The 63,593-nt window shown below is 45.0% G+C and overlaps 1 protein-coding gene across 3 annotated transcripts; it reads left to right on the plus strand.

Moving 5' to 3' along the window:
* The first annotated feature begins 23,164 nt into the window (after positions 1 to 23,164).
* Positions 23,165 to 59,644, plus strand: LOC143767603 (uncharacterized). Of its 3 annotated transcripts, XM_077256030.1 has the most exons (8): positions 23,165 to 23,224; positions 33,469 to 33,655; positions 34,931 to 35,073; positions 35,203 to 35,382; positions 35,465 to 35,588; positions 35,672 to 35,772; positions 45,236 to 45,326; positions 57,586 to 59,644. In XM_077256030.1, exons 3-8 carry the CDS (start codon positions 34,996 to 34,998, stop codon positions 58,788 to 58,790), a joined length of 1,779 nt encoding a protein of 592 aa, XP_077112145.1. In that variant the 5' UTR covers positions 23,165 to 23,224; positions 33,469 to 33,655; positions 34,931 to 34,995; the 3' UTR covers positions 58,791 to 59,644. The 3 variants fall into 3 exon arrangements, with proteins under 3 accessions (XP_077112145.1, XP_077112144.1, XP_077112146.1); XM_077256029.1 differs by lacking the exon at positions 23,165 to 23,224 and having other exon boundaries at positions 30,757 to 33,655; XM_077256031.1 differs by lacking the exon at positions 23,165 to 23,224 and having other exon boundaries at positions 30,758 to 33,655; positions 57,589 to 59,644.
* The last annotated feature ends 3,949 nt before the right edge of the window (positions 59,645 to 63,593 follow it).

Raw genomic sequence — 63,593 nt, forward strand, 5'->3', positions numbered from 1 at the left:
TGTACAATTCCCCAATTTGAAGCTGAAATTGTGCCTGAAGGACTAGGCTGCCATTAAGTAGGGCTCTGCCACCACCAGACAATGCCCTATCCTGATTTTGGATCTCTAGGACAGAGATCAAACACCGACTTCTTATGACTGGCAGCTTAAAAACACCAAAGCTCATTGACTTTGATGGAGATGAAGTACTCTGTTGTGAATTCTGCTTTTGGGTTCCCTCCGGTGGTAGTAGGTGGTAATGCAGTGGTCCCTGGGTTGCAGTCCTGGTCAGGTGTGTCTGCTGATTGCAGTTCTGACTGGGGTATTTAGGTGTGCAGGATTCATTAGTCCTTGCCAGTTGTCAATTGTTGTTGGGAGGTGTTGGACCTCTTCCTGGTTCCTCCTGCCTTTCTGCCAAATCAGCAAAGATAAGTGTCTGTTTTTTTTCTGTGGCACACATGCTGTGTGCTTCACAATTCAGTGCTATTCTTTGTGTTTTCTTGTCCAGCTTAGATTGTGTCAGTATTTTCTCAGTCTTGTTGGATTCTCTGGAGTGGCAGATATACATTCCATGTCTCTAGTTAGATTGTGGAACTTTTTGTATTATCTGCTGTGGATATTTTTGGAAGGGTTTTAATACTGACCGCCTAGTAATCTGTCCTATCCTTTCCTATTTAGCTAGAGTGGCCTCTTTTGCTAAATCCTGTTTTCTACCTGCGTGTGTCTATTCTTCTCCTACTCACAGTCATTATTCGTGGGGGGCTGCCTATCCTTTGGGGGTCTGCTCTGAGGCAAGGTAGCATTCCTATTTCCATCTATAGGGGTATTTAGTCCTCCGGCTGTGTCGAGGTGTCTAGGGTTTGTTAGGCACACCCCACGGCTACTTCTAGTTGCGGTGTTAGTTCAGGATTTGCGGTCAGTACAGGTTCCACCGACTCCAGAGAAAGTTTCATGCGGCTCCAAGGTCACCGGATCATAACAGTACAACTGGCCCATAATGAGTTAAATGCATCTCAGAAGAAGGGAAGAAAGGTGTTGAGCCATTTTTATTTCTGCAGTCTGTTTTGTCTTTTCTTCCCTCTTTATCTATGGGTGGCTGAGGAGCCTTGTGCCTGCATGGATGTTCAGGAATTAGCTTTTCGTGTAAACCAGCTTGCTGCTAGGGTACAGGGTATTTCTGATTATATTGTTCAGACTCCTGCTTTAGAGCCGAAGATTCCTACTCCTGATTTGTTTTTTGGTGATAGGTCCAAATTTTGGGGTTTTAAAAACTTTTGTAAACTGTTTTTTGCTCTGAGACCGCGATCCTCCGGTGATTCCATTCAGCAGGTTAAAATTGTCACCTCCCTGCTGCGTGGCGATCCACAGGATTGGGCATTTTCCCAGGAATCTGGGAATCCGGCCTTGCTTAATGTAGATTCCTTTTTTCAGGCTTTAGCATTATTATATGATGAACCGAATTCTGTGGATCAAGCAGAGAAAACCTTGTTGGCTCTGTCTCAGGGTCAAGAGGCGGCAGAATTGTATTGTCAGAAATTTAGAAAATGGTCTGTGTTGACTAAATGGAATGATGATGCTTTGGCGGCAATTTTCAGAAAGGGTCTTTCTGAATCCGTTAAAGATGTTATGGTGGGGTTTACAACGCCTTCCTGTCTGAGTGATTCTATGTCTCTGGCCATTCAGATTGATCGGCGCTTGCGGGAGCGTCAAACTGTGCGCGCTGTGGCGTCGTCCTTAGAGCAAAGTCCTGAGCCAATGCAGTGTGATAGGATTTTGTCTAGAACGGAACAACAAGGATTCAGATGTCAGAATAGGTTGTGTTATTATTGTGGCGACGCTTCTCATGTCATTTCGGTCTGCCCTAAGCGGACAAAAAGGATCGCTAGTTCATTTACTATCAGTACTGTACAACCTAAATTTCTGTTATCGGTGTCCTTGATCTGCTCATTGTCATCATTTTCTGTCATGGCGTTTGTGGATTCAGGCACCGCCTTGAACTTAATGGATTTTGAGTTTGCCAGGCGTTGTGGTTTTCCCTTGCAGCCTTTGCAGAACCCTATTCCTTTAAGGGGGATTGATGCTACACCTTTGGCTAAAAATAAGCCCCAGTTTTGGACACAGGTGACCATGCACATGGCGCCAGCCCATCAGGAAGATTGTCGATTTCTGGTGTTGCATAATTTGCATGATGTTATCGTGCTGGGTTTCCCGTGGTTGCAGGTACATAATCCTGTGTTGGATTGGAAATCTATGTCTGTGACTAGTTGGGGTTGTCAGGGGGTTCATAATGATGTTCCTTTGATGTCAATCTCCTCTTCTTCCTCTTCTGAAATTCCAGAGTTTTTGTCTGATTTTCAGGATGTATTCGATGAGCCCAAGTCCAGTTCCCTTCCACCGCACAGGGACTGTGATTGTGCGATTGACTTGATTCCAGGCAGTAAGTTTCCTAAGGGCCGACTTTTCAACCTGTCTGTGCCTGAACATACCGCCATGCGGAGTTATGTTAAGCAGTCTTTGGAGAAAGGGCATATTCGGCCATCTTCTTCACCATTGGGAGCAGGTTTTTTTTTTGTTGCTAAGAAGGATGGCTCCTTGAGACCTTGTATTGATTATCGCCTCTTGAATAAGATCACGGTCAAGTTTCAATACCCTTTACCTTTGCTTTCCGATTTGTTTTCTAGGATTAAGGGGGCTAGTTGGTTTACGAAGATTGACCTTCGGGGGGGGCATATAATCTTGTTCGTATTAAGCAGGGTGATGAATAGAAAACTGCGTTTAATACGCCTGAAGGCCATTTTGAATACCTTGTGATGCCATTCGGGCTCACTAACGCTCCATCTGTTTTTCAATCCTTCATGCATGATATCTTCCGGACTTATATTGATAAATTCTTGATTGTATATTTGGACGATATTTTGATTTTTTCCGATGATTGGGAGTCTCATGTGGAACAGGTCAGGATGGTATTTCAGATCCTTCGTGACAATGCTTTGTTTGTGAAGGGGTCTAAGTGTCTCTTTGGGGTGCAGAAGGTTTCTTTTTGGGGCTTTATTTTTTCTCCCTCATCTATGGAGATGGATCCGGTTAAGGTTCAGGCCATACATGATTGGATTCAACCCACATCCGTGAAGAGCCTTCAGAAATTTTTGGGTTTTGCAAATTTTTATCGCCGTTTCATTGCTAACTTCTCCAGCGTGGTTAAACCCTTGACTGATTTGACGAAAAAAGGCGCTGATGTGGCGAATTGGTACTCTGCGGCTGTCTCTGCCTTTCAGGAGCTTAAACGCCGATTTACTTCTGCTCCGGTGTTGCGCCAACCAGATGTTTCTCTTCCGTTTCAGGTTGAGATTGATGCTTCTGAGATTGGGGGCAGGGTCCGTTTTGTCTCAGAGGGATTCTGTTGGTTCTTTGATGAAACCGTGTGCCTTCTTCTCCCGCAAGTTTTCGCCTGCTGAACGCAATTATGATGTCGGCAATCGGGAGTTGTTGGCTATGAAGTGGGCGTTTGAGGAGTGGCGACATTGGCTTGAGGGAGCTAAGCACCGTATTGTGGTCGTGAGCGATCATAAGAATTTGATTTACCTCGAGTCTGCCAAACGGCTGAGTCCTAGACAGGCTCGATGGTCCTTGTTTTTTTCCCGTTTTGATTTCGTGGTTTCGTATCTTCCGGGTTCTAAGAATATTTAGGCTGATGCCCTTTCTAGGAGTTTTTTGCCTGATTCTCCTGAGGTCCTTGAACCGGTCGGCATTCTGAAAGAAGGGGTGGTCCTTTCTGCCATTTCCCCTGATTTACGGCGGGTTCTTCAGGAATTTCAGGCTGATAGACCTGACCGCTGTCCTGTGAGGAAATTGTTTGTTCCTGACAGATGGACTAGTAGAGTCATTTCTGAGGTTCACTGTTCTGTGTTGGCTGGTCATCCTGGTATTTTTGGTACCAGAGATTTGGTTGGTAGGTCCTTTTGGTGGCCTTCGTTGTCACGTGATGTGCGTTCTTTTGTGCAGTCCTGTGGGACTTGTGTGCGGGCCAAGCCTTGTTGTTCCCGTGCTAGTGGGTTACTTTTGCCATTGCCTGTCCCTGGGAGGCCCTGGACCCATATTTCTATGGATTTTATTTCTGTCCTTCCGGTTTCCCAGAGGATGTCGGTTATCTGGGTTATTTGTGACCGGTTTTCTAAGATGGTTCATTTGGTGCCTTTGCCTAAATTGCCTTCCTCTTCAGAGTTGGTTCCGTTGTTTTTTCAGCATGTGGTTCGTTTGCATGGTATTCCGGAGAATATTGTGTCCGACAGAGGTTCCCAGTTTGTTTCTAGGTTTTGGCGGGCCTTTTGTGCTAGGCTGGGCATTGATTTGTCTTTTTCTTCTGCATTTCATCCTCAGACAAATGGCCAAACCGAGCGAACTAATCAGACTTTGGAGACTTATTTGAGATGCTTTGTGTCTGCCGATCAGGATGATTGGGTGGCCTTTTTGCCATTAGCCGAGTTTGCCCTTAATAATCGGGCTAGTTCGGCTACTTTGGTTTCTCCTTTTTTTTGTAATTTTGGTTTTGATCCTCATTTTTCTTCTGGGCAGGTTGAGCCTTCTGACTGTCCTGGTGTGGATTCTGTGGTTGACAGGTTGCAGCAGATTTGGGCTCATGTGGTGGACAATTTGGTGTTGTCTCAGGAGGAGGCTCAACGTTTTGCTAACCGTCGTCGGTGTGTTGGTTCCCGGCTTCGGGTTGGGGATTTGGTTTGGTTGTCTTCCCGTCATGTTCCTATGAAGGTCTCTTCCCCTAAGTTTAAGCCTCGGTTTATTGGTCCTTATAGGATTTCTGAGATTATTAATCCGGTGTCTTTTCGATTGGCGCTTCCGGCCTCTTTTGCTATCCATAATGTTTTCCATAGATCTTTATTGCCGAAATATGTGGTGCCCGTTGTTCCCTCTGTTGATCCTCCGGCCCCTGTTTTGGTTGATGGGGAGTTGGAGTATGTGGTTGAGAAGATTTTGGATTCTCGTTTTTCGAGGCGGAGGCTTCAGTACCTTGTCAAATGGAAGGGTTATGGCCAGGAGGATAATTCTTGGGTTTTTGCTTCTGATGTCCATGCTGCTGATTTGGTCCGTGCCTTTCATCTGGCTCGTCCTGATCGGCCTGGGGGTGTTGGTGAGGGTTCGGTGACCCCTCCTCAAGGGGAGGGTACTGTTGTGAATTCTGCTTTTGGGTTCCCTCCGGTGGTAGTAGGTGGTAATGCAGTTGTCCCTGGGTTGCAGTCCTGGTCAGGTGTGTCTGCTGATTGCAGTTCTGACTGGGGTATTTAGGTGTGCAGGATTCATTAGTCCTTGCCAGTTGTCAATTGTTGTTGGGAGGTGTTGGACCTCTTCCTGGTTCCTCCTGCCTTTCTGCCAAATCAGCAAAGATAAGTGTCTGGTTTTTTTTCTGTGGCACACATGCTGTGTGCTTCACAATTCAGTGCTATTATTTGTGTTTTCTTGTCCAGCTTAGATTGTGTCAGTATTTTCTCAGTCTTGTTGGATTCTCTGGAGTGGCAGATATACATTCCATGTCTCTAGTTAGATTGTGGAACTTTTTGTATTATCTGCTGTGGATATTTTTGGAAGGGTTTTAATACTGACCGCCTAGTAATCTGTCCTATTCTTTCCTATTTAGCTAGAGTGGCCTCTTTTGCTAAATTCTGTTTTCTACCTGCATGTGTCTATTCTTCTCCTACTCACAGTCATTATTCGTGGGGGGCTGCCTATCCTTTGGGGGTCTGCTCTGAGGCAAGGTAGCATTCCTATTTCCATCTATAGGAGTATTTAGTCCTCCGGCTGTGTCGAGGTGTCTAGGGTTTGTTAGGCACACCCCACGGCTACTTCTAGTTGCGGTGTTAGTTCAGGATTTGCGGTCAGTACAGGTTCCACCGACTCCAGAGAAAGTTTCATGCGGCTTCAAGGTCACCGGATCATAACAGTACTCTTGCGAAGGGCAGCCTCTCCTACTGGCCCAGGGTTTTGGAGTATAGGCTTCACAGGGCAGAGACCATCAGGATGTTCCTTACAGCCGCAGCGATACCGTATTTCCTTCCCAGGACTAGATTTGGGCTGCGAGTTTGCCAGCCCACTCTTATCAGACCTCTTGGATCTTGCTCAGGTGGTGAGTCAGGTGAGTCTTGGATGATCATGGATGGATGTGACGATTTAGCCACAGGTTTCTCTCGTCTGGTCCATCTCTGGATGCTTGAGTGGGAAGACTTTTCAGGAGACGCGGTACTTGGCTTATCAAAGACCTTACAGAAGGCCACCAGGAAGGCTAGAAGATTTGAGGTGATGGGATCCCCTGCTTCCCAGAGAAGGTTGAGCCACTGCAAAACATCTCCTGTTAGGTAGGTCATTAAGAATCCTACTTTTATCCGATCTGTGATGAAATAGAGATCATGCCATTTGAAATAACGCAAGCACTGCACCGGGAACATACAACACTGCTTTGGATCCCCATCGTAACTTGCCGGATCGGCTGGGACGAGTTAAACTTTAGGAGCATAAGCCTCAAGTCGATTAAATAGCTCATTAGAGACTATGATAGTGGGCAGTGCAGTGAAGGACCGGATTTCAGACTGGGTAAAGAAATTATTCAGTTGCTCATGCTGGCCAGAAAATAGTTCATCTTGCTCTCAGAGCGAAAGAGGACCTCAGCGGGGACCAAGGCCTGAGCAAACTATTACGCTCTCGCCTTGGCTGGGTGGCATGAGCAAGGGATTGTGGCCCCACTGCGCCACAAACCAGATTACCCTGGAGTGGCAAAACTAAGCAGCTACCTTGACGTTTACTGGAGCCTCTGATGGTGAGGTCAGGCTTGTGTGGCAGGTGGCTACCGGGTACCACTCCATGGCGGTGTCTGGCTGTAGCAGCTGATCTCACTGAGAGGCTAGTTACAGTAAGCAAGTGTGGGCAAGTACGGACGGGCACGACTGGAACCCCTGACAGGCAGGCGTGCATGGCTGGTACTCTTGGCTGACAGGTGGGCGTGGCTGGCACTCTTCGCTGACAGGAGGGCACGGCTGAGACACTGGCAGACAGGCAGCATGGCTGAGACACTGGCAGACAGGCGGGAATGGCTGAGACACTGGCAGACAGGCGGGCACGGCTGAGACACTGGCAGACAGGTGGGAATGGCTGAGACACTGGCAGATAGGCAGGCACGGCTGAGACACAGGCAGACAGGTGGGCATGGCTGAGCACTGGCAGACAGGCGGGCATGGCTGAGCACTGGGGACAGGCGGACACGGCTCGGACGGAAGGACAGGAACTGACTCGGTAGGAACAGGAGCTGTTCACACTGGAGGAGAAAGGAACCGCTGGATGCGGAGCAGAGCAGGATCCGCAGGACAAGGTGCAGAGCAGGAACCGCAGGGCACAGTGCCGCCGAGCAGAGCCGCAAAGTGCAGAGCAAAGAATGGAGCAGAGCGGAACCGCAGGTTGTGGAGAAAAAAGCACAGCGGAGCCGCAGGTTGCAAGCAAAGAGCAGAGTGGAGAAGAGCCGCAGGTTGCAGACAAAGAGCAGAGTGGAGCAGAGACGCAGGTTGCGGACAAAGAGTAGGTCCGGGGGGAACTGCAGATATGCGGAACATGTGTAGAACCACAGGAGGAGCAAAGAGCAGAACCACAGCAGGAGGAGCAAAGAGCAGAACCGCAGGAGGCAGACCAAAGAGCAGAAACACAAGAGGCATGGCAAACAGCAGAACCGCAGGAGGCAGAGCAAAGAGCAGAACCGCAGGAGGCGGAGCAAAGAGGAGGAGGGAGTGAACACAAGGAAAGACACAGCAGAATAGGAAAGGCTATAGACAGGGATACAAACGTACACAAGTATAGGACTAGGTTCAGACAGGGTCAAGAATGGGACAATGCACAGAAACAAGGACTCAGACCAGGTTACGAAGGCCCTCTGGGTGGCTGAAACAAGAGACACAGGACACAGGTACAGGCCAGGGTACGAATCCCCTATGGGTGGCTGACACAAGAGAGAAAGCAAGACAGGACCTGGCACCTCAGCAGCAACACTGTCATGATTCCCCAATGGCATGGGAACATCAGAAACACAAAAATAACAGACTAGCTCTCGGGTGATGGAAACTCAAGCTGACCGTGACCTAAATCTACCACACAACTAACAGTAGCCAGGAAGCATTCCTACGGCTGCCTAGATGCCATGCGCCAGCCGGAGAACTAACTACGCCTGGAAGAGGAAGGAACAGACCTGGCTTACCTCTAGAGAAATTCCCCAAAGATGATAGTGGCCCCCACGTATATTAACGGTGAGTTCAGAGGAAAAGACATACACAGTATGAAGGTAGATTTAGCAAAGCGAGGTCCACTTACTAGATAGAGGAAGGATACAAAAGAGGACTTCACGGTCAGCTGAAAAACCCTTTCAAAAAACCCATCCTGAAATTACTTTAAGACTCCTGTGTCAACTCATGACACAGGAGTGGCAATTTCAGTCCACAAGAGCTTCCAGTAACAGGAAAAGACAAAACTGTAAACTGGACAAGAAAAACAAAATAATAAGGACAAGAGTCCACTTAGCTGATCAGCAGACTAGTAGCAGGAACATGCAACTGAAAGACTCAGGTTACAATGATGACCGGCAAGGAAGTGACTGGAGAGCAAGGCTAAATAGGGAACTCCCAAAACTGATGGAAGCAGGTGAGCTGAGGCAGAAAAGCACACAGAAGTCTCCAGTACCACCAGCCACCACCAGGGGAGCCAAAAAGCGGATCACAACAGTACCCCCCCCTTAAGGAGGGGGCACCGAACCCTCACAAGAACCGCCAGGGCGACCTGGATGAGCCCTATGAAAGGCACGAACCAAATCCGAGGCATGAACATCAGAGGCAGCTACCCAAGAATTATCTTCCTGACCATAGCCCTTCCATTTAACCAGGTACTGGAGTCTCCGCCTGGAAATACGGGAGTCCAAGATCTTCTGTATAACGTACTCCAATTCACCCTCAACCAGCACAGGAGCAGGAGGCCCAGCAGAAGGAACCACCGGCACCTCGTATCTCCGCAACAACGACCGATGGAACACATTATGGATAGCGAAAGATGCCGGAAGGTCCAAACGAAAGGAAACAGGGTTAATAATCTCCAAAATCCTATAGGGACCGATGAACCGAGGCTTAAATTTAGGAGAAGAAACCCTCATAGGGACAAAACGGGAAGACAACCACACCAAGTCCCCAACACGAAGGCGAGGACCAACCCGACGCTGGCGGTTAGCAAACCGCTGAGTCCTCTCCTGGGACAAATTCAAATTGTCCACCACTTGTTCCCAAATCCGATACAACCGATCCACCACAGCATCTACTCCAGGACAATCCGAAGACTCCACCTGACCAGAAGAAAAACGGGGATGAAACCCCAAATTGCAAAAGAAGGGGGAAACCAAAGTGGCAGAACTGGCCCGGTTATTAAGAGCAAACTCCGCCAACGGCAAAAAGGCAACCCAATCATCCTGATCCGCAGACACAAAACACCTCAAATACGTCTCCAAAGTTTGATTAGTTCGCTCCGTCTGGCCATTAGTCTGAGGATGGAAGGCAGACGAAAAAGACAAATCAATGCCCAACCTGGCACAGAATGCCCGCCAAAATCTAGAAACGAACTGGGTACCCCTATCAGAAACGATATTTTCAGGAATACCATGCAAGCGAACCACATTTTGAAAAAAACAAAGGAACCAACTCAGACGAGGAAGGCAACTTCGGCAATGGCACCAAATGAACCATCTTAGAAAAACGGTCACACACCACCCAGATAACAGACATCCTCTGAGAGACAGGAAGATCAGAAATAAAGTCCATCGAGATGTGCGTCCAAGGCCTCTTCGGGATAGGCAAGGGCAACAACAACCCGCTAGCCCTAGAACAACAAGGCTTGGCCCGAGCACACACATCACAAGACTGCACAAAAACACGCACATCACGAGACAGAGATGGCCACCAGAAGGATCTAGCCACCAAATCCCTGGTACCAAAAATTCCAGGATGACCAGCCAGCGTAGAAGAATGAACCTCCGAGATGACTCTACTGGTCCAATCATCAGGAACAAACAGTCTACCCGGTGGACAGCGATCAGGTCTATCCGCCTGAAACTCTTGCAAAGCACGTCGCAGATCTGGGGAAATAGCGGATAATATCACCCCATCCTTAAGGATACCTGTAGGTTCCGAATCACCAGGGGAATCAGGCTCAAAACTCCTAGAAAGGGCATCCGCCTTCACATTCTTAGAACCTGGTAGATATGAGACCACAAAATTAAACCGAGAGAAAAACAACGACCAGCGCGCCTGTCTAGGATTCAGGCGCCTGGCAGACTCAAGATAAATCAGATTCTTGTGATCAGTCAAAACCACCACCTGATGTCTAGCACCCTCAAGCCAATGACGCCACTCCTCAAATGCCCACTTCATGGCCAAAAGCTCCCGATTACCGACATCATAATTTCTTTCGGCGGCAGAAAATTTTCGAGAAAAGAACGCACAAGGTCTCATCACTGAGCAATCGGAACTTTTCTGCGACAAAACCGCCCCCGCTCCGATCTCGGAAGCATCGACCTCAACCTGAAAGGGGAGAGAGACATCGGGCTGGCGCAACACAGGGGCAGACGAAAAGCGGCGCTTAAGTTCCCGAAAGGCCTCCACAGCGGCAGAGGACCAATTGGCAACATCAGCACCCTTCTTAGTCAAATCCGTAAGAGGCTTAGCAACACCAGAAAAACCAGTTATAAATCGACGATAAAAATTAGCAAAGCCCAAGAACTTCTGAAGACCTTTTAGAGAAGTAGGCTGCGTCCAGTCACAAATAGCCCGAACCTTGACAGGGTCCATCTCAACAGAAGAAGGGGAAAAAATGTACCCCAAAAAGGAAATCTTTTGAACCCCAAAAACACACTTAGAACCCTTTACACACAGAGAATTCTCCCGCAAGACCTGAAAAACCCTCCTGACCTGCTGAACATGAGACTCCCAGTCCTCAGAAAAAATCAAAATATCGTCCAAATACACAATCATAAATTTATCCAGATATTCACGGAAAATATCATGCATAAAGGACTGAAAAACTGAAGGCGCATTAGAAAGGCCGAAAGGCATTACTAAATACTCAAAGTGGCCCTCAGGCGTATTAAATGCGGTTTTCCACTCATCCCCTTGCTTAATTCGCACCAAATTATACGCCCCACGGAGATCAATCTTGGAGAACCACTTAGCCCCCCTTATGCGAGCAAACAAATCAGTAAGCAGCGGCAACGGATACTGATATTTGACAGTAATTTTATTCAGGAGACGATAATCAATACAAGGCCTCAGCGAGCCATCCTTTTTAGAGACAAAGAAAAACCCAGCTCCTAAAGGTGATGAAGAAGGACGAATATGTCCCTTTTCCAGGGACTCCTTAACATATTCTCGCATGGCAGCATGCTCAGGTACAGATAGGTTAAACAAACGACCCTTTGGAAATTTACTGCCTGGAATCAGATCTATGGCGCAATCACACTCTCTGTGGGGAGGGAGAGAACCAATTTTAGGCTCTTCAAAAATATCCCCAAAATCCGACAAAAATGCAGGAATCTCAGAGGGAATAGATGACGAGATAGGAACCAAAGGTATGTCCCCATGAGCCCCCCCGACATCCCCAGCTTAACACAGACATAGTTTTCCAGTCCAGTACTGGGTTATGAGATTGTAACCATGGTAATCCAAGCACTAAAACATCATGTAAATTATACAACACGAGGAAGCGAATCATCTCCTGATGGTCTGGAGTCATACGCATAGTCACTTGCGTCCAGAACTGTGGTCTATTACAAGCCAGAGGTGTAGAATCAATACCCTTCAGAGGTATAGGAACTTCCAGAGGCTCCAAATCAAACCCACAGCGCCTGGCGAAGGACCAATCCATGAGACTCAGAGCGGCGCCAGAGTCCACATAGGCATCCACGGTAATAACAGATAATGAACAAATCAGAGTTACAGACAGAAGAAATTTAGACTGTAAAGTGCCAATAGAAACAGATTTGTCAACCTTCCTAGTACGTTTAGAGCATGCTGATATAACATGCGCGGAATCACCACAGTAGAAGCACAAGCCATTTTTGCGCCTATAATTCTGCCGCTCGCTTCTTGACAGAATTCTGTCACATTGCATTTTCTCTGGCGTCCCTTCAGAAGATACCGACAAATGGTGCACGGGTTTGCGCTCCCGCAAACGCCGATCAATCTGAATCGCCATTGTCATGGACTCATTCAGACCTGTGGGCGTAGGAAACCCCACCATGACATCCTTAACGGCATCAGAAAGGCCCTCTCTGAAATTTGCCGCCAGGGCACACTCATTCCACTGAGTAAGCACAGACCATTTACGAAATTTTTGGCAGTATATCTCAGCTTCATCTTGCCCTTGAGACAGGGCTATTAAAGCTTTTTCAGCTTGAATCTCCAAATTAGGTTCCTCATACAGCAACCCTAAAGCCAGAAAAAACGCATCCACATTGAGCAACGCAGGATCCCCTGGTGTCAATGAAAATGCCCAATTTTGAGGGTCACCTCACAGTAACGAAATCACAATTTTAACCTGCTGAACAGGATCTCCAGAGGAGTGAGGTCTGAGAGAAAGGAATAATTTACAATTACATTTGAAAATCAGAAATCGAGATCTATCTCCGGAAAATACCTCGGGTGTAGGAATCTTAGGTTCAGAAATAGGAGTACGTATAACATAATCTTGTAAATTCTGAACCTTCGTAGCAAGATTATTTAAACCTGCAGCCAAACTCTGAGGGTCCATCCTTAAACCGGAGAGATCAGAGCCATTCAAGGATTAGAAGGAGAGAAAGGCAAGGCTGTAAATAGAGCAGAAATACAACTGAGCCAACTAAGTAGCAAACATGAGAGGAAAAAAAAATAAAAAAATCTACAGACTTCTTTTACTCTCCTTTCTTCTGCCAATTACTTTAACAGTGGCCGGTCATACTGTCATGATTCCCCAATGGCATGGGAACATCAGAAACACAAAAATAACAGACTAGCTCTCGTGTGATGGAAACTCAAGCTGACCGTGACCTAAATCTACCACACAACTAACAGTAGCCAGGAAGCATTCCTACGGCTGCCTAGATGCCATGCGCCAGCCGGAGAACTAACTACGCCTGGAAGAGGAAGGAACAGACCTGGCTTACCTCTAGAGAAATTCCCCAAAGATGATAGTGGCCCCCACGTATATTAACGGTGAGTTCAGAGGAAAAGACATACACAGTATGAAGGTAGATTTAGCAAAGCGAGGTCCACTTACTAGATAGAGGAAGGATACAAAAGAGGACTTCACGGTCAGCTGAAAAACCCTTTCAAAAAACCCATCCTGAAATTACTTTAAGACTCCTGTGTCAACTCATGACACAGGAGTGGCAATTTCAGTCCACAAGAGCTTCCAGTAACAGGAAAAGACAAAACTGTAAACTGGACAAGAAAAACAAAATAATAAGGACAAGAGTCCACTTAGCTGATCAGCAGACTGGTAGCAGGAACATGCAACTGAAAGACTCAGGTTACAATGATGACCGGCAAGGAAGTGACTGGAGAGCAAGGCTAAATAGGGAACTCCCAAAACTGATGGAAGCAGGTGAGCTGAGGCAGAAAAGCACACAGAAGTCTCCAGTACCACCAGCCACCACCAGGGGAGCCAAAAAGCGGATCACAACACAACACACTAACTGAGGAAGTAAGTTGCTCAGGCCTTCCCCTAGGGGTGGGAATGCCTTAATTACCTGATGCCTCTTGGCAATTGGCATGGGACACCTTACGAAGGTGCACACAGTCTCTATAAGAAACAGGAAGTGCCGGCGACGCCTGCCTATGCACACAGCCGGGAAATATGCAAAGAACAGGCAAGAGACATAAGGTACACACAATGGAGCCAGCAGAAGACAGGACTCACAGCCAGGGCTGGTTTTAGACAAAGTGGGGCCCTAGGCAAAAATTTAAAGTGGGGGCCACAAATGATAACTTTGCATGTGGCCCCCATATTTAGGGGCCTTATATTTGCCAACTGGTCTGCCACTATTAGCTGTATGCAGGGTCACTGCTGGCACTTTGAAAAGCAGCTTTTCTCCATGTTCATATGCAGAATTTTTGCAGCTTTTTCTTCTGCAAATAATAAGTTTACAGCATTTTACAGCACAAGCAAAAACTGAGATTTTCAGAAATCTACTGCACACCCTTTTATTTTCCGTTGACTGAATTTCACAACTGCAGTGTTTTTTAAGTCTGCAGCATGTCACTTCTTTCAGCAATTTTTTTCACCCTTAGAAAGCAATGAAAAAGTTTAAAAAATGCTGCAAATGTTGCAACGTTGTTTTTCTCTGCGTTTTTTGTGAATTAGGCCATGTGTACACGTTGCGGTTTTTGCTGCGAATCCGCAGCGTTTTTGACGCTGCGGATCCGCAGCAGTTTTCCATGCGGTGTACAGTCCCATGTTAACCTATGGAAAACAAAAACCGCTGTGCACATGCTGCGGAAAAAAACGCGTGAAAACGCTGCGATTTATTTTCCGCAGCATGTCAATTCTTTGTGCGGAATCCGCAGCTTTTTGACACCTGCTCCATATTAAAAAAACGCAGGTGTAAAACCGCAGTAGAATCCGCACAAAAACTGCTGTAAAACTGCGATAAATCCGCAGGAAAAACAGTGTTTTTGCCCTGCGGATTTATCAAAATCAGTGCGGAAAAATCCGCAGACCAGTCCGCAGCGTGTGCACATAGCCTAACACTAACTTTATTAAACATGTACTGTAGACAAAATGCATACTGTAAAAAACAAACAGCAAAAGCTCTAAGGGTGTGTGTCCACAATCAGTAAACGCTGCAGGTCGGCTGCTGTGTACTTGTACAGCGTCCAACCCGCAGCGGCCAGATGTTACAGTATAGTGGAGGGGATTTCAAGAAACTCCATCTCTGCTATGCGTGCACTGACACCCGCACCTCACCCGCAGAGACGGACATGGGGCGCGTCTCTCCAGACCCCAGCATGTCAATTTATATGGCATAGACGCGAGTCTCCGCAAGAGAAATCTCACCCCTGCAATGTATAGGATGCAGGGATTCCGCACAGATCAATGAACACACGCGAAATCAACTGTGTTCAAAAGATGACAGCACTTTGGACGCAGCACATGTCCACTGCATCCAAAGGGCTGCCATTTCTGGATCCTCTGCACATACCCTAAAAAATGGGTGTTTTGAAAGCAGTGTTTTTACTGCCAAGAGAGCAGGTTTTGGCTGCAAAAAAAAAAAAAGCACCAAAAACGCTAATTCCTATGCACACCTGTACTATATGTGTATGGCTTACCCTTATTGTTTCACGTGGGAAATCATTTATTTCTATATAATAAATGCCCTGATTCAGCAGACAATATTCCTGTCTTGTGTCATCCAGACAGTAGTGACAGCAGGTCGCCCTGTCAGATTACAAGCAATGATTTAGTGACTGGTCAGAGCCCATGCTGATCCCTGCTGTATGTGACTGTGAAACCTGATCCTACAGCAATCAGCACAGAGCTCCTGGACCACATGAGTAAATCACTGCACTGAGGGGGTCTCAAGGGAGGTTTGGGAGAGGCATTCCAGAACTACGCAATACACAGCACTGCTGTACACCCTCTGGGCACTTCATACAGGGGCTGCAGAGGCAGAGGGCCCCCTTTCTAGGTGGATGCCCCCTTTCTAGGTGGGTGCCCCAGGCGTCTGCCTGGTCTGCCTGTGCCAAACGCCGGCCCTGCTCACAGCATGGCCTGGGATAGTGAGTAACTTGGTGTGTAAGGCAGGTGGGGGATGGGAGGCCATGCAGTGATGCCGTCAGAGTTGTTACAAAAAGTTACAGGAAGCCACATTTTAAACAACTGATTTTTCTCCTCATTAGTTAAATCAAACTTATCAGCAAAACTCTCAAATATCTCTGAATTTCTACACATATGGATTTTGTTATCATATGCATGAATGATTTTGCATAATTTTAAAAATATTTAGATATGAGTCCTCAGTGGTTGATACCTTTTAATGGCTAACTGTAAAGATGGTAACAAATTGTAAGCTTTTGAGACTACGCAGGTCCCTTCTTCAGGCAAAGACTAATGCAAATTCTGAAGAATCTCATACTTATATACAACACAGCACAGAGAGAAAGAAGGCAATAGATAAGACAAGTGACGTGAAGCAGAATTATCATTATGTGAGAGGAACAGACATAGATATTGGAACAGCTCATAGATAAGGAAGTCTTAATGTTTTAGGGTCTGGTTCTATGTTGTGATGACCCCAGAAGGTCTGAAGAGCAAATTCCTTAATTGATGTAAAAAACATAAATCTATGCAAAACATTCATTCCTGCACTGAGTGTGTCAAAGGTACTCATAAGTTTATACTCACAGATTCTTCTGTCTTTCTACTACAAGAAACTACACACCTTCCTGATTCATAACAAGGAAAAGAAACAACACAGATTGCGCCTCAATTCAGAACACTATACAACAGATACAAAACAAAGCCAAAACCTGACAACTTGGACCACCACTCCATTCCAAATACATAAATAGTTCACGGCACTCAAGGTTCCTTGGTGGTGCACAAGTAGGGTATCCAACCCATATATAAACAATAAAGCACTTGGCACTCAGAGACCACTCCATTCCAGACACAAAAGCATCTGTGTCATCAGTCTCTTAGATTATAAACCCAACAATGTGGAGCTGGTTGTGCTTTCTAGGGGACTCTGATTTTGTCCTACTAAGGCCCTAGATAAAACTGAACTCAGCAGTGATATGGAACATTATTTTAGGAGATTGCACCTGAGGGAATATTTTAATGATACAGAAGATTGTGAAAACACTCGGACTGAAGAAAAAGTGATCCTAACAACCAAGAAGAGGTCAGACTGGACACCTCCACCTGGACGCAACCCTCATTTGGATAAATATATAGACTCCTTCAGACATTTGATAAAATCCACCATCATAGATACTAACAGGAGACAAGCATCCAACATCAGTGCCCAGGAGAGAAAGGCCATACAGTCTCTGAAAACCAACAAAGAAATCATCATCAAACCTGCTGACAAGGGAGGTGCAATAGTCATGATGAACACATCAGACTATATGAAAGAAGCAAACAGACAACCTATCGACACACACTACTACAAAAAATTGGAGTTGGATCCTACACAGGACTATTACAAGGAACTAAAGAAGGTGGTATCTTGTCTGCCTGATGAATCCATAAGAGCTGATGACCTGATACCAAAGAGTCCAAGAATAGAGACATTCTACATGCTTCCCAAAATGCTTCCCAAAATCCACAAATCTGGAAATCCAGGGAGGCCAATTATCTCATGTGTGGGCACCCTTACGGAGTAGGTATCTGGATGGGTAGAGGGCATTCTTAAACCCCTGGTAAAGGATACACCCAGCTACATTCAGGACACAACTGACCTATTGAATAAACTAGCAGCAATTGGTTCTCTATCAGAAGGAACTATCCTGGCCACCATGGATGTGGAATGTTTGCACTCCAATATCGCACACCAGGATGGATTAAATGCCTGCAAATTCTTCATGGAAAACACAGGGAATGATGTTGATTCCGTGGTGAAACTCACAAAATTCATCCTCACCCACAATTACTTGGAATTTGACAACAAGATTTATGTACAGGAGACTGGTACAGCTATGGGAAGTAAAATGGCTCCACAGTTTGCAAATCTTTTCATGGCCAAGCTTGAAAGCGAATTTTTGTCATGTCCCAGTCTCAGCTTGTAGTTTCTTTGTTGTAGAATGCTGGGCTCTGGTCATCAGCACGTCTATCTTCAGTACCTCTGGCACTTGTAGTTCTTCTGTTACTGTCAATTCATTTGGCACCTCTTAGTGCTCATTTGTAAGTTCTGTCCGATTCTTGTGACTTGAAGAATCGTAGTGGAATTCCTGAAAACTTACACAACTGAGGTTTAGCGAAGCTATTCTATCTTATCCCGTGTGCAAGTAGAAGGAAATCCACGTAAAATAACACAAAAAATCAGGTATAGCTGGTTCGCTAAAATGTTAAAACTGCTTATTTTGTATATTTATTCAGGATTCTTTACCAGATGTGATACTCTAAAGAAAATGTCATGATATTTCTTATAAAAAATTTAGTGGTTTATTGGATTGTCCACCATAAAGCTTCATTGCAGCAACACATAAAATAGGTGAAATAGTGACACAGAGATTGTCCATTTCTCCATATCAAAGTTTGTTCCCCATCTTTCCGGAGATTCTGAATGGTAAATGGCATCTGTCTCTGTCAAAAGCATGGTAGAATTAATCAAGAAGCACGTGGCTAATTTGCATACCAGCTGTCCATCTGATGTCTGTGTGGAGTGTGTGAAGTGTCCGAAGAGAGCGAAGAGACCCCAAGTGAGAGCCTCACTCTACTGTGAGTCGTGGTTATATATGTCCCATAGAGCACGTGTTCTCTCTATATGGTGTTATCTTTTACTCTGAGCTAAATATACAGAAACAATCCATGTAATGTCAGCAAAAGGCAATGCACTCAGTATAGAATTGAGTCTAATAAATGAATAACCAATAATTGATATTAAACAGCCAGTTTACTGAATCGGCCAACCACCACCCAAATAACAGTTTTCCCACCAGACATGAATGAAATGTATGGGCGATGAGTTCACAGTCTTTGTGGAATTGGCAATGTCAGTTATGACAAAATTTAGCGAGTGTACAAACTTCTCAAGTGGTTCCAAAATCTTTAATATCAATATTCATAGACAGCCACCAAAAAAGCCTAGTAATAGATTTCCATATAGCTGTGTTCCATGATGACCACTGTAGATGGAATCATGAAACTTGTCATGATCTCCATGGCCAGAGAACTAGCATAAGCCTCAATAGGAACAAGCTCTTGGAAGATGTAACTATACTGACCATGAACTAAACCTACCGCATCATCTAGAAGTAGCCAGGTAGCATGTCCTACTTTTTATCCCTATATGCCCAGCGCCGGCCGGAGAACTAAATAATGCTAGCAGAGGGAAATATAAGACCTGACTCACCTCTAGAGAAATGCCCAAAAAGGAGACAGAAGCCCCCCACATATATTGGCGGTGATATGAGATGAAACAACAAACGCAGCAGGAAAATAGTTTTAGCAAATTTGAGGTCCGCTTTCTAGATAGCAGAAGACAGAAAGCATACTTTCATGGTCAGTAGAAAACCCTAACAAAACACATCCAGAAATTACTTTAGGACTCTGGCATTAACTCATAATACCAGAGTGGCAATTCCTGATCAACAAGAGCTTTCCAGACACAGTAACGAAACTGCAGCTGTGAACTGGAACCAAAATACAAAAACAAAACATGGACGAATGTCCAACTTATCTAGTAGATGTCTGGGAGCAGGAACAAGCACAGAGAGGCTTCTGATAACATTGTTGACCGGCAAGCATCTAACAGAGAAGCCAGGTTATATAGCGACACCCAGATCTAATCAGAACAGGTGAACAGGGAAGATGATGTCACAAGTTCAATTCCACCAGTAGCCACCGGGGGAGCCCAGAATCCAAATTCACAACAGTACCCCCCCCTCAAGGAGGGGGCACCGAACCCTCACCAGAACCACCAGGGCGATCAGGATGGGCCCTATGAAAGGCACGAACCAGATCAGAGGCATGAACATCAGATGCAGTGACCCAAGAATTATCCTCCTGGCCGTATCCCTTCCACTTGACCAGATACTGGAGTCTCCGTCTGGAAACACGGGAGTCTAGGATTTTTTCCACAACGTACTCCAACTCACCCTCAACCAACACCGGAGCAGGAGGCTCAACGGAAGGCACAACCGGTGCCTCATACCTGCGCAATAACGACCGATGAAAAACGTTATGAATAGAAAAGGATGCAGGGAGGTCCAAACGGAAGGAAACAGGGTTAAGAATCTCCAATATTTTATACGGACCGATGAACCGAGGCTTAAACTTAGGAGATGAGACCCTCATAGGGACAAAACGAGAAGACAACCACACCAAATCTCCAACACAAAGCCGAGGACCAACACGACGGTGACGGTTGGCAAAAAGCTGAGTCTTCTCCTGGGACAACTTTAAATTGTCCATCACCTGCCCCCAGATATGATGCAATCTCTCCACCACCGCATCCACTCCAGGACAATCCGAGGATTCCATCTGACCGGAGGAAAATCGAGGGTGGAACCCCGAATTACAGAAAAACGGGGACACCAAAGTGGCAGAGCTGGCCCGATTATTAGCCAATGGGGTGGAGTCAATCCCCTTCAGAGGAATAAGAGTCTCCAAAGGCTCTAAATCATACCCACAACGATTGGCAAAGGACCAATCCATAAGACTCAAAGCGGCGCCAGAGTCGATATAGGCGTCCGTAGTAATAGATGACAAAGAGCAAATCAGGGTCACAGACAAAATAAATTTAGACTGTAAAGTGCCAATGGGAACGGATTTATCAAGCTTTTTAGTACGCTTAAAGCATGCTGATATAACATGAGTAGAATCCCCACAATAGAAACACAACCCATTTTTCCGTCTAAAATTCTGCCGCTCGCTTCTGGACAGAATTCTATCACACTGCATGTTTTCTGGCGTCTTCTCAGTGGACACCGCCAGATGGTGCACTGGTTTGCGCTCCCGCAGACGCCTATCGATCTGAATGGCCATTGTCATGGACTCATTCAGACTTGCAGGCACAGGGAACCCCACCATAACATCCTTAATGGCATCAGAAAGACCCTCTCTGAAAGTAGCCGCCAAGGCACACTCATTCCACTGAGTAAGCACAGACCATTTACGGAATTTTTGGCAGTAAATTTCAGCTTCATCTTGCCCCTGCGATAGGGACATCAAAGTTTTTTCTGCCTGAAGTTCCAAATGAGGTTCCTCATACAGCAAGCCCAAGGCCAGAAAAAACGCATCCACATTGCGCAACGCAGGATCCCCTGGTGCCAATGCAAAAGCCCAATCTTGAGGGTCGCCGCGGAGCAAGGAAATCACAATCCCAACCTGCTGTGCAGGGTCTCCAGCAGAACGAGATTTCAGGGACAAAAATAACTTACAATTATTTCTAAAATTCTGAAAGCTAGATCTATTCCCTGAGAAGAATTCCGGCAAAGGAATTCTCGGCTCTGATACCGGAGCATGAACAACAAAATCTTGCAAACTTTGTACTTTCGTGGCGAGATTATTCAAACCTGCAGTTACACTCTGTAGATCCATTATAGACAGGTGAACATAGAGCCATTCAAAGATTAGAAGGAGAGAGAAAAAAAAGAAAGACTGCAGCATAGACAGACTGGCAAGTGATCCAATTAAGAGCACACTAACTACTAGAGAAAAAAAAAAAAAAAAAAAAAAAAAAAATTTCAGCAGACTTCTTATTTCTCTCCTTTCTCAGCCAAGGATTTTAACCCTTTAGTTGGCCGGTCAAACTGTCATGATCTCCATGGCCAGAGAACTAGCATAAGCCTCAATAGGAACAAGCTCTTGGAAGATGTAACTATACTGACCATGAACTAAACCTACCGCATCATCTAGAAGTAGCCAGGTAGCATGTCCTACTTTTTATCCCTATATGCCCAGCGCCGGCCGGAGAACTAAATAATGCTAGCAGAGGGAAATATAAGACCTGACTCACCTCTAGAGAAATGCCCAAAAAGGAGACAGAAGCCCCCCACATATATTGGCGGTGATATGAGATGAAACAACAAACGCAGCAGGAAAATAGTTTTAGCAAATTTGAGGTCCGCTTTCTAGATAGCAGAAGACAGAAAGCATACTTTCATGGTCAGTAGAAAACCCTAACAAAACACATCCAGAAATTACTTTAGGACTCTGGCATTAACTCATAATACCAGAGTGGCAATTCCTGATCAACAAGAGCTTTCCAGACACAGTAACGAAACTGCAGCTGTGAACTGGAACCAAAATACAAAAACAAAACATGGACGAATGTCCAACTTATCTAGTAGATGTCTGGGAGCAGGAACAAGCACAGAGAGGCTTCTGATAACATTGTTGACCGGCAAGCATCTAACAGAGAAGCCAGGTTATATAGCGACACCCAGATCTAATCAGAACAGGTGAACAGGGAAGATGATGTCACAAGTTCAATTCCACCAGTAGCCACCGGGGGAGCCCAGAATCCAAATTCACAACAGAAACTGCAGTAACAGACACAATCTTAGGTACATAACTGGACAAATAATTTGGACCCAGGAGTGGTGGAAGGAGCCAATAACTGGACTTTATGACTCTCAGCTTCCAATTCCGAGGATATGACAGAAATCACAATGCCCTTAGTGAGAATGAAGGATGGAGGTTCTGGAGGAGAAACTGAACCAAGATTGCGTGATCATGGATATCATGCATCACCGCTTACATTTTTGGTCCCCGGCCTGACAGTTATAGAAAAACTGAATCTAGAGAAAAATAAGGACCTTCTTGCCTGTCTAGAAGTTTACCGTTTAGCTCATCAATATACGCTAAATTTTTATGGTCAGTGATCTCATAAACTGCCCCCTCCAGAAAATGTCTCTATTCTTTCACCAGACAAAAATTTTACACATGACTGCAAACTGGTCAGAGTTTTAGAGCCCTGAGATAAAACAGCCCCTACCCGGACATCCGAAACATCCACCTCCAGAATGATTGGTTGTTAGAGGTCAGGTTGGATCACAACAAAACTCCCAATGTAATCAGAGAAATATCATTCAGAAAGTTGTGAGATCCTGTTGGTGAATGGCCGGATGAGATTTTCAAATAATCCTCAGATGGTAAAAATGCAGTTTTCCACTGATCACCCATCATGATGCATGAAATTGTAAGACCCTCTAAGGGCAAGAAAACCATTTAGCCTCGTACACACAGCTCTGCTCCGTACACACACAGCTCCTCTCTGTACACACATATGGCTCCGCTCTGTACACCTCATACACACACGGCTCTGCTACATCCACACTGTAAACACTTCATGACCCCACACATAAACTTCCCCTCATCCAGCACCATGACAACCAGCACAGCAGAGTCCTGCTTACACTGAGGGCCCTGATCATGTGACCCCTGACTCCTCCCCTCCTGTGACCTCATCACAGGTCCTGTGTGCACAAAGTAGCCATATATATGGAGTGCGGCTCTGCGGGTGGAGGTCGGTGCCGGAGGCTCCATTATTCTCTATGTGGAGTGCGGCTCTGCGGGTGGAGGTCGGTGCTGGAGGCTCCATTATTCTCTAGGTGGAGTGCGGCTCTGCGGGTGGAGGTCGGTGCTGGAGGCTCCATTATTCTCTATGTGGAGTGCGGCTCCGCGGGTGGAGGTCGGTGCTGGAGGCCCCATTATTCTCTATGTGGAGTGTGGCTCTGAGGGTGGAGGTCGGTGCTGGAGGCCCCATTATTCTCTATGTGGAGTGTGGCTCTGCGGGTGGAGGTCGGTGCTGGAGGCTCCATTATTCTCTATGTGGAGTGCGGCTCTGCGGGTGGAGGTCGGTGCTGGAGGCTCCATTATTCTCTATGTGGAGTGCGGCTCTGCGGGTGGAGGTCGGTGCTGGAGGCCCCATTATTCTCTATGTGGAGTGCGGCTCTGCGGGTGGAGGTCGGTGCTGGAGGCCCCATTATTCTCTATGTGGAGTGCGGCTCTGCGGGTGGAGGTCGGTGCTGGAGGCTCCATTATTCTCTGTGTGGAGTGCACAGCTCTGCGAGTGGAGGTCGGTGCTGGAGGCTCCATTATTTCCTATGTGGAGTGCGGCTCTGCGGGTGGAGGTCGGTGCTGGAGGCTCCATTATTCTCTATGTGGAGTGCGGCTCTGCGGGTGGAGGTCGGTGCTGGAGGCTCCATTATTCTCTATGTGGAGTGCGGCTCTGTGGGTGGAGGTCGGTGCTGGAGGCTCCATTATTCTCTATGTGGAGTGCGGCTCTGCGGGTGGAGGTCGGTGCTGGAGGCTCCATTATTCTCTATGTAGAGTGCGGCTCTGCGGGTGGAGGTCGGTGCTGGAGGCTCCATTATTCTCTATGTGGAGTGCGGCTCTGCGGGTGGAGGTCGGTGCTGGAGGCTCCATTATTCTCTATGTAGAGTGCGGCTCTGCGGGTGGAGGTCGGTGCTGGAGGCTCCATTATTCTCTATGTGGAGTGCGGCTCTGCGGGTGGAGGTCGGTGCTGGAGGCTCCATTATTCTCTATGTAGAGTGCGGCTCTGCGGGTGGAGGTCGGTGCTGGAGGCTCCATTATTCTCTGTGTGGAGTGCACAGCTCTGCGGGTTGAGGTCGGTGCTGGAGGCTCCATTATTCTCTGTGTGGAGTGTGGCTCTGCGGGTGGAGGTCGGTGCTGGAGGCTCCATTATTCTCTATGTGGAGTGCGGCTCTGCGGGTGGAGGTCGGTGCTGGAGGCTCCATTATTCTCTATGTGGAGTGCGGCTCTGCGGGTGGAGGTCGGTGCTGGAGGCCCCATTATTCTCTATGTGGAGTGCGGCTCTGCGGGTGGAGGTCGGTGCTGGAGGCCCCATTATTCTCTATGTGGAGTGCGGCTCTGTGGGTGGAGGTCGGTGCTGGAGGCTCCATTATTCTCTATGTGGAGTGTGGCTCTGTGGGTGGAGGTCGGTGCTGGAGGCTCCATTATTCTCTATGTGGAGTGTGGCTCTGCGGGTGGAGGTCGGTGCTGGAGGCTCCATTATTCTCTATGTGGAGTGTGGCTCTGCAGGTGGAGGTCGGTGCTGGAGGCCCCATTATTCTCTATGTGGAGTGCGGCTCTGCGGGTGGAGGTCGGTGCTGGAGGCTCCATTATTCTCTAGGTGGAGTGCGGCTCTGCGGGTGGAGGTCGGTGCTGGAGGCTCCATTATTCTTTATGTGGAGTGCGGCTCTGCGGGTGGAGGTCGGTGCTGGAGGCCCCATTATTCTCTATGTGGAGTGTGGCTCTGAGGGTGGAGGTCGGTGCTGGAGGCCCCATTATTCTCTATGTGGAGTGTGGCTCTGCGGGTGGAGGTCGGTGCTGGAGGCTCCATTATTCTCTATGTGGAGTGCGGCTCTGCGGGTGGAGGTCGGTGCTGGAGGCCCCATTATTCTCTATGTGGAGTGCGGCTCTGCGGGTGGAGGTCGGTGCTGGAGGCTCCATTATTCTCTATGTGGAGTGCGGCTCTGCGGGTGGAGGTCGGTGCTGGAGGCTCCATTATTCTCTATGTGGAGTGCGGCTCTGCGGGTGGAGGTCGGTGCTGGAGGCTCCATTATTCTCTATGTGGAGTGCGGCTCTGCGGGTGGAGGTCGGTGCTGGAGGCCCCATTATTCTCTATGTGGAGTGCGGCTCTGCGGGTGGAGGTCGGTGCTGGAGGCCCCATTATTCTCTATGTGGAGTGCGGCTCTGCGGGTGGAGGTCGGTGCTGGAGGCTCCATTATTCTCTGTATGGAGTGCACAGCTCTGCGGGTGGAGGTCGGTGCTGGAGGCTCCATTATTTCCTATGTGGAGTGCGGCTCTGCGGGTGGAGGTTTGTGGTGGAGGCTCCATTATTCTCTATGTGGAGTGCGGCTCTGCGGGTGGAGGTCGGTGCTGGAGGCTCCATTATTCTCTATGTGGAGTGCGGCTCTGCGGGTGGAGGTCGGTGCTGGAGGCTCCATTATTCTCTATGTGGAGTGCGGCTCTGCGGGTGGAGGTCGGTGCTGGAGGCTCCATTATTCTCTATGTGGAGTGCGGCTCTGTGGGTGGAGGTCGGTGCTGGAGGCTCCATTATTCTCTATGTGGAGTGCGGCTCTGCGGGTGGAGGTCGGTGCTGGAGGCTCCATTATTCTCTATGTAGAGTGCGGCTCTGCGGGTCAAGGTCGGTGCTGGAGGCTCCATTATTCTCTATGTGGAGTGCGGCTCTGCGGGTGGAGGTCGGTGCTGGAGGCTCCATTATTCTCTATGTAGAGTGCGGCTCTGCGGGTGGAGGTCGGTGCTGGAGGCTCCATTATTCTCTATGTGGAGTGCGGCTCTGCGGGTGGAGGTCGGTGCTGGAGGCTCCATTATTCTCTATGTAGAGTGCGGCTCTGCGGGTGGAGGTCGGTGCTGGAGGCTCCATTATTCTCTGTGTGGAGTGCACAGCTCTGCGGGTTGAGGTCGGTGCTGGAGGCTCCATTATTCTCTGTGTGGAGTGTGGCTCTGCGGGTGGAGGTCGGTGCTGGAGGCTCCATTATTCTCTATGTGGAGTGCGGCTCTGCGGGTGGAGGTCGGTGCTGGAGGCTCCATTATTCTCTATGTAGAGTGCGGCTCTGCGGGTGGAGGTCGGTGCTGGAGGCTCCATTATTCTCTGTGTGGAGTGCACAGCTCTGCGGGTTGAGGTCGGTGCTGGAGGCTCCATTATTCTCTGTGTGGAGTGTGGCTCTGCGGGTGGAGGTCGGTGCTGGAGGCTCCATTATTCTCTATGTGGAGTGCGGCTCTGCGGGTGGAGGTCGGTGCTGGAGGCTCCATTATTCTCTATGTGGAGTGCGGCTCTGCGGGTGGAGGTCGGTGCTGGATGCTCCATTATTCTCTGTGTGGAATGTGGCTCTGCGGGTGGAGGTCGGTGCTGGAGGCTCCATTATTCTCTATGTGGAGTGCGGCTCTGCAGGTGGAGAGATGTGGAGATTCTGTGATGCCCCAGGGTCCTGGTCGTCACAGTGACATTGCTTTCCTCACGGGGAGAGTGATGTTACACTTGGAAGTGATGAAAGATCTTCTTTATCAGGTAATCACAATGCACACAACATGTTCACACTCCAGGCCACAAGGGGGAGCTTTTGATCCTATTTCTAGGTCACTCCCCTATATATATTTACAGTGCCTACAAGTAGTATTCAACCCCCTGCAGATTTAGCAGGTTTACACATTTGGAATTAACTTGGCATTGTGACATTTGGACTGTAGATCAGCCTGGAAGTGTGAAATGCACTGCAGCAAAAAAGAATGTTATTTCTTTATTTATTTTTTTTTTAAATTGGGAAAAGTTTTTTCAGAGGGTCATTTATTATTCAACCCCTCAACCCACCAGAATTCTGTTTGGTTCCCCTAAAGTATTAAGAAGTAGTTCAGGCACAAAGAACAATGAGCTTCACATGTTTGGATTAATTATCTCTTTTTCCAGCCTTTTCTGACTATTTAAGACCCTCCCCAAACTTGTGAACAGCACTCAAACATGGTCAACATGGGAAAGACAAAGGAGCATTCCAAGGCCATCAGAGACAAGATCGTGGAGGGTCACAAGGCTGGCAAGGGGTACAAAACCCTTTCCAAGGAGTTGGGCCTACCTGTCTCCACTGTTGGGAGCATCATCCGGAAGTGGAAGGCTTATGGAACTACTGTTAGCCTTCCACGGCCTGGACAGCCTTTGAAAGTTTCCTCCCGTGCCGAGGCCAGGCTTGTCCGAAGAGTCAAGGCTAACCCAAGGACAACAAGGAAGGAGCTCCGGGAAGATCTCATGGCAGTGGGGACATTGGTTTCAGTCAATACCATAAGTAACGTACTCCACTGCAATGGTCTCCGTTCCAGACGAGCCCGTAAGGTACCTTTACTTTCAAAGCGTCATGTCAAGGCTCGTCTACAGTTTGCTCATGATCACTTGGAGGACTCTGAGACTGACTGGTTCAAGGTTCTCTGGTCTGATGAGACCAAGATCGAGATCTTTGGTGCCAACCACACACGTGACGTTTGGAGACTGGATGGCACTGCATACGACCCCAAGAATACCATCCCTATAGTCAAGCATGGTGGTGGCAGCATCATGCTGTGGGGCTGTTTCTCAGCCAAGGGGCCTGGCCATCTGGTCCGCATCCATGGGAAGATGGATAGCACGGCCTACCTGAAGATTTTGGCCAAGAACCTCCACTCCTCCATCAAGGATCTTAAGATGGGTCGTCATTTCATCTTCCAACAAGACAACGACCCAAAGCACACAGCCAAGATAAACCAAGGCCTGGTTCAAGAGGCAAAAAATCAAGGTGTTGCAGTGGCCTAGTCAGTCTCCTGACCTTAACCCAATTGAAAACTTGTGGAAGGAGCTCAAGATTAAAGTCCACATGAGACACCCAAAGAACCTAGATAACTTGGAGAAGATCTGCATGGAGGAGTGGGCCAAGATAACTCCAGAGACCTGTGCCGGCCTGATCAGGTCTTATAAAAGACGATTATTAGCTGTAATTGCAAACAAAGGTTATTCCACAAAATATCAAACCTAGGGGTTGAATAATAATTGACCCACACTTTTATGTTTAAAATTTATAAAAATTTAACTGAGCAACAAAACTTTTTGGTTTGTAAGATTTATGCATCTGTTAATAAATCCTGCTCTTGTTTGAAGTTTGAAGGCTCTAACTTATTTGCATCTTATTAAACCTGCTAAATCTGCAGGGGGTTGAATACTACTTGTAGGCACTGTATATTGTGGTTTGGAGGGAAAGTGACTCGTGAGGGAGATTCAGTCAGATAGTGCCAGACAGCAGACTGGAGCAGTCTGAGGCAGGAAGAACGTATGAGGAGCCTTGCAGCCATGAGAAAGTGCTGAAGCTCCAGGAAAGAGATAACATCGAAAGCAGAACAGATTGTGAAGGAGAGCTAAGCACAGGAGAGTGATATCAGGGGTGACCAGCTGCGAGCAGGCTGCCGCCCTCTGAGGCGCAGATCACCGGAAGCCGGAACACCGAGGTTGTAAGGGACTCTAAGGCTACGTTCACATTTGCGTTGTGCGCCGCAGCGTCGGCGACGCAACGCACAACGCAAACAAAACCGCAACAAAACGCACGCTAAAACGCTGCGTTTTGCGACGCATGCGTCCTTTTTTTGCCGAAAGTTGGACGCAAAAAAAATGCAACTTGCTGCGTTGCCTGCGCCCAACGCTTGCGGCTAAAAAACCGCATGCGTCGCAAAACGCAGCACAACGCATGTCCATGCGCCCCCATGTTAAATATAGGGGCGCATGACGCATGCGGCGACGCTGCGGCGCAGAGCGCTAATGTGAACGTAGACCAAGACTGACAGCAGAGACCGGCAGGACAGCTGAACTGCAACTTACCTGTCCCCCTCAATACCTAGGAGGCACAGTGACGCATAGAGCCCGGGGCATGATAGAGTCCCTGTAAAAAGGCTCGAGTCACCTGCCATACGAGTTTGTGTCCTATCCTATATGGGGGACAGAGATGAACAGTGAGGATTTTATCAGAAGCCATAGGCAGTAAGGGACTACAACACCACTGTGGTAGAGGAAGGCTTTCATCTCCACCTGGTAAAGAGGACTCTGGATTCGCTTCCAAGCCGGCCGGACTCTGCTTATCTTGTGATCTGGTGCCCTAGACTGTGGCTGCCTGAAGTCTTCAGTAAACCAGATAAAGAGACTGCAAACCTGTGTCCTCCTTTACTGCACCATTCTCCATCTTCCATCTACACACCTGGAGCCCTGGGGATATACTTCACCTGTGGGAAGTTATACCATCTAGCTGCCATAACATCACCCCAGAGGACCCTTTAACCCCTTTACCACCAAGGGTGGTTTGCACGTTAATGACCAGGCCAATTTTTACAATTATGATTATTGTCCCTTTGTGAGGTTATAACTCTGGAACGCTTCATCGGATCCCGGTGATTCTGACACTGTTTTCTCATGACATATTGTACTTCATGATAGTGGTAAAATTTCTTTGATACTACCTGCGTTTATTTGTGAAAAAAACTGAAATTTGATGAAAAGTTTGAAAATTTCGCAATTTTCCAACTTTGAATTTTTATGCAATTAAATCACAGAGATACTGTATGTCACACAAAATACTTAATAAGTAACATTTCCCACATGTCTACTTTACATCAGCACAATTTTGGAACCAACATTTTTTTTTGTTAGGGAGTTATAAGGGATAAAAGTTGACCAGCAATTTCTCATTTTTACAACACCATTTTTTTTTAGGGACCACATCTCATTTGAAGTCATTTTGAGGGGTCTGTATGCTAGAAAATACCCAAGTGTGACACCATTCTAAAAACTGCACCCCTCAAGGTGCTCAAAACCACATTCAAGAAGTTTATTAACCCTTCAGGTGTTTCACAGGAATTTTTGGAATGTTTAAATAAAAATGAACATTTAACTTTTTTTCACAAAACATTTACTTCAGCTCCAATTTGTTTTATTTTACCAAGAGTAACAGGAGAAAATGGACCCTAAAAGTTGTTGTACAATTTGTCCTGATTACGCCGATACCCCATATCTGGGGGTAAACCACTGTTTGGGCGCATGGCAGAGCTCGGAAGCAAAGGAGCGTCATTTGACTTTTCAATGCAAAATTGACTGGAATTGAGATGGGACGCCATGTTGCGTTTGGAGAGCCCCTGATGTGCCTAAACATTGAAACCCCCCACAAGTGACACCATTTTGGAAAGTAGACCCCCTAAGGAACTTTTCTAGATGTGTGGTGAGCACTTTGACCCATTAAGTGATTCACAGAAGTTTATAATGCAGAGACGTAAAAATAAAAAATCATATTTTTTCACAAAAATGATATTTTCACCCCCAATTTTTTATTTTCCCAAGGGTAAGAGAAGAAATTGGACCTCAAAAGTTGTGCAATTTGTCCTGAGTACGCTGATACCCCATATGTGGGGGTAAACCACTGTTTGGGCACATGGGAGAGCTTGGAAGGGAAGGAGCGCCGTTTGACTTTTCAATGCAAAATTGGCAGGAATTGAGATGGGACGCCATGTTGCGTTTTGAGAGCCACTGATGTGCCTAAGCATTGAAACCCCCCACAAGTGACCCCATATTGGAAACTAAACCCCCCAAGGAACTTATCTAGATGTGTTGTGAGAACTTTGAACCCCCAAGTATTTCACTACAGTTTATAACACAGAGCCGTGAAAATAAAAAATCCTTTTTTTTTTTTTCACAAAAAATTTTTTTTAGCCCCCAGTTTTGTATTTTTCCAAGGGTAACAGTTGAAATTGGATCACAAAAGTTGTTGTCCAATTTGTCCTGAGTACGCTGATGCCCCATATGTGGGGGGGAACCACCGTTTGAGCGCATGGCAGAGCTCGGAAGGGAAGGAGCGTCATTTGGAATGCAGACTTAGATGGATTGGTCTGCAGGCGTCACATTGCGTTTGCAGAGCCCCTAATGTACCTAAACAGTAGAAACCCCCCACAAGTGACCCCATATTGGAAACTAGACCCCCCAAGGAACTTATCTAGATGTGTTGTGAGAACTTTGAGCCCCCAAGTGTTTCACTACAGTTTATAACGCAGAGCCGTGAAAATAAAAAAAAATTGTTTTTCCACAAAAATTATTTTTTAGCCCCCAGTTTTGTATTTTCCCAAGGGTAACAGGAGAAATTGGACCCCAAAAGTTGTTCAATGTGTCCTGAGTACGCTGATACCCCATATTTTGGGGTAAACCCCTGTTTGGGCGCACGGGAGAGCTCGGAAGGGAAGGAGCACTGTTTTACTTTTTCAGCGCAGAATTGGCTGGAATTGAGATCGGACGCCATGTCGCGTTTGGAGAGCCCCTAATGTGCCTAAACAGTGGAAACCCCCCCCAATTATAGCTGAAACCCTAATCCAAACACATCCCTAATCCCAATGGTAACCCTAACCACACCCCTAACACTGACACACCCCTAACCCTAATCCCAACCGTAAATGTGATCCAAACCCTAACTTTAGCCCCAACCCTAACTGTAGCCTTAACCCTAGCCCCAACCCTAACCCTTGCCCTAACCCTAATGGGAAAATGGAAATAAATACATTTTTTTAATTTTTCGCTAACTAAGGGGGTGATGAAGGGGGGTTTGATTTACTTTTATAGCGGGTTTTTTAGCAGATTTTTTATGATTGGCAGCCGTCACACACTGAAAGATGCTTTTTATTGCAAAAAATATTTTTTGCGTTACCACATTTTGAGACCTATAATTTTTCCGTATTTTGGTCCGCAGAGTCATGTGAGGTCTTGTTTTTTGCGGGACGAGTTGATGTTTTAATTGGTAACATTTTTGGGCACGTGACATTTTTTGATCGCTTTTTATTCTGATTTTTGTGAGGCAGAATGACCAAAAACCAGCTATTCATGAATTTCTTTTGGGGGAGGCGTTTATACCGTTCCACGTTTGGTAAAATTGATAAAGCAGTTTTATTCTTCGGGTCAGTACGATTACAGCGATACCTCATTTATATCATTCTTTTATGTTTTGGCGCTTTTATACGATAAAAACTATTTTATATAAAAAATAATTATTTTTGCATCGCTTTATTCTGAGGACTATAACTTTTTATTTTTTCTTTGATGCTGTATGGCAGCTCTTTTTTTGCGGGACAAGATGACGTTTTCAGCAGTACCATGGTTATTTATATCCGTCTTTTTGATCGTGTGTTATTCCACACGAATTTTTTTTTTACGGTGTTCACTGAAGGGGTTAACTAGTGGGACAGTTTTATGGGTCAGGTCGTTACGGACGTGGTGATACTAAATATGTGTACTTTTATTGTTTTTTTTTTTTTTTATTTAGATAAAGAAATTTATTTATAGGAACAATATATTTTTTTTGGGGGGGGGGATTTTTTTGGGGGAATTTTTTTAAAGTTTTTTTTACACATGTGAATATTTTTTTTCTTTACATTATAACATTGCCCCAGGATGGGGGGCATCATGTTATAGTGTAAGATCGCTGATCTGACACTTTGCTGTGCACTGTGTCAGATCGGCGATCTGACATGCACAGCTCCTGGCTTCCCGGCGCCGTGAAGCCACCTCCCTGCAGGACCCGGATGCCGCGGCCATTTTGGATCCGGGCCTGCTGCAGGGAGGAGGAGGTAAGAGACCCTCGGAGCAACGAGATCACATCGCGTTGCTCTGGGGGTCTCGGGGAAGCCCGCAGGGAGCCACCTCCCTGCGCGATGCTTCCCTATACCGCCGGAACACTGCGATCATGTTTGATCGCAGTGTGCCGGGGGTTAATGTGCCGGGGGGTGGTCCGTGACCGCTCCTGGCACATAGTGCCGGATGTCAGCTGCGATAGCTGACACCCGGCTGCGCTCCCTCCAAGAGCGCGGCCGATCGCATATGACGTACTATCCCATCGGTGGTCATATGGGCCCACCCCACCTCGACGGGATAGTACGTCTATTGTCAGAAAGGGGTTAAACCAGCGATGGTCCCCACTAACCGAATGCCACAGGCATGGCGTCACGAACATAAACTTTATTCAATTTCCCCTTTTACATTGGCGCCCAAGGCCACGGACCGGGTCGCCACCGTGACATCCCCTATGAACACCGGACCCGGTACCAGGTACCCCACCGCCCTGGCGGGCGACTCAATTCCCCATTACTGGCGCATTAATACTATAAATATATTGCACAGTGGATATCGCAACCAATTCCCACAAGAAGAATCCTAGAAACACAGAAATAGAAATGATTCTTTCTCTGCAGTTTCTATAGGACTTAATACATTCCTGATTCCGGAGAGTACGGTAATAGAAATACGGCAGAAAACAGAGGAAGAAAGTTCCGAGAAGAAGCTTTATAGAAAGACATTGAAGTTACAGACGCCATTTAACCCTTTGGGAGACAGTGATTCCAGCACTTTATGGAGTAAATCCCACCAGAACTGTAGCAGGTAAAGACCCCAATTCCCACAGGTGTCCCTTCTAATTAGGGGGAAACTATCCCCTCTAATAATCCTCGGACAGTTCTGACAAACACAGAAAAGTGCCCCTTTATGGAGGTGACAGAGAGTCTGTTTAGTCACTTTAGCTTCATAGTATCAGCTCTAATCCAATGATGAGATAGCGATTTACCCTGAAGAGTCACAGATTGTGGGGGTGTTATAAAATGTTATATTTAGGGGGTTTTGTGTTGTCTTCTTATAAGAATCACAATGGTTTTGTTCCTTTTCCGCTGATAGATACAAATGACCCAACTATGAAAGATGGGAACCAAGGAAACAAGTATTACTCTCATAGTACAGGGCCCCCACACAGAATAATGATCCCACGGTACTGCCATCCCCCCACACACAGTATAATGTTCTCACAGTACAAAAATAATAAAAAGACTGACAAGAAACTGGTGTGTACAGGTGCAAACGAAGAGTAATCGCCTCTATAGATAAAGTTACATTGTATAGTGCTATATCACGTAAGCCAGAAATATATGAATTTTATTCCTATTATCTAGAGCGGTGATGTAATTCAAACTTACATACTATAGCGCTACAGAGTGCAACTTTATTTGTTAGTTCTCACAGTACCACCATCCCCTATTTTAATTTGTAACAGTTTAACACCTGGTTTTTTTTGGGGGGGAGGAGGGGTGTTTTTTATATAATATATGGAAGTTTACAGGAAAATGATCCCCCCCCAAAAAAATCATATCCCGAGAAAAAGAAACATTTTACATTGAGACTTTGGCATCAAATAACTCCTGTCTTGATGTTCTTACAAACAAGCTTTTATAAATGCCTCTAACATGATAGAAGTTTACAGTGCGGGGAAGACGGGAAACCTTCATATAGACGGCCGGTGGGGATGGAGTCAGTGATGGACTCTGGCCAAATATGTTTCTAGAGCCGTAGTAGAAGATGAAGATGTCGTCCTTATCATGAAGTAGTTATTTCTCCTGTCACGTGTAATGAATATCTCCTGCAGTATTGCTAATGCCGATTCCAGTGTCGGTAAATGAGACGAGAATTAGCGTTATGGAAGATGAGTCTATGAGAAACGTATTCAGCTGCTGAATGAAAACATGACCTGTTTGCGGCCCTCGAGGAATGCAGTTTGAGACCTCTGATCCACACGTTCTATCTCCTGATATGTTTCCCCTTTTTGTCTCCAGTAATTGTATTATTACACAGGATATTTATAATGTTACTTCGTCGCATCTTCTCATTCAGGTCTCTATAATATCAGATCCTCTGAGTGAAAATCTTGCATATTAAAAGAATTTTCCTCACCAAGGATGGATTTGGACAGGGACAAGATGGCGGAGAGGATAATACACCTTATCCTAGAGATTCTTTTCCGGCTTACTGGAGAGGTGAGAGATTCCGATGACGTCACATTACCTCATTCTTTTCTATGGGAATAAAAGATGGACAGAACTGGAGAGGTGAGGACTGTGGAAATGTCTGTAGTGAGATTTATTAATGTGTCTCTCCATAACCAGGATTACACAGTAGTGAAGAAGACCTCTAGTGAGCTCTGTCAGGACCCTGTGTCTGAGGGATGGGAAAGACTCCTGAGCCCAATCATGGGGCCTCCTCCTCACCCCCTAATACACGAGGACATCAATGACCAGAAGACCCTAGAACTCACCTACAAGATGATTGAGTTGCTGACTGGAGAGGTGACACTGCTGGGAATGCTGGGACATTATACAGTAACACTATGAAGGGATCAGGGGATGACGGTATCATTGTATGTGTCAGGTTCCTATAAGGTGTCAGGATGTCGCTGTCTATTTCTCCAAGGAGGAGTGGGAGTATGTAGAAGGACACAGAGATCTGTACAAGGACGTCATGATGGAGGATCCCCAGCCCCTCTCATCACCAGGTAATAGACAGGACTAAATACACACAGCCTATAATTATCTGTATGTAAAGAATGAATTCAGTCCCTGTATGTGTTTCCTCCAGATCTATCCAGTAAGAGGACAACACCAGAGAGATGTCCCCGTCCTCCTCTATTTCCACAGGACTGTAAACAAGAAGATCCCAATGTTCCTCAGGATCATCAGGTAGATGGAGAGAAGGTATCATGAGATCTCCCCTATGATGTGTAGATGGCTGTGAAGATCTTCTGCTGAGTTTTACCATGAAAAGTGAACTAATGAATATTACCACTAGGTTTTTAATTCTTTTGAGAATTTGTTCTTTGGTATTACTGTGTTAGAGGATGCAAAATGTGAAGAAGAAAAATTCTATACATTTTATTTTATTTTTATTATTTGTGAATTTCTGGGAACAACACCTTATAACAGTACAGGCTTTCAATAGATATGTCACAAGAGTATCTTTTTTAATATTTTACGCATGCGGAATCAAACACAAAATGAACAATGAAAAATCAATCTGAAATAAAATGAGCAAAAAATCCAAATGTGCCTCCTATGCTCCTGGCCACATCTGTACCAAAATTCAATGGGCTCTTAAAAAAAAAAAAAAAAAAAAAACCTATATAAACCGTGTCAGTTTTATATGAAAATCTTGAATTCAGGTCTGTTCGGCCTGTGGTCTAATAGTGTAGGGTCTAGGTTTTAAACATAAAAAAACTCATTGTTTTTTAGATATTGGGAGGGATGCCTCAGCTGATGCTTCACACGACAAACAGCTGACTGGACCGTGAGATGAGCTTTATAAACACTCAAATCTTCCCGCTCAAACTGCTCTCCACCAATCCAGTCACATCTCCCCATTCTGCCCAGTAACAGAGACAACCTGAGCAGATTCTAGAAAGGCGAGTACCACAAGCCCCACAACGGGTGTGGAATATAGCAATAATTAAAATAAAAAAGGAACAAATGAATAAATACCCGAAGGGGAAAATTAAGGGGTCAATACTGACAGAAGTAAAGTATTATTTTAAAAGCAAGAGAGGCAAGGAGAACCCATGTCCTGACGTGCCTGGATCATGTCTCAAACAGCAGTTAGCAGGAGAGATACTGTGGTGTGTGCTCCTCAGACATGACAAGTCTTATCTCCTAGGAGTAAACAAGTGTTATCTACGGCTACTTTCACACTTCCGTCTTTTTTCCTCCATCGCAATCCGTCGTTATGGCAAAAAAACGGATCCTGCAAATGTGCCCGCAGGATACTTTTTTTTTTGCCATTGACTTTAACGACGGATTGCGACAGATGGATACACGTCGCATCCCTCATGCGACGGATGCGTCATGTTTTTGCTGTCCGTCGTGACAAAAAAACGTTCAATGTAATGATTTTTTGTCCGTCGGCTCCCCCATTTACAACCGCGCATGCGCGGCCGGAACTCACAATGGGCAGCGGATGCGTTGTAAAACTGCATCCGCTGCCCACGTTGTGCACAATCGTGCACAATCGTGCACAACGTACGTCGGGCCATCGGTTTGCGACGGCCCCGTACCGACGGATGTGTGAAAGTAGCCTACCCAGCAACTGTAGTCACAGATGACCTGTCATCAATGCAGCAAGATATATCATCACACATTCATAGAGCTGTATCACGGACATAGACTATAATTTCCTTATAGAAGCAGCGCTGGCAGGCCAGGACTGGCTGGAATAGATGAACAGCTGAAAACAGTTTACTAATCCAGAAACAACTGCACTCCTTCAGTACCTAGCATATAACATTCTGCATTCCATTAGTGCCGTCTTCTGATCTCTGCTGCATATTACAAGCTTCTTTTTATTTTACCTTAAATTCTATCTCCAAATACACGGCCTGCTACTGATGTGAACTTTCTATCTGTTATTTCAGGAAGTCAGCGCTACGCAGTTATTATTGCTTTTTTAAAATGGCACCTGCTTGGATAAATAACGGATAAAGCCCACTTCCATTGGGGCTCGCCTTCCGTATTGCGATTGACCCCGTCCCTACCTGGGATATATTTGTGCCAGTTTGTTGCTGGGCCCTAATCTATTGTTCATATTTACTAAACAATTTGGATCTAATCCTACCTGGCTCTCTCTTATGTCTAAACCTATTATACAGTTAGGTCCATATATATTTGGACAGAGACAACATTTTTCTAATTTTGGTTATAGACATTACCACAATGAATTTTAAACAAAACAATTCAGATGCAGTTGAAGTTCAGACTTTCAACTTTCATTTGAGGGTATCCACATTAAAATTGGATGAAGGGTTTAGGAGTGTCAGCTCCTTAACATGTGCCACCCTGTTTTTAAAGGGACCAAAAGTAATTGGACAGATTCAATAATTTTAAATAAAATGTTCATTTTTAATACTTGTTTGAAAACCCTTTGTTGTCAATGACTGCCTGAAATCTTGAACTCATGGACATCACCAGACGCTGTGTTTCCTCCTTTTTGATGCTCTGCCAGGCCTTCACTACAGTGGTTTTCAGTTGCTGTTTGTTTGTGGGCCTTTCTGTCTGAAGTTTAGTCTTTTACAAGTGAAATGCATGATCAATTGGGTTGAGATCAGGTGACTGACTTGGCCATTCAGGAATATTCCACTTCTTTGCTTTAATAAACTGCTGGGTTGCTTTGGCTTTGTTTTGGGTCCTTGTCCATCTGTAGTATGAAACGATGACCAATCAGTTGGGCTGCATTTGGCTGGATCTGAGCACACAGTATGGCTCTGCATACCTCAGAATTCATTTGGCTGCTTTTGTCCTGTGTCACATCATCAATAAACACTAGTGACCCGGTGCCACTGGCAGCCATGCATGCCCAAGCCATCACACTGCCTCTGCCATGTTTTACAGATGATGTGGTATGCTTTGGATCATGAGCTGTACCACGCCTTCGCCATACTTTTCTCTTTCCATCATTCTGGTAGAGGTTGATCTTGGTTTCATCTGTCCAAAGAATGTTCTTCCAGAACTGTGCTGGCTTTTATAGATGTTTTTTAGCAAAGTCCAGTCTAGCCTTTTTATTCTTGATGCTTATGAATGGCTTGCACCGTGCAGTGAACCCTCTGTATTTACTTTCATGCAGTCTTCTCTTTATGGTAGATTTGGATATTGATACGCCGACCTCCTGGAGAGTGTTGGTCACTTGGTTGGCTGTTGTGAAGGGGTTTCTCTTCACCATGGAGATTATTCTGCGATCATCCACCACTGTTGTCTTCCGTGGGCACCCAGGTCTTTTTGCATTGAAGAGTTCACCAGTGCTTTCTTTCTTTCTCAGGATGTACCAAACTGTAGATTTTGCCACTCCTAATATTGTAGCAATTTCTTGGATGGGTTTTTTCTGTTTTCGCAGCTTAAGGATGGCTTGTTTCACCTGCATGGAGAGCTCCTTTGACTGCATGTTTACTTCACAGCAAAACCTTCCAAATGCAAGCACCACACCTCAAATCAACTCCAGGCTTTTTATCTGCTTAGTTGAGAATGATATAACAAAGGGATTTCCCACACCTGTCCATGAAATAGCCTTGGGGTCAATTGTCCAATTACTTTTGGTCCTTTTAAAAACAGGGTGGCACATGTTAAGGAGCTGAAACTCCTAAACCCTTCATCCAATTTTAATGTGGACACCCTCAAATGAAAGCTGAAAGTCTGAACTTCAACTGCATCTGAATTGTTTTATTTAAAATTCATTTTGGTAATGTCTATAACCAAAATTAGAAAAATGTTGTCTCTGTCCAAATATATATGGACCTAACTGTATATACTCAGAGGCGTAGCTAGTGGTTCAGCTCAGGGGAGCAAAATATCTGAATGGGCCCCTAACCGGTAACCCCGATTATAACTCAGGCTGCATACTCTAGTCATTGGTATTGGGGAACCTCAGCAGATGACCCTGCTGTAACGGAAAAAAAACTATACAAAGGCCAATACTGATATTACCGCCATATGGTGACCTCAAAGTGGTAGATACCAGTGCTGCAGAATATATAAGAGATTACAATTACAATACAATTAGAGATAACTTACAGTTGATGTTCTTTCCATCTTACTCAGACATCTCCTTCCAGCCACAACTCATCTTCAGAGATTACAACAAAGACCCGTCCCCATCTATTCCCAACCTGTACAAATGCATTAATGTGCTGTCACCCCAATTCTGAGCTGTATTGTAGCCGTATGTGTAACTATTACTGCACCTGCTGTGTGATACAAAAACAGGAATCCTCTTAGGCTATGTGCACACGTTGCGGATTTTGAAGCGTTTCTGCAGCATTTTTGGACTCTCGGAATTGCATCAAATCCGCAGTGTAGTACAGTAACAATGATAGTCAAGAGAATTTGAGAGTTGCTGTGCACACGCTGAGGAAAAATCCGCTCGGATTTGCTACGTTTTTTTTTCTCTTACTTACTCCTCCAGGCCATGCTGTGAGTTCTGCTCTCTGTCTGCTCCATGTTGTGAACTTCATGTCTTCTGCCTGCTCTTTGCCTACTTCCTGGCTGTGTGCTTAGGGCGGCGGCCCCGGCACTTCCTGATTCTTATTGAGTCTGTGTGCATCTTCCTAAGGTGTCCCCTGCCAATTGCCAAGAGTCTTCAGGTACTTAAGGCATTCCCCCCCCAGGGGATGCCTGAGCAACGTATTTACTCAGTTTGTATATGACTGCTGAGTTGCCAGGTCCTGTCTTGCTTTGTCTCTTGTGTCAGCCACCCAGAGGGGCTTCGTACCCTGGCCACTACCTGTGTCTCTTGTTTCAGCCACCCAGGGAGGCTTCGTACCCTAGTCTGAGTCCTTGTCTTGTTCCTGACCCTGTCTGAACTTTGTCCTATACCTGTGTCCGTTTGTATCCCTGTCTGTAGCCTTTCCTATTCCGCTGCGTGTTTCCTTGTGTTCACTCCTTCTCTTTGCCCCGCCTCCTGCAGCTCTGCTCTTTGCTCTGCCTCCTGCAGTTCTGCTCTTTTCTCCACCTCCTGCGGTTCTGCTCTTGCTCCGCCTTCTAAGTTTCTGCTCTACTCCCGTCTCGCCTCCTGTGGCTCTGTCGTGCTCTCCGCATCGTGCGGCTATGCTCTGCTCCAGCTCCACACCTTGTGTGTCCTTGTCCCTCTTGTCTAGTTCTTCCCTGGTCACTTATCCCACACGTATCTGCTTATGTTCCTATTCTACCCAAACCAGTTCCAGTTCCGCTAGCCATGCCCGCCTACCTGCATAGCTAGAGCCGTTCCCACCCTCCTGCCAGTGTGCCAGCCATGCCTGCCAGAGTGCCAGCTGTGCCCGCTTGCCTGCCAGAGTGCCAGCCATGCCCGCCTGCCTGCCAGAGTGCCAGCCGTGCCCGCCTGCCTGAGTACCAGTTGTGCCCGCCCGTACTCGCTTGCACTTGTTATTAGTGTTCAGTCCCTCAGTGGGATCAGCTGCCACAGCCTAAAGGTCTGTCTTTGCATCCGGACACCTCATATCTATGGTTCTATATCGTGCCTCCTGATGAACCGCATGGACGGGGAAATGCGTCGAGGCTGGAGGCTAAGTTTGGTTTAACCCCCAGCTTTGTTTTTGTTTCTGTTTTTTTCTGTCATCAATGCACATTGTTTGTGGACCTTGGGAAACTATTGTTGACATTAGGCTGGAAGCTTAAGGTACCTTCACACTGAGCGACTTTACCACGAGAACGACAGCGATCTGTGACGTTGCAGCGTCCTGGATAGCGATCTCGTTGTGTTTGACACGCAGCAGCGATCTGGATCCTGCTGTGATATCGCTGGTCGGAGCTAGAAGTCCAGAACTTTATTTGGTCGTCAGATCGGTGTGTATCGTTGTGTTTGATAGCAAAAGCAACGATGCCTGCAATGTTTCACAATGGTAACCAGGGTAAATATCGGGTTACTAAGTGCAGGGCCGCGCTTAGTAACCCGATATTTACCCTGGTTACCATTGTAAAAGTTAAAAAAACAAACACTACATAATCACATTCTGATGTCTGTCACGTCCCCCGGCGTCCACAGGGTTAAACTGCTTTCGGCAGGAGCGCTGCTAAATGCACGCGCTGCTGCTGAGAGCTTCCCTGCACTGACTGTCAGTGCCAGCCGTAAAGCAGAGCACAGCGGTGACGTCACCGCTGTTACTGCCGGGTGCCGGCGCTGACACAGTCAGTGCAGGGAAGCTCTCGGCAGCAGCGCAGCATTAGCAAGCGCTCCTGCCAAAAGCAGTTTAACCCTGTGGACGCCGGGGGGACAGACATCAGAATGTGAGTATGTAGTGTTTTTTTTTTTTTTTACTTTTACAATGGTAACCAGGGTAAATATCAGGTTACTAAGCGCGGCCCTGCGCTTAGTAACCCGATGTTTACCCTGTTTACCCGGGTGCTGCAGGGGGACTTCGGCATCGTTGAAGACAGTTTCAACGATGCCGAAGTCGTTCCCCTGATCGTTGGTCGCTGGAGAGAGCTGTCTGTGTGACAGCTCCCCAGCGACCACACAGCGACCACACAGCGACGCTGCAGCGATCGGCTCGTTGTCTATATCGCTGTGTGACGGTACCTTAAGTTTGATCTAGCCTCCAGTTTTGTTTTGTTTTTTTTTGGCATCAATGCCCACTGTCTATGGATCTATGAAAATCACTGGACATTTGATGCCTTTAAGTTTTGAACCATGCTATGAAGCTTTGTTGTGACACCTCTTTTGTACATACCTTGTCCATCTATTGAGGAATATCATTCCTGCTCTACAGATATTGAAAAACTCTAATTTTTTGAGAGACAAGGGTGGCATCATGTACAGAATATAAGGATGTCTTTTTACATAATAACCTGTGTTGTTCTTTAATTGATAAGCACTATCCCTTCATCTTTTTTTCTTTTTTTTTTTGCTTATTGTTTTCCCACCTATAGTATTTTCAGGACGTATTAGGGCTAGTCTGGGACAGCCGCCGTGGAGTGGGGGTGCCAAATAAGCGTATCCTAGGGTGTCAACCTCCACTGTTAGGTAGGGATAGCAGGCAAGCATAGGGATTTGACAGGTTATGATTATAACTTTTGTTCTATATTATGTGCACTGTGAAAGGTGTTAATTAAAATATTGTGTTTTTATGGGAATATAAGTTTCACAAAATCATGGCTAATAGGCTTCAGTCTATACTTCCTTATATTTTCACCTCATCTCAAACGGGTTTTGTACATGGTCAGTCTATCACTTATAATATTAGGATGGCATTGGCTGACATTATACATATTTACTTGGCTAAAGCCAAGCGGCATATACTGGTTAGCCTTGATGCTGATAAAGCCTTTGATCGAGTGTCTTGGTTTCACCTCATTCAAACCCTTAATTGTAGATTGTTTGTTTGGTTTTACCAAGGTCCCAGTGGAGGTTAGGGATAACCCCTTACTGTGGTCAGTATTCTTGGGATGGCGCCGTGCTAGACGAATTAGTGGATTTGACACCCATATTTTGGTGTTTTTTCTCTTACGAGGCAATCCCTCCTTTCTATAGGGCAGACCATCTCCCATCTATCGTGTGCTTGGGAATAATTGATGTAGACTGGTTTGTGACATGTTGGTGGACAATCATTGTCTTCTTACTTTGGAAGACACTGTCTTTAAATACCAAATTTTGGAGCGAGAAAACTTTACTATTACTCAAGTTAGACAATATGTAGGCTCAGTACTGTGGGAAATACCGGACGACATTAGAGTGCACCCTCTAAACTTGTGCATCCTCTAAGTCACTGAAACCTTCCATACAGTAGTCAGACTCTTCACCGGGCCCGGGGAGGTGGGTATCTCAACTAACTGACTGTCCAGGTAAAAGACCTCTTGAAAGCCACATTACGTATTAACTCTGTGTTACCGTATGATAGTTAAACAACCATGACTCTCCTGATATTCCATAGAGCATATATCTCACCAGAGGTTAAATCTAAAATGCCCCCTCAGGTGATTTTCCATGCCCTAAATGCTCACATTCTCCAGCTGATATTTTCAATGTCTATGGGACTGTCCAAAAAATCTAGGAGGTTTGGGATACACTCTGGCAACATCTCACTAATACCTTTGGTGTATCTATCTCTCTTTCTCAGAAGTGGGCCATATTCAACATTCTCCCACAAGATCAGTTGGTGAGGCTTTCTGTTCAGCAGCGCCGCATTTTATTCATCTGGGCGGCAGCCACCCACAAAAGTATTCTATATCTATGGGCACAGGATAAGTTTAATTACTACGAAGGTAGCCTATCTCTTCAAGATGGACTGGATAAAGTCCATACTGAATAAAGAAAAATACACTGAATGTTTTTTCTTACATGGTCTTCTTTTATTAATACCCAGACAGTATCTATACGCCAGGCTATCCATGGTTGCTTCCAATTTACAGACTGGTACATGAGAGAGCAAATTGAGGGCAGAATTCCTGTTGGGCTTGATTGATATTATGCTATGAAGGTGTGGATGTGTGCCCCGGGGAGGGGGTGGGTTATAGTTATAATACACTGTCTAATGTTCAAAGTACTGTAAAACTCTATTTGTCAGATCTTTTCTAAGGCTTCTGAACAATCTATGTATCCTTTGCTTATTGTTCAATAAAAACGGTTTTATAAATAAAAACAAAAAAAAACACAATGGTCTCTACACTGGCATCAAGCGAGTCCGTGTACTACAATCCGGGCTTGTTTGTTCACTTTCAGTGCATTTGTATTAATAGTTTAATGTTTTTCTTTTTGTATTAATACTGACTTATGTTAAAACTGTAACTGCACAGTGTAGAGTACTGAAAAACTCAGTTTTTATTACTGTGTTACTATAGAGCAGAGGTCCCCAGCCTTTCTGATCTTGAGACCCACAATCTGCCCCAAGCGAGGCTTGCAAGCCACATCCAACTTTCACCACACACAAGAGTGACACCCAGAGCCCCCATTACTGGTATAATGACAGCCAAAGCTTGCCTTCAGAAATCACACTGAGGCAGTGTACTAAGATCCAGAGATTCCTACCTTACCCCCTCTCCGATCTGCACCACTATGAGGGGTTACTCACAAACGTCACCATCTGGAAACCTACTCTTCATAGCTGATTGCTAGACCTGGTGCTAATGCACCCAGCTGGTAGACAGCTGCGATCCACACATCATCATGGGCCTGTGAGACACAAGAGACTCCCGAGCCACAGGTTGGGTTCCTCTGCTATGGAGCGTACAGTGTTGCGCATCAAAATTTTGAATTTGACTCCTCAAAAACAAAATATAAACAAACATAATCTTGTGACATATCAAATTAAAGCCTGTGCCTCTCCAATCTCTTAATCTTATTTCTTACCCGAGATATGATAACAAGTGTAACATCATACAAGCCCAAAATTTAGACTTTTTAAAAATTTTAGAAATCTATAAAAAATTAATTAATGAAGATAAAACTGTAAAACTGTTTTTGTAATTCACTAAAGTAGCACTTAAAGACAAAACAAGAAAATAGAAAATATTCAGATTGCGATCACTTTACATGGAATTAGCCTGTTCAGTGTCGCTTTATCCGCCAGTACTATATGATTTATACTTGTGTAATGAGAACGGTGGAGATGGCAGGATGAGAGCTGATCATAGATGTGACTTCTCCGTCTGTCTGTGACTTTTACAATATTTGTTTCAGGGTGAAGATCTGACCCATATTAATACTACAGAGACATATGTGAGGAGTGATGAGCGGTGTAAGGAGGAGATTCCTACATATGACTATCCAGGTGAGTAGTAACCACTAAGTACAGGGAAGTCACAGATTCTTCTCAGTCACCGGCTGGGGCTGCTTTATCGGTGGTGTAGTCCGGCCATATCACAATCGTGTGATCACCATTTTGCATCTAAACCACAACATTCTCCTCCACCCAAAACTGTTCAAATGACTTTGAGCATTGAAAGCCCTTTTCTTTAGAACTTGCAACCTGGAGGATCCACCTACCCTCTGGAATTAGAATTAGAAGACTGTTACCTTACCAGATCTGTAAACTGCAAAGCCAAATGACAGCGTACGTAGAATGTGCTGACAAGTTAGAAAATCACTTGAAGAAAATATGATGGGCCTCTAAGGGTATGCTTCCACGGTCCTTATTCGCTGCGGATTGGATGCTGCGTATAGCCGCAGCGTCCAACCTGCAGTGGCCAGATGTTACAGCATGCTGGATGGGATTTTATGATCTCCACTATGTGTGCAGGGACGCCTCTGGCTTCCCTGCATAACTGAACATGCGGCGCGTCTTTCTAGACCACAGCATGTCAATTTATCTTGCTGAGACGCTCAGTCTCCGCAAGATAAATATCACAGTCCAATGTATAGGATGCGGTCATTCCGCATGGTTCAATGAACACATGCGGAATCCCAAGCGTACAAAAGCCGGCAGCGCTTTGGACGGAGCTGCGTCCAAAGCGCTGCCAATCCGGACTTTGGAAACATACCCTAAGGGAAAGCAGAGGGTAGTGATGCTGTTGTCTTCCTAGAACCCTGATATTTTCTCGGATGAATCTTCCTTCTCTCCCTTCTGAGCTGCTAAATGTTATCATATGGTCCCTACAAGCCCAGGTCCAGTCTTTCTTGCCAAACTTTGCTTTTATGATGGACAACATTAAATGTGCAGTGAGGCCAAGTGTGAGTTTCTGTACAATAACAGCAGAATTTCCCTTTATCCTGACCTTTCAATTTTTGTTAAAACTAACTTCAAGGAGGATTGTGATAAACTACATAAAAAACATTACACCTGTGCCATGATACAGTGGGAGTATTTGAAACCTTGCTGATTTTGTAAGTTTGCCCACTGACAAAGACATGAACAGTCTTTAATTTAAAGGGTAGGTTATTTTTTTCTTTCCCCCATGACGGCACCATGGAGAGAGAGGTGATCCGACCATCAAGGACAGGAAACCTACAGATAAAAAGGCGGTACCTCTCTCCCGCATCAGTTGGTTTCCTGTCCTTGATGGGGAACCTGCAGTCGTCGCAAGAACATACCTCAGATTGTCGTGGAATGCCGGGTCCGGTCAGCTCCTGTATAGAGCAGACAGTCTGTGAAGGTTTCCCTGGGTTCGCGACAGAGGTTAGGTAATTAATTAAAACCCAGGTGAAGGACACGTTTAGAGGGGGAAAAAGTGGAGGAAGACCAGGCATAGGACCCCTGAACCCAAAACTAGTAGTATGGATAGTGAAGAAGGGGATTCAGATACCTCCAGCTCATCATCTTCATCTTCCTCTGGGGGTTGCAGCTGTTTCCCGTTAGAGGAGACAGCCTTATTAAGGCGGTTAGAAACACCGTGGGTTTAGTTGATCCTTGCCCCAAAAAAACAGTTTAGGATATTATGTTTGGGGGTTTAGAACAAAAAAAAAAAAGATGAGATCATTCCCATTTAATGAAAAAAACCAGGCCTTGATTAAAAGAGAATGGAAAAAACCTGTAAGGAAAGCTCTCCTTACCCCAAAGAGAAAATACCCTTTTGAGGACCCAGCATGCTCCTTTTGGGAAAAGGCACCAAAATTAGATGTAGCGATCGCCAAGGCGTCCAAAAAGCTCGCCCTTCCGATTGAGGATATGGGAGTCTTAAAAGATCCCATGGACAAGAAGGCAGATGTATTCTTGAAGGGCTCATGGGAAGCAGCCGGGGAGGCTAAAACCAGCAGTAGCTGCCACTTGTACATCCCGCTCCCTAATGGTCTGGTTGGATCAACTGGAATCTCAGCTCAAAGGGAAAACATCTAGATACATTATATTAGACTCCTTACCAGTAATGAGGGGGGCTGCTGCCTTTCTGGCGAATGCATCGGCAGACTCAGTCAGGCTAGCCGCCAGATCAGCAGCTTTTTTTCTAAAGCGGCCAGGTGAGCCCTCTGGCTTAAATGTTGGCCGGGGGATCTCCAGACTAAATAAAATCTATGCGCTTTCCCCTGCAAGGAAGATTTTTTGTTTTGCTCCACACTGGACAACATCCTGAATAAAGCAGCGGACAAAAAGAAGCGCTCCCCTATCCCCTCTAACCCATCCTATAAGTGGCCCTTTAGGAGTAACAGGTTTATCCAAAGGAAGCCACAAAGAACCCAGGATAGATGGGAAGAGAAAAGGAATAAGAACAAGGGGTTTATGTTCAGCAAGGGCCCCACTGATAATAAAAAACCCTCCCAATGAGGGTTTTCCCCAGGTGGGAGGAAGGTTGTTCCTCTTTTTCTCGACCTGGGAGAAAATGACCAACAGTTCCTGGATACTGGACTTAATAAAATCAGGCCTAAAGCTCAGTTTCTGCACCCCCCCCAACCATCCTTCGTAATAACACCGTGGAGACCCTCAGGGGAGGAACAACTGGCTCTAGAACAAGAGATTATGAGACTGTTGGGGAAGAGAGTTCTTCGGGAGGTCCCTCTCCAAGAAAGAGGAGAAGGATTCTACTCCCCCCTTTTCCTCAGGAGGAAACCGGATGGTTCCTTCAGGACAATTATAAATTTAAAGAAACTGTACAAGTGCCTAAAAGTGCAGCGATTCAAAATGGAGACAATAAAAACGTCACTAAAAATATTGTTCCCACTCTGTTTTATGACTGTGCTAGACATAAAGGACGCATACTATCATGTCCCCATTCACAAGACTATCAAAAATTCCTCAGGGTGGCTGTCCAAATCAGGGGAGTGATAAAACATCAATTTGCAGCTCTTCCATTTGGACTGGCCATAGCGCCTTGAGTATTCATCAAAATCGTGGCAGAGGTAATGGCCCATCTAAGAGAACAAGACACTCTGATCATTCCTTATCTAGACGACTTCCTGATAATTGGCAACTGCCCCCAACATTGCAAAGCCCAGTTAGAAAAAGTCATGGGTTCCTTAACCAACTTAGGGTTGCTTTTGAATTTAGCAAAGTCCAAAATAGAACCAAGCCAGGTACAGGAATATCTGGGCATTATACTAGAATTGATCAATCAGGAGTGTCGTCTACCGTTAGAGAACGTCCAGAGGATGGTGGGGTTGGTATCTCGAGCGAAGGATCTCCCCTTCATAACTTTGCGGGAGACAATGTTCCTCCTGGGGTCCACGACAACTTGCATTCTGGCGGTTCAGTGGGCTCAGGTACACACCAGGGAATTGCAATGGGAGGTTTTGTCAGCAGAAAAGTCTCTAAGTGGAAATTTAGAAGGTCAGTTCAGCATATCTTCAAAAGAAGCACTCTCGCCGGAATGGTGGATGAGGACAGACAATTTGACCCAGGGTGTCCCATAGGTGGTTCCAGTCTCCAAAGTTGTAACAAGGGATGGAAGCCCCAGGGTTGCTTGGCACACCTGAGTGACCAGAGAGCACAGGGGTTGTGGACAGATGATCTCAGAGCAGTATTTTCCAATATGAAAGAACTACTGGCAGTGAAATTTGCACTCTTAGAATTCCTGAACACCCTTCACCCAGTTGATCCCAGTCTCTCATGGAAGTAACAAGATCCATCTTTCAACTGGCCGAGGTGAACCTGGGGTCAGTTACTGCTCTTCACATAAGGCGGGTGGACTATTACAGGGCAGATTTTCTGAGTCAGTCTCGTCTGAGACCGGGAGAGTGGGAATTATGCCAGGCAGTTTTCGATCAGATAAAGAAAGATGGGGGCTGCCAGACATAGATCTGTTCGCAAACAATCTGAACCGGAAGGTGGATACTTTCTGCTCCATATCTCCTATGGGGAACCCTGTCGCGTTGGATGCATTCCTGATTCCATGGAACTACCACCTAGCATACGCCTTTCCCCCAATTGCACTGATTCCGGCAATTCTGAGATAAATACGGGAGGACAGAGCTCGTGCAGTCTTAATAGCCCCCTTCTGGAGAAAGACGATATGGTTTTCATGGATGATGAGGATGTCCATCTCTGACCCTTGGATACTGCTGGACCCTCCAGACCTTCTCTCCCAGGGGCCAGTAGTACACCCACAAGTAGCAAATTTACAAATGACAGCCTAGAATTTGAAAGTGGGCTACTAAGGGATTAGGGGTTTTCACCAAACCTAGTCTCAACCTTACTACAAAGCAGGAAACCGGTAACCACCAAACAGAACGGAGAAACCTGGAAAAAATTCCTCTCAGCGTCAGACTCTAAAGTATATGAAGGGGTTCCACTTAGAGCCATATTAGAGTTCCTGCAGAATGGGTTGGAACAATGTCTGGCTACAAGTACCCTAAAAGTTCAGATCACAGCTTTAGGGGCTCTGTTCAATTATGATTTAGCGGGGAATCGATGGGTTTCCAGATTCATTAAAGTGGCAGAAAGGTCTCCCGGAGTGCTCCGCAGTGGGATTCCTCAGACCTTACCTTTGGGAAAAGGGTTCTGGAAGCGGTAGTCCCCCCTAAATGTACAGTCTCTGCAATGATGGTGCCGTCATGGGAGAGAAAAATGTAGTTACTTACTGATAACAGTATTTCTGAGCCCATGACAGCACCTGTTCATTCCCTCCCTTCACATATGGGTGTGCACACTTAGCTTAAATTACGCTATTACTTAAGAAATAGTCACGCGGTATCTCTGTTAAGCTTTTTAGTAATGCTGAATATTTTTTTCTGTTATTAATCTAACGTTCCTTTCATGCTCTGTAAACAACTGATGCGGGAGAGAGGTACCGCCTTTTTATCTGTAGGTTTCCTGTCCTTGATAGGCGGAACCCCTCTCTCTCCGTGGTGCCATCATGGGCTCGGAGAAATACTGTTATCGGTAAATAACTACATTTTTTAACATTGAGAGATAGAATATCAATACTAAAATCCAGAAACTCATATTGTATAAATTTATATAAATGTATTTGCATTTTGCAGTGAGAAATAAGTATTTGATCCATTGGCAAACAAGACTTGGTAGCAAAACCCATGTTAGCAAACACAGCAGTCAGACATTTTGTTATAGCTCATGATGAGGTTTGCGCACATGTCAGGAGGAATTTTGGTCTACTCTTTGCAAATCATCTCTAAATAATTAAGATTTTGAGGCTGTCGCTTGGCAACTCAGAGCTTCATCTCCCTCCATAAGTTTTCTATGGGACTAAGGTCTGGAAACTTGCTAGGTCACTCCATGACCTTAATGTGCTTCTTTTTGAGCCACTCCTTTGTTGTCTTTGCTGTATGTTTTGGGTCATTGTCTTGCTGGAAGACCCATTTTTCATGTCCTGGTGGAGGGAAGGAGGTTGCCACTCAAGATTTTACGGTATATGGCTCCATCCATTCTCCTATTGTTTCGGTGAAGTAGTCCTGTGCCCTGAGCAGAGAAACACCCCCAAAACATAATGTTTCTTCCTTCATGCTTGACAGTGGGGATGGTGTTCTTTGGGTCGTAGGCAGCATTTCTCTTCCTCCAAACACGGCAAGTTGAGTTCATGCCAAAGAGCTCAATTTGTGCCTCATCTGACCACAGCACCTTCTCCCAATCACTCACAGAATAATCCAAGTGTTCGCTGGCCAAATTCAAACGGGCCTGCACATGTGCCTTCTTGAGCAGGGGGACCTTGCGGGCACTGCAGGATTTTAAACCTTTACGGCATAATGTATTACCAATTGTTTTCTTGGTGACTGCGGTCCCAGCTGCCTTGACATCATTAACAACTTTTCTCCATGTAGTTTAGGCTGATCTCACCTCGTGGGGTATTCTTGATCATAAAGAAGGTAAGAAATTTTGCATTGTGCCCCAGATCGATGTCGATTGACAATCATTTATTATTTCTTCCATTTTGTTAGTATTGCACCAACAGTTGTCTCCTTCTCACCCAGCATCTTACTTATGGTTTTGTAGTCCATTCCAGCTTTGTGCAGGTCTATGATCTTGTTCTGACATCCTTATAAAGCTCTTTGGTCTCGCCCATGTTGTAGAGGTTAGAGTCTCACTGATTGAGTGTGTGGACAGGAGTCTTTTATAAAGCTGACTATGTAAGACAGTTGTCTTTAATGCAGGTAACGAGTTGATTAGGAGCATCTAACTGGTCTATAGGAGGCAGAACTCTTAGGCTACTTTCACATTAGCGTTGTTGGCTGTACGTCGCAATGCGTCATTTAGGAGAAAAAAACGCATCCTGCAAAGTTGTCTGCAGGATGCATTTTTTTCCCCATAGACTAACATTAGCGACGCATTGCGACGTATGGCCACACGTCGCAACCGTCGTGCGACGGTTGCGTCGTGTTTTGGCGGACCGTCGGCACAAAAAACATTACATGTAACTTTTTTGTGCGTCGAGTCCGCCATTTTCGACCGCGCATGCATGGCCGAAACTCCGCCCCCTCCTCCCCGAACCTTACAATGGGGCAGCGGAAGCGTCGTAAGACTGCTTCCGCTGCCCACGTCGGGCATTATTTTCACAATGCGCATAGCGACGGCCCCGTGCCGATGCTAGTGTGAAAGCAGCCTTAATGGTTGGTAGGGGATCAAATACTTATTGCTCACTGCAGAATCCAAATAAATTTATGTAACTTACAGTGTGATTTTCTGGATTTTATTTTTGATATTCTATAAATCAATGTTAACATTAGCCTACCCTTAAAATTATGGACTGTTCATGTCTTTGTCAGTGGGCAAAACATAACTTACAAAATCAGCAAGGGATCAAATACTAGGCTAGTTTGATGTGGACATTCATAGAGTGGGTGGGAGAGTGTCCACTTTATCTCCACGTGCAGAGCTGACAGGACCTGTGTGATGTTATAATCAAGTGGTCGGTTACATGGTGTGAGGGTTAAACAACTGGGCTGTAGAGTCTTGGTTCAGCTAGGCTGGAGAGAGGATGCTCCAGTGGTTTTGTGTCCTGAAGAGTCTGAACCTGTATTGCTCCAGAGTGGGGTGCTAACCACATGCATATGGACTGTGTTGCAGTGTTTTTTTTTTCTGTGTTAGTCGTTAGCTGTTTTTATACCTCCGTATACCGTCACGTGAGTTGAACTGCAACAGTTTTCAATCCTAAAGGATTCAGATTACGGCACAATCTCTCCCGAAATGGGGGGTGCTAATACTTTCTCTATTCTTCTGGTCAGAAATCATAGTGGCTCCAATAGTCCACCATAAATGAGTGCAACTCCGGTTTAGTGTTGACTCTCTCCCTTCATACATACGTTGTTGTTGGAGATGTAACATAGAATGAAAAGTTGTGGTTTTTTATAGGTTCATTCTGTATGATAGTGTAATTGTGGTGGGATCTGCCTGCCTCGCTTATGCATTACCTCTTCCAAATGCCTGACATCTAAATTTACAACACCTCAGCTCTGCACTATTATAAATAGTTCTTTTTAAACGTATATTTTTTCATGAAACACATGTGATAGAAAATATTGGCTCTTACGATAGTTTAGATTGCCAACATCCATAGAGACTCATACTCTAATTAACCAAGAGAGGTTTCACCACTAGCTACTCAAATTTTTCTATATAAAATTATTCAGCTTGATCATTTCAGTAGATGTGCTATTGTCTATAGTCAAAGTTTTGCCCATCACTCTTTAACTTCTTTAACCCCTCTACATCTGGACCTACCCAGAGATCTCTAGGTTGGGCCACACTGCTACTTGCTTTTCTGTAGTGTGAGATGGTAAGGAGAATAGTATAGTAGTCTGGTCACAACCATGAAGTCAGAGAAAATACAATCAGAAGACACGAGTAGTCAGTAAACAGGCCAGGGTCACAACAGGAAACAAATATCCAAGCTAGGAGCTGAACACAGAGGAGTGAACCAGAGGAGAACAAGGCTGTATCTGGCAGTTTCCGGCAATATGTTTTGAGCTTTAGTAGAGTCTGGTGCTTTCCAATTGGCTGAAGTAGAAAGCAGATTACTTCAGCTGGACAGCAAATACACACCAATACTGCCAGACTGGATGGTACTACAGGTCCCAGACACCCTCACATTAGTGGCTGGACAGAGCCGATGCCACTAAGAGCTTCTGGTTCCGACTTCTCCTCCATTACCAGTGCCACCTGCAGAATGAATAAGGCAGCGCCTGGTGACACAAGCTGACGTTGCAAGAGCGAGTTCCAGAAGAGATAGGACACACCATTTGTAGAAGCCTTAATATGACAAAATGTCAGAAAATTAGAGCAGTAGAAACCCCCATAAAATGACTCCATTTTGTAAATTATAACCCTCAGTGAATTAATTTATAGGATTAGTGACTATTTAGACTCCACAGGCATGTCCCGAAAATTAGCACGCAGTGGATGTTGGAGAGTGAAAATTGCAATTATGCCATTTTATTGCCCAGACTGAGCTCCAGGAGATGCACACTGTAAATTAATGGGTTCTTCTTACTACAGCAATGCCAAATGCATGGATGCTAAACGCGCTCTACTGGCACATCCTTTGAAGTTTTCTATTAGACTGTGAACTGTCATTGTCTTGGTGAATAATTCAAATTTTTAAAATTTAGTTAAACGAAAAAAAAGTGATTTGGTACCGTGTTAGCCAGTACAATAAAGATATAGAGTGCACTCAGTGGGAGGACCAAACTAGGAATCTTGTGGGTGTGATACCTTTTAATGGCTAGCAAAATATATGTTACAAAGCAAGCTTTCGAGACTGCTTTCTTTTAACTAAATGGAGGATACCAGAATGTACTGTACATCTAAAGAACTGAAAGATCGTATGAAGAAACAGGCACAACTGGATAGTAACATCTTCTTTTTAACCAGATGCAAGAAGGAGCACTTAATACCCAAAGGACCAAGCTTAAAGAACCCTACACCAAACTGGATGATGACCCAACTCCAAAATATCTGAGGAAGTTGAGTCATCAAATGTCTATGTACAGACTCCATAAACCTTCTGGACTTAATACCTGAGAATACAAGGGTGGGAACTTTCTATATGCTTCCCAAGATTCATAAGCCAGGCAACCCAGGGAGGCCAGTCATCTCAGGGGTGGGAACACTCACTGAAAAAATCTCAGGGTGGGTAGAAAACATCCTTAAGCTACTGGTAAGGAAGACAGCCAGCTGTATACTGGACACTACAGACCTGCTGAATAAGCTACCCACGATAGGTCCTCTCCCCCGACAGCACCATCTTAGCCACCATGGATGTCAAATCCTTATATTCTTACATCCCACACGAAGATGGACTAACCGCCTGCCGAATGTTTCTTGAGGCCAATGGGATCCCTTCCGAGTCTGTAATAACACTTACCAGATTCATCCTCACACACAACTTTTTCTCTTTCAGTGAGGAACTATATCTACAATGCACCGGCACTGCTATGGGAAGTAAAATGGCACCCCAGTACACCAACCTCTTCATGGCTAAACTGGAAAATGACATTATAACATGCTCCATCAAACCATTTGCCTATTTCCGTTAGGTTAGGTTCACATCGCATTAGTGCCATCCATTTAACGTATCCTTTAAACGGATGCGCTATCGCTGATGCCCAAATTCACTTTTTTCTACGATTGCGCTAACGCGTGCGCTAACATGGTAGTATTGTGTTGGCACGCGTTAGTAATAGAGGTATATGGACAGCGAACGCGTCCGTTCGCTGTGCGCTAGACCTAACGTACCTGAAAATGCGGTAGACCGCGTTCGAGGGTGTGTCACAAAGTGATTCATCATCGCTAATGCATGCCGATTTTGACATGCGTTAGGATGTGTTACGATAGATGTCAATAGGTGCATTAACGAATCCATTACATTGCGTTAGTGCCGCTTAGTAACGGATCCGTTAAACGAATGGCACCTAATGCGATGTGAACCTAACCTTACTTCGATGACATCTTAATAATCTGGACTGAATTCGAACAAGAACTTCTAAATTTCCATGACAAATTCAACAAATTTCATCCTACTATAAACTTGACATTGCACCACTCAAAAACAAAAATCAACTTTCTAGACACCACCATAAAAGTCCAAAATGGTTCATTCCAAACATCAGTGTATCGGAAACCAATTGACTGTCCCAAATACCTCAGATGGGACAGCTTCCATCCTAAACACATTTAAAAATCCACTGTCTACAGCCAGGTGCTCAGATACAACCATATCTGTTCCAGTCCTAAGGACAGGGATAAACACCTAACCCAGCTTAAAATGTCATTTTTGAATCAAGGTTACCATCCCACCTCCACTGATAATCAGATCATTAGGGCTACAAGGATCCCTAGAAGTCAAGTACTTCAATAGTGAAAAAAGAGGAAAATCATCATGTACCTCTGGTAGTGACGTACAACCCACAGATTGAAATACTGAGAAAAACAGCTAAGAAACTTAACCATATCCTACACAAGGATGACCGGTTAAAAATATTATTCAAAGACCCCCCTTCCTATGTTACAGACAACCTCCTAATTTAAGAAACATCATGATCCAAAGCTCAATGCCCTCAGATTCACCAGGAGGGACATATCCTTGCAATGGGAGGAGATGCAAAACCTGCATTCATATAGAGACCAACGACAAGATCCAAATCTCCAACACACAGCAGGACTATAAAGGTCCCCGGGACATTCAAATGTTCCTCTTCCAAGTGATGTATTTAATTCTATGCAATATATGTCCTGTGGGTGGCCTCTATGTTGGAGAAACAGGACAGAGACTGAGACCAAGGATGAGGTCTCATTGTCATACAATTACAGACAAAAAAAAACCATTTACCTGTGACCAAACATTTCTGTGGTCCAGGACGCAACATAGACAGTATGAAAGTTGTCCTTTTGAAAGGTAATTTCAAATCACAGAAACATCGTAGGGTCTGGGAAAACAACTTCATTAACATCTTTGGTTCTGTTCACACAGGACTCAATTTGTCAGGAGGTTTTATGGCCCACTTCCAAATCTGAGCAATTTCCTTAAAAATCAATGAAGGCATCACCTGCCCTTTGATCCCACATGCATTTGGGGTCCATTAAACTTTCACACCACTTATCTAATCTTACCTAATTAAGGACTCTCTCTCTTTAAGGCCCCATCACACATAGCGATTTACCAACGATCACGACCAGCGATACGGCCTGGCCGTGATCGTTGGTAAGTCGCTGTGTGGTCGCTGGGGAGCTGTCACACAGACAGCTCTCTCCAGCGACCAACGATCAGGGGAACGACTTCGGCATCGTTGAAACTGTCTTCAACGATGCCGAAGTCCCCCTGCAGCACCCGGGTAACCAGGGTAAACATCGGGTTACTAAGCGCAGGGCCGCGCTTAGTAACCCGATGTTTACCCTGGTTACCAGCGTAAATGTAAAAAAAACCAAACAGTACATACTCACCATGTGATGTCCGTCAGGTCCCTTGCCGTCTGCTTCCTGCTCTGACTGAGTTACCGCCGTACAGTGAGAGCAGAGCGCAGCGGTGACGTCACTGCCGTGCTGTGCTCTCACTTTCCGGCCGGCAGTCAGAGCAGGAAGCAGACGGCAAGGGACCTGACGGACATCAGATGGTGAGTATATAGTGTTTAGTAACCCGATGTTTACCCTGGTTACCAGTGAAGACGTCGCTGGATCGGTGTCACACACACCGATTCAGCGATGTCAGCGGGACCTGAACGACCAAAAAAAGGTCCAGGCCATTCCGACACGACCAGCGATCTCACAGCAGGGGCCTGGTCGCTGGTACGTGTCAAACATAGCAAGATCGCTACTGAGGTCGCTGTTGCGTCACAAAACTTGTGACTCAGCAGCGATCTCGCTAGCGATCTCGCTATGTGAGACGGGGCCTTTAAGCTCAGTGTTTATTTAAATGTCCATGTATCACACCTTGCCTGTGCTCTATATACTGTATATAATTGGGTTTCTTCAAATATTTTGTTATACCAGCCTGATGAAGGGACGTAAGCAGTCTTGAAAGCTTGCTTTGTAACATCATTCACTATATTTTGTTAGCCATTAAAAGGTATCACACCCACAAGATTCCTATTTTGGTTCTCCCACTGAGAGCACTCTATAATTTTTTTTTCATAAACTATCAATAAAAATGGCGAGTTAAGTAGAAATATTAAAAAAATATTAAATGGGAGGATATTATAATAATTTGTTCTATTCTTAGCAGATTTCTTAGCAGATGCCTGTACCAGGAGATCAGAGGGACAGCTGACATCTTCAGTTTTTAAATCGGATGATCTTGAGATCCCACATGATACAATTGAATTGAATGCCATTACTCCAGATATACCATCATCCCTTCACAGCAAAGATCTGTCACCTGGTCCTTTGAAACAGGTCGATCCCTCTGATTTATTACCGACTACTAAAGAAAATCATAGTCGCAAAATAAGTATTAAAATACGAACTGCTCCTAAAGCAAAGAAGCCATTATCACGTTCAGAATATGGAAATGATTTTCCCCTCGAAAAGTCTTTTCTTAAACATCAAAAAATTCCCACAGCAGAGAATAGATTTTCTTGTTCCAAGTGTGGGAAATGTTTTAACCAGAAAGGTCATCTTCATATACACCAGAGAACTCATACAGGGGAGAAGCCTTTTTCATGTTCAGAATGTGGGAGATGTTTTAACCAGAAATCAAGTCTTGTTAGACACCAGAGAACTCACACAGGGGAAAAGACATTTTTATGTCAAGAATGTGGGAAGTGGTTTACAGTGAAATCAAGTCTTTTGAACCATCAGAGAACTCACACAGGGGAGAAGCCTTTTTCCTGTTCAGAATGTGGGAAATGTTTTAACCGTAAATCAGGTTTGGTTAAGCACCAGAGAACCCACACAGGGGAGAAGCCTTTTTCCTGTTCAGAATGTGGGAAATGTTTTAACGGTAAATCAGGTTTGGTTAAGCACCATAGAACTCACACAGGGGAGAAGCCTTTTTTCTGTTCAGAATGTGGAAAATGTTTTATCCAGAAATCAGATGTGGTTAAGCACCAGAGAACCCACACGGGGGAGAAGCCTTTTTCCTGTTCAGAATGTGGGAAATGTTTTAATCTTAAATCAGATTTGGTTAACCACCAGAGAACTCACACAGGGGAGAAGCCTTTTTTCTGTTCAGAATGTGGAAAATATTTTAATCTTAAATCAGATTTGGTTAAGCACCAGAGAATTCACACAGGGGTGAAGCCTTTTTCCTGTTCAGAATGTGGGAAATGTTTTTATCTTAAATCAAATTTGGTTAAGCACCAGAGAACTCACACAGGGGAGAAGCCATTTTCCTGTTCAGAATGTGGGAAATGTTTTACACAGAAATCAGGTTTGGTTAAGCACCAAAGAATTCACACTGGGGAGAAGCCTTTTTCATGCTCTTAATGTGGAAAATGTTTTAAACAAAAATTTATTTTCTTAAAGAGGGTAGTGAATTACCATGGCAGCCCCTTGTCATTCCTAATGTTTGACTTCGATAAAAGAAAAAAAAATCTTACTCTTCTTCTGTGCTGATGACATTCCAGTGATCTCACCACTCGCGTTCCCGGGGCTCATATGAGGTTGTTACATGACATGAGCCCTGCGCCCAATCAATGTTGGCTTTACTGTTCCCGCTTCGGACATATTGAACATCAACAGGAAGCCAGGGCTGTGGCTTCTCTCTGACTTCCACTTATTTTTCAATTTGTCCAAAGGTGAAAACAGTGATGCCAGCACTAATTAGATGCCGGGCTCGTGACATAAAAACCTTACATAAGCCCCCCAAAGTGCTGGAACCGTGACAGCATGGGAGGTTTATATAAGTGTTTTTTATTTTAACAGGACCAAACATGAGGAATGAGAAGAGGTTGTCAAAGTAGTGGACAACCCCCTTTAAACGTCAAAAATCCCACACCGATTAGAGAAGCCATTATCATACCAAGAGTGCAAAAAATGAATTACTGGAAAATCGTATTTTGTTGACCATCAAAAATAACTCAGACTATGTTATTGATAAATTGTACAAAAACATATAACAGACAGACGTATAATTAAATGAGAAAGGGAAATTATTTCAGAACTTACCGTATTTCTTGGATTATAAGACACTTTTTATAATTAGAACATTTTTATTAAGAAAATTATACAATAAAGTTTTTACAAAGAGACATCAGTAGAACAAAGATATTTTCAATGTTGCATGGTATCATATTATTTTTATACATAAAATACAATAAAGTTGTCGTCTTCCTCCAAGGATTCAATATTGTTGATTCAAACAAACTAACACAACCTCCACCCCACCCGATAACACTCCAGAGAGAACTGTATTTATACTATATAAATTTTTTATGATGTGTATACATTAGAATATCTGCCATTCAGCTATAATAATTAGTTTGCATGTGTAATGACCATATATTTAGAATTTAACCTGGAATGATCATACCACAAGTGTTCCTGAAGCCAGGAATTGCCATATGTTATCTCTCAGGAGTACTCCAGATGGTAGGCCTGGAACATTCCACCAGGGTCCCCGGATGTTGTCAAATTTCTCGATTGCTTTTCTCTTTCTAAATACCCATTTTTCCAACCAAATAATATTGTTTAGCTTTTGTATTAACTCATGAACAGTCGGTGGTTAGGCGTCTGGCCACTGTTGTGCAATAAGTTTGTGAGAAATACCTACAGCCATCGAGGATAGATTTGAGATCTATCGATTCTCCCAAATATCCCAATATGCATATTTTGGGGTCTGCATGGATTCGCACATCAAATACCCTTTTTATGATAGATATTGTGCTTTTCCAGTAGGAGCCCAATCTCCTGCACTCCCAGAACATGTGTAACAAATGTGCATTTCCAGTTCCACATCTTGGACAATCCGTATTTGGACATACCCCAATTCTAAAAATAAAATCTCTGTGTTCTATATAATGTATGAATAAGGTATATCTGCGAGAGACTAGTAAATCATTTTTCTGTATATCCGGTGCCGCAGCGCTAAACTGAGTCAGATATACATACCTAAGTTGTAGGTATCGAAAGAAGAAATGGAGGCAATCCAAACTCTTGTAGTTTGTTAAAGCTTTTAAGTGTTCAATTTTCTACCAACTGATCTAAAGTATGAATTCCCCCTCTCTGAAACCATTCAACTTGTCAAACTCCACCAGTCGCTGATTTTGCAATAATGGGGTAACATTAGAGTATTCCCTTATCCCCAACAGTCTCTTCCCTCCCTGTCCCACACCTTGTACATAATTGCTAAGGTCTGTCTCTCTATCTGTACTTAGTGCTCATATCCAGTATGAATATGGGCAGCACCCATTTTTTGTCTTGAAGGACTAGACTACCATTCTTGTCCATACTCTCTCTTCTTCCCCACCCATGAAAATGTTGCATCTGCGAAGCTATCAAATATAATCATGGATCTGCGATCGACAAACCTCCCTCAGTTTTGTCCCTTTGAAGTGATGTCCGTTTTATCCTTGCATTTTGCTTGCTCCATATCAGTTCTCTGAACAATGACTGCACCTTTTGAAAAATGGTAGGAGGGATCCAACATGGGGAATTGTGAAGCAAATACAATTGTGGCATCAAAATCATTTTAATGAGATTCTCGCAACCTATTACAGACAGGAAATTTGCACCACACTTATTTTGGATCTAAATCTTTGTAGTAACGGGATTAATGTTTAATGATATATAATCTTTAACCCCTTCACCTCGAAGCCTGTTTTCACCTTCATGACCAGGCCAATTTTTACAATTCTGACCACTGTCACTTTATGAGGTTCTAGGATGCTAGCAGGTGCGTAGGATGCAGTGACACACATGAGCAGAGCAAGGGTTAACAGGTTATTTATATCAAACTGAAAGTACAAGCAGGTGGGTAAAGGATGTGAATTTGCGGATGGGGAAAGTGAAATGTAGAAGATAATAACAGGTTAACTTATCAGTCTCTGTGCGGTGGAGGAAGGTGGCTGGAAGATCCCTTGGCGCCAGATGTCTCCGATCCTGCAGAAGGGCAAAGCACTGTCTCCTTGTGATGATGAATCCTCTGGGTCCTTCGGCATGTGACCTTCTGGTCCGGGTACACGGTGGGGTAGAGATAAAGTTCGGCAGCACAGTGGAAGAAGCAGTTCAGTAGACAAGGCCGCAGTAGAAGCGCACAGTCCAGTGGACACAGGCTTGGGCCCCTCCTTAGCAGGCACCGCAAGGATGGGACTAAGCGGTGCCTCCCTGGTGATGAGCAGAGCCAAGGTACGCACTCTATCCTGGTCACTACCCAATGTGGATGTCTCTCTGGGCTGAGGGTAGTATGTGTCAGCAGTATCACTAGCTGGGAACTTTGGCACAGCTAACTGGTGTGGGTCCGTCGAGAGGGGGTCAACCATCTCACTGCTCACAAGCTCCTTCCCCGCCAAGTGTCCTGTCTTCCTGTTCACACCGCTATTTATGTCTGACCTGCCCCCACCGGTCAAGTGTTCAGAACTGTAGCAGTCAAGAACCTCTTCCCCCTGGAATAATGGTGACAGTCCCGACAGTTCCGGCCCAGACACGCAAGAGAAACCACTGACTGGGTACACCTCCCTACAAGGTCATAACTCTGGAACATTTCAATGGATCCCACTGATTCTGAGAATGTTTTTTCGTGACATATTGTACTTCATGATAGCGTTAAAATTTCTTTGAGATTACCTGCGTTTATATGTTTAAAAAAATTGGAAATTTGGTAAAAATTTAGCAATTTTCTAAATTTTAATTTTTATGCCCTTAAATCAGAGTTGTGTCACACAAAATAGTTAATAAATAATATTTCCCACATGTCTACTTTACATCAGCACAATGTTTGAAACATCATTTTTTTTTGTTAGGAAGTTATAAGAGTTAAAATTTGACAAGCAATTTCTCGTTTTTACAACAAAATTTGCAAAACCATTTTTTAGAGACCACCTCCCATTTGAAGTGACTGAATAGCCTCTATGACAGAAAATATCCAAATGTGACACACTTTTTAAAAATTGCACCCCTCAAGGTGTTCAACACCACATTCAAGAAGTTTATTAACGCTTCAGGTGCTTCACGGGAATTAGTGGAATGTGGAAGGAAAAAATAAACATTTAACTTTCTTTCACAAAAAAATTTCCTTTTGACCTGATTTTTTCTACTTTTTCAAGGGTAACAGGAAAAAATGGACCACACAATTTGTTGTTCAATTTTTCCTGAGCATGCGAATAGCCCATATGTGGGGGAAAACCATTGTTTGGGCACACGCAGGGCTTTGAAGGGAAGGAGCGCCATTTCACTTTTTGAAGGTAAAATTGGCATAACTAGCGGACCCATGTCATGTTTAGAGAGCCCCTGATGTGCCTACACAGTGGAACACCCCCAAGTGACCCCATTTTGGAAACTAGACCCCTTAGGTAACTTATCTAGGTGTGTATTGAGCACCTTGAACCCACAGGTGGTTCACAGAAGTTTATAATGTTAAGCCATGAAAATAAATCTAATTTTTCCCACAAAAATCTATTTTGGCTCCAAATTTTGTATTTTAACAAGGGTAACAGGAGAAAATGGACCACAAAATTTGTTGTGCAATTTCTCCTGAATTCACCACTACCCCATATGTGGTTGAAAACTACTTTTCAGGCACAGTGCAAGGCTCAGAAAGGAAGTAGCAGCACATTACAGTGCATTACATTGGCAGATCCCCTGAAGTGTAAGAACAGCAGACCCCCCATAAGTGACTCCATTTTACAAACTAAACCTCTCAATAAATTCATCTAGGGGCGCAGTGATTATATTGACACCACAGGTGTGTCACATACTCTTATACCATTGGGCAGTGCAGAAAAAATAATATACATTTTTACTACCAAGATTGTGTGTATCCCCAAGTTTTATATTTTAATATTAGAACATGGGTAAAAATGACGCGAAAATTTGTCCCACGATCTCTGCTGAATGTAGAAATACCCCATATGTGAATGTACAGTACTACTTAACCATACGGAGTGACTCGCGAGGGACAGAACGCTATTTGCCTCCTGGAGTTCAGATTTTCCTAGAATAGTTTGCGGATACCATATAAGGAGACCCTAAGTGCTATAAAAGCAGAATCCCTCTCAAGTGACACTATTTTGTAAATTGTACCCCTTTGGAAATTTGTGTACAGGTGTAATGACGATTTTGACTCCATGGTTG

The sequence above is a fragment of the Ranitomeya variabilis genome, chromosome 4, assembly GCF_051348905.1.
Source record: "Ranitomeya variabilis isolate aRanVar5 chromosome 4, aRanVar5.hap1, whole genome shotgun sequence".
In the NCBI taxonomy this organism is placed as follows: Eukaryota; Metazoa; Chordata; class Amphibia; order Anura; family Dendrobatidae; genus Ranitomeya; species Ranitomeya variabilis.

What these genes read in the sequence shown, in the direction of transcription:
- LOC143767603 (XM_077256030.1), top strand. Translation starts at nt 34,996, where the DNA reads ATGGATTTGGACAGGGACAAGATGGCGGAGAGGATAATACACCTTATC. An exon ending in CCAGCCCCTCTCATCACCAG is followed by an intron (nt 35,589 to 35,671) that starts GTAATAGACAGG and finishes TGTTTCCTCCAG; the next exon opens with ATCTATCCAGTAAGAGGACA. An exon ending in ATGTTCCTCAGGATCATCAG is followed by an intron (nt 35,773 to 45,235) that starts GTAGATGGAGAG and finishes TATTTGTTTCAG; the next exon opens with GGTGAAGATCTGACCCATAT.